Below are 63,356 nucleotides of genomic sequence, written 5' to 3'. Positions count from 1 at the left end.
CAAGAACCTCCAACCCAGTCGGTGCCGGCGCGCAGGATGAGGGAGGAATGCGCCCTCAGACCACCAACGCGCCTTGAGTCGTACAATGCGCCACTTAATACACTTCTGTAATTTAAACTTCTGGGGACCCCCTCCTTCCAAGCCGATTTTCGATATAGGTGTTTTCTCACCCCCCACCCCCCCTTTTCCTTTGAAATGCCCCCACCCCCCTCATCCTCCCGCTCCCTTTCTTCTGAGCCCCGCTCTCTAATTCTAGATGAGTATTACTTTGCTCTTTTCGTTGGCCAAGCACAATTGTGTTATTGGAGATAATGAATTCAATCCCCATCAAAGAGTATTAGGAGCGCCTTGGCCCTGTAGTGCCTTTTTTCAAACCGGGAATGAAAGGCAGAGAGAAAATTCTCTGGGTAGCCTCCGCCATGGCAGCTTTTGAAGTGAAGGGAGGCGGGCATTGTTGTTCACATTTTTGTCCATACGGCTGAAGAAAGACCGGCGGCTTTTGATGAGAAGATGAGAACCGCCTCGTCAGTTGAGCAACAAGTTAGATGGCGAAGTCTTACCGCTGCTTACGGCCTGTGGATAACATATGTCCCGCATTAATAGGGGCTCTAGGGAACAATTGCCCGGAGGGGGGAGGGAAGCTCTGCTCTGCACCGGCCAGCGCCTCTCCCCCCTCCTCCTCTGGACACCGATGCCCGAAGGGGGTGGTTTTAAGGGAGACCCGAGGGGATGCCCCGTGGGTTGCTGAGGTGTCAGCGGGGCCGAGAGACGGGGAGGTGGTGGGCGCCGGTCCCGGGCACGCGGGAGTGGGGGGTAGGGGGACCCCGGCCGGCTGTGGGTATGTGCTGGGTCTCCTAGATCACAGATTCTGATGGTTCTGACAGGGCTCCTATTGGCTGGGGCGTTATGTTAGGTCTGCTGCCAAGTATTTGGAGGCGAGGCCATCCCCCCTTTCTAACCTAGAGTCTTTATTTCGACACACACACACTAAATGTGGGGTCGGGCCTTGGTTTTCTTGCCTTTTCTTTTTTTTGTTGTTCCCTTTCCATTTCATATAGCGTCATGACATACCTGAAGTTTATAAAGTGCTTCCTTAGATGAAGGGATCAGGCAAGGAAAAAAAAAAATAGAAGAGGGAAAATGTCTCTTGGTCACATCAGATAACCTTAGAACTAGAAAACTTGTTGCATATATCTGAATAAGTTCAGACATGTTCTTATTTCAATCTCCTGCCTCGCAGTTCAAAGATTCCCCGCCCCCGGGGCTTTCTTATGCTAAAGAGGTCATTACTGAGAGTCACTATGGAGAGATCCCGGGTTGCAGAATGAGGCCCACCTCCTAGTTACCAACATGTTTACATTTTCCGCCGGTCATAACCGGAGGAAATGTGTGTTAGCAACCCGCCGGGCAGGCTCGCGGAAGAGAAGGAATAAAGGGGGAAATAAATTTAAACTGCTGCGCAGTAGATTGCAAATCTAGGTGATTCATTAGGGAGCACTTAGAGGTATCGGGCACAAAGGCGGTGTTTGCCGTAGAAATGGTTGCTGCTCCCTGGGTGGGCGGCTCTGCCCTGGTGCCCGGGATGGCTGGGAGCAGGTGAGAGTCCGCTGCGGGCCCCTCGCGGCCCAGGAGCGCGTCTGCCCCGCTGTACCCCGCTAGCGTGGCATAGGATGGAATTACGTGGGTCCCACTCTCAGCGGCGTGAGGTAGCTTCCAGAGTCCTCCCGAAGCGGGTGCAGCCCTTTGGGGGGCCCACGGCACTTCCATCTGACTGCTCAGGGCCAGGAGGTGCTTTGTCCGTGAAAGGGATGCCCTCGCCCCAGCCGATGGGGATGGCTTTTCCCCCGGACGAAGGCGGACTCGGCACCCTTTCACTGCCAAGTGGTGTGCGAACGGGCCCCACTTCGGAAGCAAAAATGCTGTCAGCCGAAACACGTCCACCCCGGGACTCCCGCCCCCCCGCTATTTCCTCCTGGGACTCAGTGAAGGAGACGGAAGGGGGTCGCAAACCCAAAGCTGGGCTGGACCACCGGTGGGCAACGCCGCCCGCTGGGGAAGGTTCAGGCTACGGGGCCCTGTGGGGAGGGCAGCGGCACCCGCACTTCGCTCCCGTGTCGCCTCAGCGGGGGCACCTCTGGGAAGCTACCACGGCAGTGGGGTCACGGCGGTGCCCAGCTCCAGCTCGAGTCCCGCCTGCGGGCTGTAATAATAATAATAATAATAATAATAATAATAGTGATGTCCATTATGCCGGTAGCTCCTCATTGGAATAACGAGCAGGTGTACGAACGTTTAATGGGAAAAAATATAAAACAGTAGTAGCAAAATAACGACAAGTTTCCCGTAAAATAACCCGCCTCGGCAAAGCCCATTCGAGCAATGTTCCCGCAGCAGAGGCGCCATTCCGGGAAATGATCGTTTCACTGAATTCACCTAAATGTAAGTGTTTTGGGGGGGGGGCAAGAGAGGATACTGCAATTTTTTTCCCCTCATAAGGGCAAATGGATTCTGCAATGAGGCTACATATATATTTTAAATCCTAATGACTGGAGACAAAGGTGAGCACTGGCAGTTTGATCTGTTCAAAGTTCAAAGATCTGAAGTCTCAATGAGTTTCTGTTTGAGGTGAAGGGGGGAAACACAAACACCATGGCACATCTTGGGCCAAAAAGTTGCACGATTTGGGAGTGAAATACGAGGTTATTTACACTAATCTATCCTTAACTGCTACTTTGTCACAATGGGCAGAATAATTAGCAGAAAATAACCAGAGGGAACAAAGGCAGGTTTTCTTCTTATCGCCTCACGTTTTCCACCCTTCTCTTCCATCAATTATTTTCTCCTGCTGCAAAAGACCTTTCGACACTTCAAACAACAGAATCTAATAGTACAATCTATTTTCTTTTAGTTATTACTCTGCCTTTGCTAGTGTAGCTGAGAAGCCTCGCATTGCATTGAGAGAAAAAAAATCACCCATTTTGCAGCACGGCCCTTGACATTTAAATGATCAAACTAATTGTATTTTTATTTTAGCTATTAACCATTCTTCTATATTTCCTAACTCAATATTGCAGCGTGGGAGTTTTGCGAGGACTTACGTGTACGTTCCGTGCCCCGGTCGCTCTCTGTGGTGTCATTTTCGCCTGGTCATTGTGTGTTGTGTATATTTCCACTTGTCTCCCCTGGAAACAAGTACATACTAATTATATATATGTTAATATATACAATATATGCGTCTATATAACTCCCGAGAGAACTTTCTATCCCATATTTGTATGACAGCATTTGCTTCTTCACGAATCAAAATTATCGCGAAAATGCACACACACAAAAAAATACGTTTATTTAGTTTGTTCTTAATTTTTTTTTCAGTGTGATGACTCACATACACTCACACATATATGTCTAGATCCCGTTTTATCATAACAGAAAAGAGATAACACAGGGCGCGTTGTTATCGCAATCAAGCATTTTATCTACAACATCGCTGTAAAATTAAAACCATGTCGATTGCTCTTATAAGGGCTAGTTGGCATTACAGCAAGGGAATTCATTAATTTCGGTTTTACGCTGACGGACCAGTAACCACTCAAATATTCAATACCTACTCAACATCTGAAAACAATTTTTGAAGATGTGCCAATGGCTGAAGTGTTTTCTCGCGCCGCTTTTTTAAGATTTACTTGTATTTTATTAACAAGACTACGTTTCAGAGGCAACAACTGACCGGGCAGTATTTTTTCTCATCTTTCAGTCCCGAACATTTAAAATTAATTTCTTCCAATAAATGTACATCCTCCTATTGTTTGCCGATGTAGACGTCAGTTTTGCCCATTCGCACTTGGGAAGCAACCCAGAAGGTATTATTTGTGATTTTATTTCTGCCCCCTTATTTGAGCAGCCGAAGTTGGTTTTCTTCCACCGACTTTTCCCTTCTCCGCAGGGAAAGAGCTGCTGGCAGGTGCTCCGAGGAGGTGCCATGGGCTAGGGCCCCATCCTGACCCCCTTGCCAAGGGAAGCAGGGCAGCCGCTCCCCGAGGCAGACGGGAGCCAGCCGTGCCAGGGAAGGACCGGACCGGCCGTGGCTGCTCGGCCCCGGCGGCAGGGCTGCCCCTGCCCAGCCCCGCGGTGTCGCGCCCCTGCCCGCCACGTCCCCCACAGCCCCCTGCTCCTCCGGCGCGCCCTGCAAGAGCGCCAGGCACCCCCCATCCCCCCCGCTCCAGGCCGGGACCTCCTCACCTCACAGACTCCGTGTAAACCTTTACAGAACTCCCCCGCCACCCTGAATTACTCCCCGCGTGTATTTAATGAGCCGTTTTCTCTCCCTCGCACGTGGCCAGTGGGAGATAATTGCCGTGAAGAAAAAAGCGAAGTTCTCCTATAAATTGCGGTGAGGGCCGGATCCTGCAGGCTAGCGACCCCCAGTTTTCCCTGTGTCGCGGTCGCGGGGCTGATACCATCTGTGACATGGGCAAAACCCCTCACCCTCCAGCTCCTTCCCTCCTGACACAGGGTGAGCTGTCCGGCTGAAGGAGATGCTCGTAAGCTCCTCTCTACACACTGAGGGAGGTGGTGCACCCTCTTCCTAGGGAACTTACTTTTAGTTTATTTTTGCACTGTATCTGGGGTCTTTTTGAGTACAGGATTAAAACAGCAGCAGCAGAGCAGCTAGGAGCGGGACAGAAAACCGAGATTCTTCTTCCCTGTTGATTTCCAAGTTGTAAACTGATGACAGAAAGCTGCCCTCCCTGAGCTGGGGATCCGGGTTTTTAACATGAGCCGCATCCTTATGTCAGTGGATCATTGCCCATCGCAGACACCATTTGCCTGTGGGAAGGAATATAATCTCAATGGCGAGTGGCGAAAAGGGACACGCTGCATCCGTTAGAGGCTCCAGTCCTTATCTCTGAGAGGTTTGGAGCCGCTTCGGTCAGCTTAGAGCTTTTTATTACCCACGCCCCGAATATTTCCATTACGCACTGTCTGTTCCTCAGCTGTTGTGAGAAACCTGCTGCCTCATCGCTGTCCGTCGATTGATATTTTCTGTGTACAATCTCAAGGTATTAAATCAATGTCTCCACTCTGCAGTGGGCATATTCTCTACAGACTAGTCCATGGGAGACAAGTGAAGTCTTGCTGAATATGGGCTTCTCTCTATCTCGAGGCTCACGAAGCTCCTTTTGGCGGAAGACAGACTTTAAATAGGACCCACTGCACGGGCTTGGGGCCGAGCAACCCCGAGCTGCGGGGAATCTCTTGGTGCTTGCCGGCTCAGGAAACACAGAGGGCGAAGGGGCGCACAGCTGGGTCATGGGATGCCCGCCAAACCGGGCGTCCCGGGCACAAAACCCCTCGCACTCCCGCTGCGGGGACCGCAGTAAATCTCCGCCCGCCCGAGCGCACCCGCGTAGCGCAGCCCTGGAGCCAGCTCCGCTTGGGAGGGAGAGGGTGGCCACAGCTAGTCCCCCAGGGCCGGGCTGCCAGGGGAGCACTCCGGTGGGCTTTTCATCGAGTAGTAGTGCTGGAGGAATTTGGTGAGATTTTTTGGGACGCTCGCTTGGCTTTTCTGTTCTAAATCGACCCCTTTATTTAGATTGTCGCCGCCGTACCTAACTCGTCAGGGGGCAATTATGTGATAATTACGAGAATTGCATAGTTCTTTTATCTGGCGGCCGTGCATGTAGGGGGCTCAACACAGCGAAATCTGTTCACGTGTAAATTTCCCTCCGCTGGCGATGCTGTCTGCCGCGGCCAGCACTGCCGGTGTTATCACCGGGCTCGATCCGAGCCAGGGCTACAGAGAGGGAGCTGGGCCGGGAGCTTGGCCCGGCCCTTCCCGGGGTGAGGTGGAGCCGCGATAGAGATGCTCCATCCGGGATCGCCTCGTCCGGCGGAGAAACGCCGGGTCTTGCTGTCGCCGCCCCTGCCGCTAAGCACCCAGGAGATGACACCGCCTCGGGTGGCTTTGTCCCTCCCTCCCTCAACCTACTCCGGCACAGTGAATTAAAAAAAAAGAAGACCTCCCCCTGTCCCGTCCACACCCGCAGAGGCCGGTGGCATCGCAAAGCCCGCAAACCCTCCCTGAGGGAGCGTCTCCTTTCTCCGCGCCGCGCAGACCACTCGTTGTCACATCCATGCGCTTGTTTTCCAGGCACATGGCTCCGTCCGCCGTAACCCGTCTCAGAAATTTTGAAAGAAAATAGCAGAAGTCTTTCATTGTTAACATTTGATTTATTTAAAGTCCTTAACTGCAAATGATCAAAAAACATACTTCACACATTAAATTCTGTTATCGTTTAAAATCAAAATATTTTTTCAATTACAATCACATTTATAAAATTAACAAAATTTCTTAAATTCACGTGTAATTCTTTTTTTTTTTAAATGTAATTTAAAGCAATTTCCAGCTGTAAAGAAAGAAAAAAATATAAACCATGCAATAAATTAAGAACATTGAAACAGTGAACAGGAATAATAATAAAACCCGTCTGGCTATGCTAACACCGTGTAAAACTGGGGAAAGTGCATTAACACTGGATGAAACAAGCTAACGATGGCGATAATTAAACGGCCACAAAAAAATAAAAAATAAGTTAGAAAAGGGGAGAGAGACAGAGCTCTCCTCTCTTCCTTATGTCGGTGTAATAGTCAAAAGTTTCCTGGGGAAAAAGGAAAATAACCTTGTTATGGACAAACAGTTCTAGCTGGTACACAATGAAGACACTTAACTTAAATAAGCATGTCATCCACATGTTGATGAGAGTTCCTGATGAACGAGAATCTTCAGTAACAGAAGGGGGGGGGGGAATCCAACTGGCTGTGTGACCTCTTTTAACTTTATGTTACACCCCAAGACAGGTAACAGGAAAAGAATAAGGGTCGCATCCTGCACTCCAAAGCTCCAGTTGGTCCCCTCGGGAGTGCAGGATCCAGCCCGCAGCATCTGGGTGTATGCGGGTTGTAGTAGCCGAAGGTTTATTTTGCAAGTATCAAAAGGATGATCTTAGAAAGTAAATAGTCCTCTTGTTGCTTAGAGATTCTCTTAGTGTTTTGCTACTTCACAGCAGTATTGTCCTTCAAAGCCTTTTTAATTAAAAAAAAAAAGTTTTAAATGTCTACTCGCTTCTTCATCTCCGTATTGTTAAAGTATTGCCACATACCTGTAAACTTACATGAGATTATAGAGCACAGAAGTGGGGAGAAAAGTGGGCGGAAAGCACAAACAAGTAGTTTACAAGCTCAACAATTTTTTCTTCTTTTTAATAACACCCTGTAAAGGCTGGGGGGGCCTCCGGGGAGAGGGGCTGGGCGGCAGGCGGGGGGGGAGTATGTACAAGCAGGACGCAGCCGGCTCCGCAGGAGGTCGTGGAGGATCGTAACAACACACTACGCGTTGCGAGAGAATTGAAAAGTAACAGTCCTTCGCACGCAGAGTGCGGGAACATCTCAGTTTGGCGCAGGGAGAGGAAAAGAGGGGAGAGAAGCCAAGAAGAAGAGGGGTGAGGGAGAAGAAGGACTCGCCCCGGCGGCGGGTGATGCAGAGCTAGGAGGTGTTTAACACGGGTCTGGAATACACACCTTGGTAGTAGGAAGGCTCTAGGGCCGACGGCTCAATGCTGCTCCGGCCCGCCATGGAAGCGCTGCCAAGGGGCAGCCCGCTTGGGATGCTGGCACCGTAGGAGGAATATTGCAGCGCCTGCTCGTAGGCTTTGAAGTCCAGCTTGTGTTGCTGTTCCGAGGAGGACATGAGGTTGTTGATGGAAAAGGGGTGGTTGAAGGAATAGTGAGGATCGCCCTTGAGGTGGAGCTGGGGTTCGTGGGCTAAGGAGTGAGGGGGGTGCGGGACGGAGGCCAAGGCGGGGACGGAGCTGATGGTGGAGGTGGCCGAGGCCGAAGTCTTTAGTTCCGTGCTCGATCCGCTGTGGTCCATAGACTGGGGACTGGTGGACGGGTTGGAGCCAGAGAGGGAGGTGGCGGTGTCCAGCTGTGCGGGTTTATTATGGCCTCTGTGCAGTGGGGAGCTGGAGCTGGAACTGGAGGCCCCGGCCTGATCTTTCCTGCCTTCCTGAGGAGCTTTGCTGTTCGCCGGCTTCTCGCACTTGAAGCGTTTTTGCCGGCGGAGATAGCAGCCGTTTTCAAACATATTGCCGGAGTCGGGATGCAGGGTCCAGTAAGAGCCCTTGCCGGGCTTGTCGGGGGAGCGGGCCACCTTTACAAAGCAGTCGTTGAAAGAGAGCGAGTGGCGGATGCTGTTTTGCCAGCGCTGCTGGTTCTGCCGGTAGTAGGGGAAAAGGTCCATGATCCATTGGTAGATCTCGCTCAGAGTCAGCATCTTGCTGGGCGCCTGCTGAATGGCCATGGTGATGAGGGAAATGTAGGAGTAGGGCGGCTTGGCGTGGGGGTAGCTCCGTTTGAAGGTCTTGGCGTCCCGCGTCCTGCTGAGGTTGGACTGGGTGTAGGCCATGGGGCTCATGCAGGGGTTCATGCCGCCGTAGGGGCTTAGCCCGTTCATGGGAGCCGGCTGGGCAGACATGGCATTGATGCCGCCGGGGCTCAGGGCAGTGCCCATGGCGGCCACTCCGGCCGGCATGCCGTTCACCGGCCCCGCCGAGCCCGCCTGTATGCCGGCCACAGCGCCAGGGCTCAGCCCGGCCCCCAGTCCCGTGTTGGCGTAGGACATGTTGAAGGAACTGGAGGTCATGTTGCCACTCGTCGTCATGGTGTTCATTGTCATATAGGTGTTCATGGTGTTCATGGAGCCCAGCCCCGAGTTCATGTTGCTCACGGGCACCGAGGAATAGGCCTAGGGCAGCGAGACGGAGAGAGCGGGTTAGGGAGGCAAAGAGGGGGCAAGAAAGACCCCGGCGGGCCCGGACCCTCCCGCGCTGCCCGCCCTGGCCAGCAAGCCGTGTACATGTCCTGCCACGGGACGCCTTCCACTCCCCCACCACCCGGGAGAGAGCTTCCCAGAAGCCGCACGGAAAGGCCGCTGGCGCGATGAAAAGGGCTAATTCATATTTATATGTGTTTATAAATAGACACAGTGCAGAGGTGCTCGGTACCGACGCACTTCCCTTTAAGCGGCGTGCCGCGGCTTGAGCCGGGATCACCGAGGCGCACGGACAGACGACCTCCCCAGGGCAGCTCCGCTCCGCACCCCTTCATGGCCGGGCTTCGGGTTCTGTCTGCCCCGGGAGGAGGTTTACTCCCGGACTGTTCCAGCTGTTTTGCCGACTTTGTGTTCCTTCTTGCCGATTAAATATTTAAATTCATCAGATTATTGAAATTTCTGGGCGTACACTGCCTGCGCAAAGGAGAAGCTCAACTGCCTCCACTTCGTTAGGATAATCTCATGCATCTCTTCTCCCACGCTGCACTGATTTAGATTTCTATTCTTACACAAGATGTGACAATATCTTGCCAGAAAGAAAAGAAACCACAAACAAACAAAAACCCAAACCCACACAAACCAACCAAAAAAACCCAAACAAAACAATCAAAACAACAACAATAACAACAACAACAAAAAAGCCTTCAAAAACCCAACAGCAACAGCTCAAGTCCATGCATTTTTATCTGTGGAAAGGTTTCCCCTAGTCCGGTTTTTCTGTTAAGTCAGTCTTTAAAGTCAAGTTAAAAAAAGAAAAAAAGAAAAAAAATCAAACCAGCAACCAACACCAAAACACCACAAACACCAAAAACTCTCCCAAAGTACGAAAAGCCTGAACATTCCCTGCCTGAAATTTCCTACGATTGCCCGATATGCAAAAATTGTAGCAGCCTGCCACCTAACACAAGTCTTGAAAAAAGCAAAACCGGAAAGCCTGAAATTGTGCTTTCCAGTATGTCATCTGATTTAATAGAAAGGAGAAAGATGTTCCCAGTTTACCTCTAACAAAGGCAATACGGCTCACAAAAGGATGTTTAAGCGACTATTAAATGTACAAAATTCATTACTGTTCACTACAAATGCCATGAGCTTATAAATGCGCTTTCAATTTAGAGGATCACATTAGTTATTTGGGATGGTAGAACACGGATGGGTTTCCCACCTTGCATCCATGCAGTGATTCAAATTAAATATCAGAAAAGATTGAGGAAAAAACAGCAAAAGTGAAGGTAGCTTAACTTTATGTTTGTGGACAATGAGCATGGCGAGGATAAATGAGTCTGGAAACGGCACGCAATTAGGATGACCCTTATTTGCCCTTAGCCGACTTTCCTCTATTAAATAAGATGCCGGCAGGATGACACGTATCATCTGCCTGTGCCCGCGTGGCCCCACGGGCGCTAGGTGCCAGCTCCAGGGTGCAGGGCCGAGGCGTGAGGACTGTAGAGCCGTGTGTCCGGGTGTGCTGATGCAATGCCCGGGTGCGCACACCTAGGTGCTTGTCTCGCCACCACACTTCCTTAAAACGGCTCCTTCCCGGGCAGGAATCCGGGGGGCTGCTGGCACCACTGTTAGGTGCTGCCTTCTCCTAGCGACTCTCCTCCTGCAGAGCGGCAGCGGCATGGTGCCAACGCCAGGCCCCACAGGGCAGAGGCGCGCCGCGGGGAGGACTCCGGCCGCTTCCGTGGCCCTCTCCTCTGCCGTAGTTGTCGGCGCTCCGGCCGGTTCTCCCCCTTCTCTTGCACCGCGTTGTCGGAGAGCCGCTGGGGATGGATAGGGAGGTGGGAAGCGCCTCCCGGGGTGCTGCGGACCGGGCCAAGCCTGGTCCGGGGCAGTGGGTTCGGGTCCGGGCCCCTCTCCCGGTCTGGCTCCCGGGTCCGCTCTCGGCAGCGCCGCCAGCCGGCCCCCGGCAGCAGCGCTCGCCGCGGACAGCCCGTTTTTCAAAGTACGAACAAACGGCTGTTTCACCATTTCTCCCTTCTTTCGCCCGACTTTAACAGGTGAGGCCCCTGGCGACGGCGACAGAGATTCCTGTGGCCCCACCGCCGGGCGCGGGAAAGGCGCTGCCCGGTCCCAGGACGTGCTTGCGACCGGGTCCCTCGCCCCACCCCCCCTGCCCGCCGTTGCCATCTGCAGGGAAGGAGCCGGGGGCCGGGAGCGCGGCGAGTCCCCTGCCCCGAGCCAAGAGTTTACGGGGCGCTTTTGTGAGCGCCGCAAGAGGAGATTACGCCTTTCAGATGAGATCAAGAGCTGCCCCCGGCCCCCCAGCGGGGACGCAGACACCCCGGGTCTCCCTCAAACGCTTCCCGGGGCTCTCAGAAGCCGTGTTTTCCTTGGGGAAGTCTGCCCAGCTTCAGCGCCGGAGGGAGGGGGAGGCACGTTTGCGCTGGCAGAATCTGGAGCGCTAACCGACTCCTCCGATTGTTGCCCCAGCCCCCCCCCCCCCCAGCCCCCCAACCCTCCCCCAGGCCTCCTACTCCCCCCCTTGCAGAGAGGTAGCAGCGTAGCCAGACCCTGGGATTTACTCACCTCCTGAGTGTCGGCGTAGTAGCTGTTCCAGTCGCCGGTTTCATGCCCCTCCATTTTCACAGTCCCTAACATTATGGAGCCAACCTGCCCGGTGTAACCATCCAGCCCTCTTGCAAGCGAGTGACGGGCAGCAGGAGAAAAGCCCGAAACCCCCACCTAGCAGGAAGCCCGCTCTCAGGAGGGGCGGGAGGGGTGCTGAATTTTCCTTTATAATCAGCCAAAAAGGAGGCAGCGAGCGGTGTGGGGCGAGACAGTTGAGAAAGTGAGGAAGTGCCGGCTGGGATGTGAGTGGAGTTGAGCTGATGTGGATCTTACGTCGCAGAAGTACCCACCTCCTCCTCCTCTCCCCATTTGTCCGTCGCACAAAGGCGTTCGCACCTACAAAGCCGAAGATGCACCTGCAAACAAGGCAGTTCCCCTCGCCTGCAACTCCCCCCGGGGCGGCACTTTATTTGCAAAGCGGCGTAATTGGTTTAAGCTTGTGGGGAAAGAAGGAGAGACAGAGGTGGGAGAAGGGGAGAGTAGGAAAAGGGGTGTGTGGGGGGGGACGACGACGACACACCCTCCCTTCCAGATGGACAGGACAAATGCTAGGAGGGATCGGTGGAAATGAAATGAGGTAGATAAGGGAAGGGCAGCCCCCTCTGAAGAGAATGCAAAAGGCCGTGCAGCCTTAAACCCCCGAGACTAGGGGCAATATTTACTGAAGTCCAGTAGATGCTCCTTTAACTCGATGGCCGGGACGTGCTCCAAAGTTCTGAGTCCTGCAGTCCACAGGCTACTCCCCGCTCCCGCCCCTCATTTCAAAGCTGAGTACCACTCAGGTACCTCCGCACCAACCCCGCTACTGCCACGGCGCCCCCTGCCCACAGCACCCCCAGGGACCGGACCGGACTCTCAGGGCTGAGATCAGAAGGGGCTCGGCTCTGCGCTCCCCGAAGCCCTCCGACCTTCGCCATAGGCTAAACCTAGCCCCTCAAGAGGGGTTGCCATCCTGCGTAGAGCGATGGTGATTTTTCTTTTCTGGTGCCTTACGTTTAGAAACCATGTGAGTCACCGCTCTGAGACATAACACTACAGGCACCCGATAAATGCGGACAGAGGCTTGAATGCGGATCCGCCGATATTAACCTCCGCTTGGCAAACATCAGGTGAGTCACTGGAACCATTTTATATCTTTACTGTGGAAAGCCTCCAGCCCAAAGGGCTTCCTTTGAAAGCCCTCTCTGGTGCCAGGCACCCAGGAGCAGTAATAAGTAGCGGATATCTCATTACCAACTTCTTGCTCATTAACACGATTTCTCCCAGAGAATAGAGCATAAGGAATCTACAAAGGCTGGTAAAAGGTAAAGAGGGGCAACACCGATAAGCCAAATTGACATTGAACAATGCTCTTTATTATTATGGAGGGAACATCTCAGTCTTTGCAGACAAACGTTTATTTCCTGTTTCTGCCCTGTCCGGCTAGTCGAGGTCATGTCAAGACCACAGCCTTTTCTTGGCTTCTCTGCCCTATCCTTTATGGGTTTGTTCCTACCTAGCAACTAGAATTTCTATCACCTGATCGTAAAAGATATATATAAAGGCAGAACCAAAATATCCACCCATACACCACCCAAACAAACAAAATTCACCCAAACCCAAATAACTTTCCGGGCAATGGGAATCTGAAAGGGAATTAAAGTTTATTGGGATTTTGAAAAAAGGCTTTCGTATCATACCACACAAACCAAAATACACATCTGGGGCTGAACTCCTGCGTGGCCGTAGCATGTTTGTCGTTCAGTATGATCACAGTTGCTTCCACAGAGATTTTCCCTCGAGGGGTCTGCGAAAACGCCACTTTCACAATTTTATAATTTCTTACACAGAAATCCAGGATTCAAATGCCGAGATAGAACATATCTCCGCCTTGACAAATATGTTTTAACTTGTCCTCTAAATGCGTTTTCTGTTACCCCTTTCTTTGTTCTTTCCCTCCTCGTCCTTTTTCCTTTAAATCTGGCTACAGAATAAAGTCAAATCCTAGAAACAAACAAAACTCTGGAATCAGCAGACGAAAAGAAGGGGTGAAAATGTGTCTTGAAGGAAATAAAACAGATAAAAGCACTTTCTCAAACGGTCAAACTACACCCGTGGAAATTGGAACAAAACCCAGCGGAAAATCCAATAAATATTAAAATTGCGGTATTCATGCACGCATCATCCCTCTTTTCCTAATGGGAGCGGTCTGCACATCTGAAAATATAGACCCTTGGGCTGCGGCTTGTTCATTTCAGTGCTCAGGTCTGTGGGGTCCAGCCCCCCCCCCCCCCCAGCAGTACAGCCACACGCGACGAGGCTGTGAGGGATGCGGTCGCCGCAGCGACCCCGCTGGCGGCAACTCCTCCCTGAGTGACCGACCCCGGGGAGGTGCTGCCCAGCTTCCCAGAGCCCACCCCGTGTGAGTAGCACACCCCAGGGGACGCCGGGCATTCCTCTCAGGGCTCCCTCTGTACCCGGGAAGAAAACGCAGGCACGAAGCCGGCCGCGCTGCTCTGGTTCTGTTGCTAACCGTGGAGGTGTTTCCCCGGGAGGAGCAGACGTGGTGCCCGGTAAAGCCTCTCTTTGCGCCGGCCGCCCCCCCGGGACGCCCCGGCTGGGGTGCCAGCCGGGCCGGGTGGAGAGTGGAGGGAGTCCGGGATTGTGCAAAGACGCAGCGCCTCCTGTTGTCCAGTTGAGGTCCCGGGCTCAGCTCCTTCTGCCTGAGGGTGCTGCCGTAGGTGAGGGCCCAGGCGGGATCCTGGTTGTCATCACCTCAGAAAGCCGTTCGCCTCGGTGAGCAAACCAGCCAGGCTAAGGCAGAGCCAGCCGCTGCTGGGAGTTCCTTTCAGACCCGGCTGCTGTGTCGCAGTCCCAGAAGAGAAAAGCCTTCCTTGTGTGAAGAGGTGAAGAGGGGTCATGGCGGCTCTGCCCGCGGCCACGGAAAAAGGAGGGTATTTCGGTGTTCACCCTTGCCCTGCACTTGATCCTCTGTGAAACCCTATGTGGAATCCTCTGAGAGTCCAGCCCGATTTGTCCGTGCCCTTTGCAGCAGGCTCTGTGGGAGGGAAGGGCTTTGCTGGAATGGAGGACAAGTAACAGCAGCAAGGAGCACTCCAGATGCGCTTATGAGCTTTCTAGACTTCGCGCTGGCAGCCTTGGCCCAATTTACACAGAGCCTTTCCCCAACTCTGGTTACTGTGGCGCCAGTTTCTGATTAAGCTGTACACTGTGGGGTTTTTAAATTTTTATTCCTTTTTCTCAGGGGTTGCTGTCTGTGCAGTCTGGAGAACAGCACAGGCCGAGGTGAGCGGTGGTTTTGCTTCTAAGCGGGACCAGGGTCTCAGTACCCGGCTCCATCGGTGAGCACTGCCAAGGGCGGAAACACAGCAACTGACCCGAGAAAGGAAAGCACTCTCATGTGTGTGGAGAGGCGCATGCCCAGGGGACCCCGTGTTACCAGCGCCGGCTGTTGTACCTGGGCCCCGCAAAGGCCACTCGGCAAGTGGCCGGTTTTGGGGAAGTGCTGTCGGGCCGGGTCGAGGGGTCTCGCCCGTGGGAAGCGGCCTCCGGTAGTGTCGCGGGGACCGGAGCTCGGCAGCGCCGTCTGCAGGTACAGCCCCACGCGTAGGACTGCGACCGGTGGAATCAACGGGGGCTTTGATTTTAACTGCGGAGGGCTGTTTCAGATCGCTCAGCTTTACCTTTCCCCTGGCAGCGGCAGGGCCTGGCGCCACCCCATCGGTTCAACTTGGAAGGTCTTGATTTTACCCCAACGCCATCGTCTCCTAGCCGGGAATTTCTCGGCAGCTCTTGTGCGGGGTAGACGTCTAGCTGGAGAAAGAGCTGCGAGGTTATTTTTGCATCAGGATGCCTTCCCTGATGCTCACAGTACAGCCACCTTCTCTTTCCCCCCAGACCCTCTTCCTGTCTGCTCTCCAGGGGGGCCAACCCAGACGGGTCTCCCTCGAGACAGTGGGGCCCCTCAGACTCTCCCTCCTTTTCCCTGTCCTTGCCCACCCATCCCGAAAGGTGGGAAATCCCCCTTCCCATCTTTTCCAATCCGAATTCCTCTCCCATCCAAGGGAGCAAACAGTAATCGGGTGGGAACGTGCCGCTGCCCTGAGCCGGGTGCTTTGGCTGGGAGCGGGGAGGTGCTAGGGCGCTCCGGGAGCAGAGGTCGGTAACCGCTGGGAGCGCCCCTCGCTCCCGAAAAAGCTCATCAAGACGGCTGTAAAGTCGAGTGGCTTGTTTCCCTCCCTCACACAGGCAGAGCCGACCCGCCTCTGTGCTCCTGCGCTGAGCCCTCGCTGAGAAGAGGCGGTGGGGGTGCCCTTGATACGACCAGGCTCCCGCTGCCCCCAGCATTCCCGGTCCGCGAGGTCGCGAGACGGTGCGATGCGGTAAGGTAGCGTTTACCTTCCTCTCTATCGGGAGCAGCGCCCGGGCAGGTGAGGGCACTGCATGGGGTCAGCACTTGCTTTGGAGCCTTTGCTACATGAACTTTTCTTACCTCCGACCGTGACGACTAAGCGACCCTCTTTTCCCGGCCGACACGCACCCCCGCTGCCCCGTCCCTTGCAGGGAAAGCCGTGAGGACACACCCCACCCTCCGGGTCCGGCTTCCCCTCTCTCTGCCTGCTTCTCGGTCGCTGTTCTCCCTCCCCGTCAGCCGCCGCAGGGCGCAGGAGGCCCCGGGGGGGCCAGGACCCAGGGCAGTGACGCCCTGCTGCTGGCGGGAGCGCAGAGGAGCGTCGGCCCTTCCGGGGGCCCAGTCGTGCGGGGCCGCGCCCTCGGGGCACCGGCAGCAGGTACTTGCCGGGCTCTCAGGGGCCAGACTCTGCGGGCGCCTTCTTGGGCGCTGGAGCACATTGTGTGGCTCGTTGTAGTAGCGACTTTCCGTTGCCAGATTTTATTATATTTTATATATTTTAGTTTAGTTTAATTTAGTTTTTAATTTGTATTTTACTTTTTTTTTTTAGTGCAATTAATTACATTTCATTTTTCTAAGCATCATTCAGAGTTGACGTCATGAGACTGGAGCGATACTCCTGACATAAATTACAATAACGCACCCGCCTGAGAATAGTCGTTTGTCAGGCCAGTTAAGTAAGCAGAGATAGTGAAATGAAAAATTATGAATACTTTAATATCCAGCGGTTGCAGCGATGACGGTAAGGAAGACTCTGAGGTTTTTTGTTTACTTTAGTGCAACAAAAGAGTTCTTAACTCGGTAAATCATGACCCACTGTATACAATCACTTTAATTTTGCTAATGGGGTTAGATGTATGTATGCTGTTTGCAGAACTCCAGCTGGCAGGATGCCCACACTGCAGTGTGTGATGGGCCAACTGTGTTTTCCTTTGTGCAAAAATAGATGCATTTGATATTTCTTGTTTGATTCAGAGCAGCCATGTAGGTATTTATTTCAGTTATTGGGCATTTTTTTTTAATGTTATGATTTACTGAAAAATAAATGGAAATGCTTCTGTTGTGTATTTCAATTAGTGTGCCAGTTCTTGTGTAATTGCTCAATTTTTGTTAGTTTTGTTTTAAGAAGTGTTTTAAAGTAGCTGCAGTACTATAGCATGGAAGAAACAGTATCAGAGGAGATGGGAATTCAGTTGTGCACAGAGAGAAACACATGCACATCAATGGCACTCACTTTGTAGAATCTCACCCAAATTGCAAAAATAGTATTTCAGGACATACACAGATTTTTTTTTCAGGAAGCAAGAAAGCAGACTAGGACAGTGAGTGCAGTTAATATAAATAAACTGATATAAGAAGCAGAGCTTGGTAGGAGAGACACTTTTGCACAAGTCTTAGAATTACTTCTGTGTTAAAGTTGCCCAAGTGACTTAATGGACTAAAGTCTGCATTTTCCCCCTCCAAACGATATCTGCTGCTTGAAAAAATGGTATTTCCACTAGAGAATAGAAAAGATTCTCTATTTGGAATCTTGTTTTTTCAAAACTTGTGGTGTGTTTTCTGTCAGAACATATGTTTTACTAATATAACCCACTTATTGCTGTATTGGAGAAGAGATGCAGAGCTGATCAACTCTTTATAATATTCTGGTCAAAATAATACTTCATGTCTTCTTCAAACTGATCTTCCTGTGCAGATGGGCTTGATTTGGTACCTTAGATTTTGAGCAATGGAGACTGGAGGAATGTTACTCTTCTTTCACTGCATAACATTATATTTTCAATTTGTTTGCTCTGTTTTCCTGTACTTGCAAAGAATTATTTGTTTCCCAGTCTCTATCTCTACAGCCGTTTTGCACAAAAGCATGGGAAGAGACTAGTATCCATCATAAATGGCTTTCTTGGCTGGCTTCAGCTCTGAAGAATCAAATGTACAAAATCAAGGCTGGTTATTTAAACTCCTCCCCAGGGAGCAGTTCCACAGCTTTACCCAGCTTGCAGTTCCTAGAGCATAAGTTATTTCAGGCTGCATTAACTGCACATTTTCTTGAGATGTATTAAAATGGACAGTAAGCAATTGTGGGATGTGTAGCAGCATTATCATGCATACACAAAAACACTTTGGCCATTTACTCTATCAGGGGACATACTTAACCTGCATATAGCAAAAATGTTGTTTGCCCTGGAGAAGGATGGCCAGAGGCCCTCTGTAACATGTCTTGTAGTTTTGCACTGAAATGTGAGAATGTGAGAATCAACTAGTAACACCCTCAAATCATAAGTGAGACCCATAAAATAAGGACAGTCAACTAGTATCTATGGGAAAGTAGAAGAAGGTCTGGATTTGGTAACATTTTAGGACTCCTCAGGGGCAGCAGCTGTTCAGCATTTTGGAAATTAGTTGGTCCTCCCAGCAGTTGGCCTAAGCTTCTGCTGTTGCTTCAAGCATTTCAAGGGTGAATCTCCCTGCTGAGCAGTTTTAAGGGAAAGATATCAGGAAGGCCGCTTAGCTCACCATGTGCCTTTCCTTCTATCACATGAGCTCAGTTCCCTGTGCAGACAAGGAAGAATGAGATTAAATTAATTCCTCCTCCACTCCTCACCAGCCAACAAGGCAGCTGCCTAAGTATTTCTGCAGTGCATGTAGTTTCAAGTTTACATCTTTTTAGGTAGTGACTTAAGGTGGGAGGGAGTCCAACATTTGACCTTTCCTTCAGTTCCTCCAAAAGAGAGATTCTCTGTTCCATCCCAACAATTTCATAGCTCATCAGGTGGCTTTCTTAGTACCCATCAAACAAACAATCTTTTCCCCTTTTCAGAATCAATATCTAGGAATATTTGCTTCAACGTCCATCCCATGCCACAAACACTTTAAATCTTTTTTAACATTATCCTTAGAAGCAGCTGGAACTTCAGCCTCTGCAGACACTTGCCTTTGCAGGGCATTTCCTTTTGCTGAAGACACTGATGAGATATGAAGGCTTTTCTTGTGATTAAATGGGATTTCTATGTCCCCCAACATTGAGTCTTCAGCTGTGAAACCTATGAGATCTACAAACACACACACATATATATCTACATCTATATATCCACAGTCAAGCTGTTGTCCTAAGAGAACAGAAGAGTTGGACTGGAATAGCCAGCCGAAAATTCTGGTGTATTAACTGAAAGGCAACAGAGAGCAGAGATAGTATGATCAAATTTTAAATCAAAATCAAGTATATAGGGCTGAGTCCAGCAAATACTTTGGCAAGTGTTTAGCTGTAATTTCTCCATTAATTGCTTACACCTTTCTTCAAAGCCAAGAGCATCTCTGACCTTCTGTCTATAATAATGGCTATGTGTGATGGGCTTCTAAAAGTAACTCATGTAATCTCTCTTCAGTTATATAATAAAATGGCACATATCTGGTATTATTACAGTCACATCATACTAAAAAATAAATCTGGGATTCATGACCACTTAAAAAGACCAAATGATTTTCTTAATGTAATGATTTTCTAATTATAAATATGGTTTTAACTAAAAAGGCTTGATCTTCTTTCCAACATCATATTTATTTTTAATTTGAATTATAAAGGAAATGCCATTATGCAAATAATGTGTTTCAATCAGAAAAAAAAAAAAAGCCCAAAATTATAGGATGAAGAAAAATTTTAACTATTTCTGTTGGCATAGAACTGGCAAATACAGATATCTCACAATCATAATGGAGATTAGTAGAGCTGGGTGTGCATATTTGTTATGGATCAAAGATAGGATATAGTGATTAGAAGAATGACAATGCTTTCAACACTCACAAAGGGATTGAATGTGTGATTTATAATACTAATTCCACAAAACCTTCTATGGCTGCTTACTGCACAAGGGATTCAATATGGATTGATCACTGAAAAAAGAAAAGTATTTCCTTCAGCTCAGCTGGATCAAACCCTTGCAACTAGACAAAAAGCTTTTCAGTATTGACACTCTCTGATTTAAGAGATTATTCCCCCCCCCCCCCCCCCCCCAATTTACTCCATTCTTCTGTTACAGATTACTTTCCCCACAGTGTAACTGTCTGAGAAATCTGTGTGCTACATTCCCAGTGGCCATACTTCACAGTTCAGTATTTTAGTTTATAACAAATAGATTTTGCCTGAGTATTTATGGACATTTTATATGGCAGAAATATTAAAACAAAGATGCTGATGCCCTTACAGTAGTCTGTAACCTGAAGATACTTACCTCTGATTTTTTATTTACTCACAGTCAGAAACACAGACTCAGTTATGAATCTGCCACTGGTTCTACTAGAGGACTTTGGAAAGTCATTCAGACTCTCTTTGTTCTAGCTCCTGATCTCTAAAATGGAATAATTCTACCTGGGCATCGCGGTGAAACTGTATTTGTAAATATGCTATTATCCTTGCTGGAACTATTGCATTGGTGATAATTTCGAGCAAGCGTATTGCCATTTTAAAGCAGAATAGACTAGTGCTCTGACTGTAGTAGCACACTGAAAGAGCAGAATACTTGCTCAGAGCTGGGGGTGTTTTGGACTATTTAGTGTAAAAAGAGTTTCTCAGCCAGCTGGAAAAGCATATCAAGGCAAGGCTTGGTATCCACTGACTAGTAAATAACTAGCATCAACACACTAGTACTAGCTAGATGTAAGCCATAGTAAGCAAAGTAGTTATGCTCCTACTTTCTTTTTTCCTTTAGGTAACTGCTATTCAGCTTTCCAAGGACTCTTTCTGGCATTTTCTGGAGAGCCCATACCAGGCTGTACATACTTCCTATGTACCATGCTGTCCTGATTTCTGATTGCCCAGAAAAGGTGACTATTGGAAACACCATTAACTCCTCCTGACCGTGCTCCAGTTTCTTCCCAAATCCTCTAGGGCGCTTGTGCATCTCAGACTCACTCCAGAATGAACTTGGATCATGGTAATGATGTACGCTGGGTGTGGAACTTATTACATGGCATGGACTCAGCTAGTTTAGGAGAAAAGAAACTGCATTTTTTCTACTTTCTCTAGCCAACTGAACAATGTTTTAATGTTCCCTTTTCTTTTTAAAAATAAAAAAAATCCCAGTAACATTAACAGATTAATAACATAGACAATACAATTTGTATGATATTAGAAAGCATAGTGGTCTGGTGAGGCTTAATTAAATAAAATAATGATGTGTACCCAGGAACTGAGATTGCACGAGGTTTTCCAAAACTAGATACATTTGCTAAGCATAAGCATTCATCCACCGATTAAATTTTGGACTTTGCAAGCTGCAGAGATAGGGCTTAACTTGTTTAACAAAATAACTAATGTTAATAAAAAAACACCTTCAGGCTTTGAGCACAATTGTGTTCATTAAGGGAGGGGTACATACTAATAATAAATACATGGAGAAAGAGGAAAAAGCTTTCCCTGATTTCTTGTATATCAGAGACAAGAATCTCTGTAGTCATCTCTGGAGCTCAGGCTGAGGACCTGTAGGATACAATGGCAGCACGCACTTCTGGAATGACTACTAAGCAATGTGTGTGGCTTGGTAGGGAAAAAAAATAACAGTGTTTGGGATTTCACTTGACATCTGCTCTCTTGGGTGCTTACTCACTTTGCTTACACGATCTGGAGTCTAAATGCTGTAAAACAGGAAACATTTATGAACCAAGGCTTCAACCTTTCTTGCAACCTAACTGCATTCTCCAGGAGCTAGCCCCTGATCTTCTGCAAGCAGAGCTGACATACAGGAGATATAGTAAGATAACACAACATACTCATTTTCAATTTTACCACAAATATTAACCTAAAGAGGAAACCCATGTCTAAGGATTTTTTCTTCTTCCTAAGATTATTATCTTTTTTTTTTTATATATAAATGCAAATCATTCTTGTCATTCAGCAGCTTCTTACTAGAACTTCCTGATGCAAATACCTCTTCACATGCAGAGGCTTTTCTTCCACATCCCACTGTGACTCCCGCAGAGAGGAACTGTTCTAGATAAATGAAATTGTTCAGGCTTTACTTACCATGTAACTAGTTTGAAATGAATCTGTTCTCTAGGTTTACAGCTGCATTAAACTGCTAATAGGATTCATCTTCAGTGAGGCAATTGAACACTTCATTCCTGTTCTGAACTGCTCTACTGGCCTTGGACAGCTAACGAGAATCCTTTAGCACAGATCAGCTACTTGATATTCCACCTTCTGGTACTCCAGCTACTCTGGGATTCCTTCTAGAGAGAGGGAGAAGCAAATTAGACACCAAACACATATGCTTATTACAGGCCTTTAATCAGTTACCTTGCTATCAGAAGAAGAAAACCTGCTATTAATTGGGATTTAATATGACTGGCTAATGTGTTTTTAATCTTCAACAAGTTTTTAGTTGCATTAGCAAGATAAAAGTTGGTCATCTTGCCCAGTGTAAGAAGTATTGTTTGTTTGCAAGGAGTACACTGGCTATCCCTTTGAACTCCAGGAATACAATTAGGTGGGGAAAAAAAAAAGCTACAAAGCTGTAGCTGAAATCTACAAAGAAAGGAGAGGATAATAGAAGACATTTGCCTGTTAGATCAGTGCAGCCTTTCAATCAGGTGAGTGCTATATTTGAATCCAATATATGCAGCTAGAGCCTACAGTTCCTTGTACATGGATGTTTGAGACCCAAATGAAGAAAAAGACAAAAAACCCAAACGAAAAAACAAAAGCCACCCCCCCCCCCCCAAAGAAAACCTCAACTTCATTTTTACCAACAATAACATAAATACAAATACGTAACAGGCTTAAGTGGATTGCGAGTGTAGTTTTGTGAACTGTTGCAGCCCAGAGATTCAGGGAAATTGTAATGCTTTGAGTTCAGATTATATACAGGAAACTATATTTGTGGTTTTTTTTTCCTCTTACTGTTATAAGCTGCTTCACTCTGCCTGTGTTCTAGATAGCCAGCTTTTCTTTCCGGATCAATGTGATCCTATAGGATTGTGCCATCGTTATGATTGTCTTGATAGACTCACTTTGACTTTTCACATTTTCTTTTAACTTAGATGTCTTTTTTATAATTATTTATTGATTTATTTATTTCCTGAAGTTTGATTATTTTTGGCACATTTTATCATCCTGGTATTTGTTGGATACTGGAATGGTCATATATCTTCTTGGTGCACTTCATACTTTGTGTGTGAAAAGAACTACTGTTAAAATTTAACTTTCACCAGACAGCTGTCAAATGTGTTTGATACCTCTGTTCTCTGAAGGACAGGCTAGTAAAACTGGAAGACATGGGGTCAGGATTCCTCTCAGAGAACTGGTTTCAGACTTTTTGCTCACATTAACACTGCAAAGCTGGTTGGTTTATGGAGTCTGAGACAGAGTTTATCCTGTTGAGATGGGTCTATCCTGTTGCAGGCAGTCCCTACTATTGTAAATAAAATCCTGACGACAGAAAGTTTATCGGTGATGATAAACAAGTCACACACGGCCGAACTGGCTTTTCACCTGCAAGCTGCCTCTTTGAAAATTAGGAAAATTAGTTTTACGGGGGAAAAAAAAAAAAAAAAAAAAAGTGTCTGTAATTATGTCTAGGAAGCGGCTGCATTGCATGGTACACAAATTCCCATCCAGGATATTTGTACACTTCGTTTCCAGGGCAAAACTGACTGTCAGCAGAATAGGGTTGCCATACACAGGAGACAAAGAGGGCTGAAAAGGGACAGATCCCCTCTCCCGCACTGTACCCGCCAGCTTGCGGGTCTCTAACGCTGCTTCCGGATGACGCTGAAACTTGTGGGCCTTAAGATATAAGCTCACTCAAGCGAGCAAATTCTGACCAATGCTCGCCACACAAAAGCCTTCACGTCCCGTCCCCGAGGGTCGGAGGACGCGCTTGTCTCCCGAGTCCGAGTGATGCTGTGGGAAACCTTGCGTGGCATGGCCCTCCCCACCGACAGGGGGCGCTTGCTAGGGGTGGCAGCCGGCACCGCCGTCTCTCTCTCTCAGCGGGAGCCTCATTGCTTGGATGCGGAGCGCGTCCTTCCTCTGCCTTCCAGCTTGGTAGCGAGCGGCCACAGCTCTTGTGGAGTTTACGGGCCTGGCTCCTTGTCGTCCTCGGGGCCGCCGGCTTCTTGTGGGGCGGGGGAAGACGAGCAGCCTTCCTGTGCGGGGCTGTGTCGGTGCGTGGCGGGGGTGCGGTCCGGCCGCGGAGACAGTGAGGTGCTTCGCTGAGGGTAGGCAGGCCCTTTGCCTGCTCGATGGGGAGAAGTGAGGCTTGGGGAGGGGGGAAGGTCCCAATTTAAGCTCCCCAAAATAGAAACAGTTCAATTGTTTCTTCAGGTAAAATGCTAATACCTATTGTTGGTGCTTAATTGTACACATTCAGAGCAGTCTTATTAAAGTCAATGGGGCCCTTAGCAAAATGAAGTAGTCTTTGCAAGATTGGGTTCTGTGTTGGTATATAAATTACAAAACCTTATTTCTGTTTGAATTTACAGGCTGCGTACAGTGGGAGAAACTTGCTAGAAAACATGAGCACTTTGGACTGAGTTATGTGGAAGAGCTGAATACGATTAAGGAACATGAGACTATATGCAGGGAGTCTCAGTGGGGTAGTCTGAAGATCAAATAAGCAATAGTTACTGTTCCTAGGAACGTGAGCATTTAGCCCTTATTGGAAGATTTAACACCAGATCAATCGCATCAGTTAAGAACATTATCCTCTCCAGAGGTCGATGAGTCCACATAAGCCTGTCATGAATATAAATAAAAATATTCCTAATTAATTCATCGGGTGTTCTGAAGTTCACAGAAAGGATCTCTTCTGAAGTAAGAGACATGAAAAAACAAACTCCTCATCTCAGGGTGATGACTCAGAGAAATAAATCCGTGGCAAAAGGCAGTGCTGACAAAAATCGGGGAACTTGCTCTGAAGAAGTTAACAGAGAAAGTGCCACTTGTAGTCATGAAAGTACAGTTGTAAAACTGCCAGTAATAGTATCATTTGCAGGTACCACTGAGAAAATCCTAATGGTCAAGCACCCAGCACCATCTCGGAAGCCAAACTGCAGGCCTAATGTTCATGTTCATAGATCCCCTATCTCATTAAAAAAGACAAAAGCTATTAGTAAAGAAAAGGATAGAGTGCATATGCTACAGATGAATCTCCAGAATTTAAAAAGGGATAAAACTGGAGAAACAGATGCTGTAATTATAGATAGTGAAGAATTTAGCTCTACAGATTCTGATACAAGTAAAAGCTCTTCAAGAAAGGGAAAAACAATCTGGTAAAGCTGTAAGAAGTGAAACAGAATAATTTCAAAAGCAAAGCAGCAAGATTTAGATGTTCGATTGGGAAGGGTGCTGAGAAAAGGAAGCAAGCAGCTAAGTGTGAGGTCTGCTCAAGAGTATTTGAAAGAGGCAAGAGATGTGACTAGACCAGACACTTCAAAAATGTATGAGAACTTCCAGCAGAGCAAACCTGAAGAGCCTACTTCCACACCAGCATTGCCTGTGAAAGAGGTTGCAAGGTCTATTGATGAAATAGTTGCTTCCCTGCAGTCTACTTCTCTATCTCCCTCAGACCAGACGATCAAAGAACTCCTGGAGAGTGTTCTTGGCCAGAACTACAATATAAAAATGGAAGCAGGTGAACCAGAACAAGAGCAATATTTTTCTCTTGGGTAAATATTACTTTTACAAGAGTTGTGTATTTTTTTTTCCAGCTCCTACAATGTGTTACAGCACAGAAGCCAGACAAAACAAATCAATAAAGGCACTAATGTATCATAGAACATCCTTCAGTGTTTCTTCTGCCTTTTTTTTTTTTTATGTCCTTAAAAAATGAAAATGAGCCAATATCAAAATATATTAAAATAGAAGTTATTTTTGGGTATTATTTTTATTATACTGCTTATAGTTTAATACATCTTTTACGTTAATCTCCTTTCCCTTTTTTTAAGATGATACATTCCAGTCTGACAGATGAAAAAATGCATTAAATGCATTTGGGATCTTGTTGGAAGTATTGCTTCTTTTAGTTATTGTTTAGTTTGTAAAGTCTTGATAAGGCAAATTCTTTATTGTTATGGTTAAGTAGATTGTGTAAAGAGCTGTAAGAGAGTCCCTCCCATTAGTTACATCAAAAAGTAACACTGGATGTCAGGTAGATGCTACAGAAACTTTTTTTTAGATTTTCACCAGAGGATTGCTGATTAATTTGTTGACTAGGAACTTACTATCAGGTGTCTTTTTGTCCTCTCTTAGCAAGACTGATAGTTTTGTTCTAGTTCCAAGAGGATTAAAACTTACGTCACAGAAATCACTGTCACTCTTGGTATTTCTGCTAGCACTTGTAAGGGATGCTGTAGAATGAATAGATCCATGGACGGTGAGCTACTCTTTTTTTCCAGCAGCAACTGACTCTGCAAGGAAGAGTGGAAGACTGATGAAAAGTGTATGAACCTGTGTTTTAGGAGATGATAAAGAACATTGTGTCCCACAACTATCAAAATGCTACCTTTTATGATCAAAAAGTATCGCTTGTCGAATGTATGTGTAGTACCTTACATTACATTAATGTGAGATTGTCTGTCTTTTGGTTAAATAAAAAAAAAAGGGGGGAGGAAAAAGAAATCCTGAACTTATTTTAAATGTGTAAGTCCGTGCAATAGTTCTGAAACTGTGTTTCCAGTAGATTTATGTCCTCTGATTTGATTTTCCACTGAGAGCTGTATGTGTGGTTGAGACATTCACACTGTGTTCCACTCCATGTATATTTTCTAGCGTATTTCAATTAGGTTTGAAGTCAGAGAAGACTCCTCGGTGTTGCAGCATTGAGATGATCCCTCTACATTGCTTGCCTTGTATTTTAGGAATCTAATAATTTGTGACTGTTCTTTTTGGTTGAAATCTGTCAGCTGGTTACAAGAATATTTCAGGCAGATGTGAGAAGGGCTAAAGAAGATCCTGGACCTGGAAAACCATTTCTTGTTCAACTTACTAGAAATAATTGTTAGTGTTTGGTAACGTGCTGAGTTGCGTGGTTTTTCTTATGCTTTTATAGGTATGTCTTATGTTCTAAGTAAGATTTCCAAAGTTTGACCTCCAGCAAGTCCTGAGACTCTAAAATTGGAGAGAATAGGTATTTTCGGTTGTTTGAAGTGAGAGCTGCTGGGCTCTGAGCTTTGAAAATCTGACCTCTGGCGTACTGTGATGTTTAATTTTTTATTTCTAAAACTTATGTCAATCAGGTTGAAAGTAAAATAAAATTTTGAAATTGGTGATGACTTTCTTGTTGTTTGTTTATAATTTTTAATTTAATTTTTTTTAATGTATGGAGATATGGACATTAATGAGGGTAAATGAGACCCTTACTGATCACCTTTTTTTTTTTTTTTTTTAATTTAAATCAAAGGCATTTGCAGCAGGTGTCTTTTGAACTTAAGTGACCTTATAAATAAGATGCAGACTCTAGCATTTCTTTATTATTATGCATGGTTTATTTACAGTGAGCTTCAAATCTTGCCTTCTGTAATGAAGTAAGAAATGTATTCTTTTAACTGAAATAGAAACACTAGGAAAAGAACTACTAAAATAAAAACAAGCTCTCAGAATTAAATGTGTTTTTCTTTTCCTGCTAAAAGAAAATTCTACTCTCTTTTTCTTGATCTTGCATTACTGACTGGTTGTCATTGATAGCTTATGATACTGCTGTGGGGGCTGAATGCTGGTTTTGGTCCTGCATTGAAAAGAGTATTACCTGGGGAATGGAATGCCAGCTCGGTGGGACATTAGTACTCAGTCCTGTTTCCTTTGAGGGAAATCAGTTGTGAATAATGATTCCTACAACAATTTCTGCTAAAAAGTAGAATTTTTATTATAAGAATAATACAGTTGCCAATGCCTGTAGTAATTTTGTTGTCTTGAGGCTTGTTGCTACCCCTAAAGTATACTGAGTTTTTAAGTTATATGTCGGATTAGTATCCCTAGGAGGGTGTTTATTTCAGAAATGCATTTTCTTGGTCTTCAGCTTTCTTGAACCTTCAGCTCATTTTTAGTTAGTTACTGTTTTCAGCAGATCCATTCTTTGATACCTGAGATGAACTTGTGAGAGTGGTAACTGAATGAACATTTTTGTTCTTTGAAAAATAATGTAAAATTTGAATGCTTCCATTAAACAAGGACTGTACAGTGCACCATACTAGCAGCAAGTCAGCATAAAGTATACTTTAGTTTTAAAAAAACATGTCTAGCTCTCAGTCGTGAGGCCTTGAGAAGTTTTTCTCTGTAATGCATTAATACTCTCAAAAGTGCTTTGATGGAGACTAATTGCTGTTAAAATTCAAGAAGAGATAGACTTCTTGAATTTGCATTATATCTATAAGCAAATACAAGCATTTCCTCGTAACTTTACACTATCTCAATTCTTTGCTCTGTGTGTTCATTGTACTTCAGCTGACATGACAGTTGCGCAACAGACCATATGCTACTCTCTTTAGGTGTTACAATGTGTATTCTAAGTATCATGGATATGAGCAAGAGACTTCAATTTATTTCATTTAGCTTTCTTTAAGTGGTGAAAACCCTAACTCTTCCTACTGGTTTTCTTATTTTCTGCCTACATGTGGCTCATGGAATGAGCTCATGGTCTTAACATCTTGTTAAAATGTGGCTAAATCAAGACCATGATGCTTGTTTTTCCCTGAGTTTGCTATTAACATCCTTAATTCAGGTGGCACATATTATTGACTATGCTCGATAGGCTTAATCATGGCAGAGGCTATGGCACTTCCTGCCACTTGCTGAAGGGAGCTGCCCAGTCTTCAGGGGGCAGTCTTCTGGAGCTCCCAGTCTTCTTCTACTACTCTGGGATATGTGATTTTTTATTTTTTTGTTGTTTTTTGTTTCCTAGAACAGTTAACTCGTATTACTTTAGTTTTTTTTGGTGGTGGTTGTTTTTTGTTGTTTTTTTGTTGTTTTTTTTTTTTTTAGATGTTTTCTGTTCATAACCTTGCAAGAAACTGCCTAGGGAGAGATGCGAGATAGATGATTTACCTGTGACTTCTGAAGTATCTGTTTATTTCATCAAAGTTACCAATACCAATATCTAATTAAAAACAATCAAATTGTGGAGTTTGTTACATTTCCTTATGATCATTAGGCCCATATAATTTATGCTTGTCCTAAAAATGCTACATGCTTTATGGGGCAAGAGCTATCTTTTTATCCTGAAGTCTAACAAAATGGGAGACCTTATTAGGTCAGTAAGCTGTTGTTATGAGAATGTTTTGGATTTTTTTCTTTAAATCAGATAGATTGTAATCTCTCAGAGTTTCAAGCTTTGTCAAAGGGGCACAGGGTGATTAGCTGTTTGCGTAGTTTGTATAAATTCACCATGTTAAAGGTTTAAAATATTTATACATTCACACATTTAGATTGACTTTTTTGTCATTTATCAGAGTCTTTTCTGCACTGGTCATAAAGAATTTTCATGACAAAACAGAGAGGAAAGTAAGTTATTTTATTACCATGAGGAATCAAAGACACACCAGATGAAACTAAGATAAATTGAGAGGTATTTAACTTCCCCACAAACCCAAATAAAAACAAAAATCAATTTTCTGTATGTCAGGACTCATAATGAATCTTTTCAGCTACAAAGGGTGCCACAGACAAAGTGACTGAAAAATGTTAAAATGGTTTGTAATGAATTACCAAGGTGTTTGGGTACCTAAATATTTTCTATATCTGTAAGGAAAAGGCTGTGGCTAATAAAACTGTTTTTTTGAAGGCACAGCAGAAGATTCTATCACAGGGTTAAAATATCAGTGCAGCTTCCTCAAGAATAGGCAGAACACTCAAGAACAGACTCCCATAGGAATTAAGAGTTGCCACAGATCTGAAGACTCTCATTTCCCAAAGTTAGATCACACCTCTTGGGCCTTGGTTTTAATGCAGACACACACCCCATAGTATATATAGGCAGTATACATCATTTTATTAAAATAACACAATAGCACTGTGCCTGCAATTCACCCATGGGGAGTGAACAAAAGAGAAAAAGCCGCACCCAACAAAAGAAAGCAAACACATAACATGTACAGGTGTCTCAAATGAAATTAAAACAATATTTGCTCATATAATCTGTTGGTTTTGACAGATCAGGAAAATGAATATGTAAAATTTTAATTTACATATTATGCAATAGTTTAGAAACGTAAGTTGATCCAGTCTGGTTTAATGGGAAACTTTGTGAAAATTTCTCTTTGATTTTATAAATTATATGATAAATTGCATGGGGAAAGAATTACAGTTGGCTAAGATGGACTGTAATAATTACTTTTCCATGGTAATCACCATGTCTGAAAATATGCATTTGTTGCAAAGAAAAGGAAAGTTATTTGGTATAGCTTGAGAAGATAATGCTGAATCTGTTGCTTTTAGTCCTGAGTTGTACTACATTCCTCTACTTTAGTTCTTTGCTTTCATGGTGATGAAAAAGTAGTAAGAATTTTTTTTTTCTTAACCTGTCTTTTCTATTAAAGGTAGATTATATTATTAAGGCTTTAGTTAAAAGCAAAACACCAATGTGCAACTTCGTAGATTTTATTGCTTTATAGTTTACATTCTCGGGGTAATATATACATCTATTGCTTTGTGTTGGCCTGGAGACTACTCCTTTTTTCCTTTTCATTTTCTGATATGCAAGGAAAATGTTACAGCTCAGAATATACTTCTTGCATGGTATTAGAGTTAGATGCAAAGAATCTAACTCAAGGGCATTAAACCCCCCTGTATTTTTAGGTTGCTACATGGACAATACATTCAATGAAGTGAAAATTCTACTGTGTGGGAGATTCTTACATTAAAAGAACAAATGGAAGGTTGTAGTGCCAGCAGAGGATTTTTTTTCATGATGTGACAAACCGTTTCTAACACATACTCAACTGATAGCTTTAATGTGTTTTTGCATCAAGTTTTGGCTCTGAAATATTTTCCCTAGAAATGTTGAACATTTCTGTAGCAGTTTTAAAGAACTGTATTCTAAAATGAAATGCAGTTTAGATGTGATATTTCTGTTTGTTACTGTTATCTTTAAAACTTGGTTCCTCAAGCCAGTATATGGCACAAAGGCTAAAGTACATGTGTGCTGAGTTACGTATATATGTGCTAACCAGGTGCTTAGAAAGTGCACTGTCCTTAAAACTACCATCTGTTTTGAGACTTCTTGCTGCACTTTATTTCTGTTTGGTGGTTTGGTTGTGTGTTTTGTTGTTTTTTTTTTGTTGTTTGTTTTTTTTTTTTGGTGGGTTTTTTTGTTTGTTTTTCTCTTTTTTTTTAGTTTTTTTTTTTTTGCGTATGTGTGCACATACTGTAACCAAAAGCGGACTTGCTGAATTGTCCTTTTGAGAAATAATAGTATGTTTGGGAACTAAGAACAACTTCAAATTTTATAGTAGCTTTTCTGCTGGTGGAGCAATTATAGTTCTGTTTGTGGAGAAAATGATTAACTGAAAATTGCACTCATCTTTTAAGCTTCTTTACTATAAGCAGTTCTGTAGAGAATTTACTTATAGTAAAGAGTTAATTATGTGTGTAAATGTTCGTAAAAGATGAGCCTAATATAATTTGGTTTTCAATGTACTTTTTGTTTTTAAACTAATTTATGGCCCAAACTTTATTTTATGCATATGTATATTGTTTTGTTGTTGTTATGTTCTGTAAGGTGGTGTTAATTATATATATATATATATTTTTAGCATTCTTGTTTGACACTAGTTTTCTGCTCTTGCTTATACAACAGGCTCCTGAACATGAGGAAATGAAAACTGAATATCAAGTCCTGCCAAGTTTTCACCAAGCAAGCCTGGTAACATTCTGCATTATCTAGGAATGTTAAAATATAATAAGTTCATAGCGCTTCTGTTTGCTTGCAGAGTTGTTAAGATAGGTAGTTCATATTTTAAACTGATAAAACTGGGAAGGAAATGAAATAGTCCTTGAAAACATTTTGCTAGTTCAGAAATCACAAGTATAAATTTATTTTTGTCTCTTTCTCTTTTTTGTCTCTTGTTCATTCCTTTTCTTATGGGGCTTGATTCTCCAACTGCTGTATATAAAGAATTTGCTTTTATTGAGTAGCATGCCAATTAGGGAAATGGAATCATACGACATTAATCTATATGCATGTTAGATTAATGCCCATTGTTCTATGCCTTTCATTCAAAGAGTTTAAAAAATTTAAACGTATATATGTTTTATGGGTTGCTTACTGTTTAGAGGCATCTATGATTTATTTGCTTTAAAGGATCATAGATCTCATTATAATTTTCTGATGTGTGTTTCTTCCTACATTTTGCAATTTCTTCTTGCAGGTACAATGTAGAAGAAATAGACCAGATCTTTGATGAGAAACTTCTATAAGTATTATTGTTTAGTGTTAGTCATTGTAGGTCCTTTGCCTATTACTATATTTATTTCTGGAAATCTAGTTAGCTGTTATGGAAGCATTTGGTTAAAGGTAAAATTGATACAATATTCTGAGTGCTTCATAATATGCATGGATGATGAAAGAATAATTGCATATAATAAATATTGTTCTGAGTTAGTTGTCAGGGAGCACAAAAGTGTTTCTAAAAAAAGATTGTATGCTCACCGCTTACCATTTTTTTCCCCCTTTCCCTCAGAAGACACCAGTAGTTCAGAAAGAATTTCAAGCAGCAGAAAATGAATCTCTAGCTAGAGATGACCTCTTAACATATAATAAGCAGGTAAGCAGGTGTTTAGTACTGTTGTGACATGGTATTAATTTTCCCATGCTTAAGTTTTGATTCTTTAGAGCATATAGAGGTCTGCAAGCTGTTTCCTTACCACCTGCCCTTTAAAAGAAGGTTTTCTATAAAACAGGTCTTCATACTGGTCTTGCAGCTTAAGGTTAGAGAAGAAAACAAATTAAGGTTCATTCGGTCAGATGTTGGGTTAGGCTTTTCTTTATGAGATTGGAAAGAAGATTACAAATGAAACAATGTATAAATAGAATACTAATCTACATTTAACAAGTGGATGCCTTCCTGGAAAATGGCATAATGCTCAATATCCTTTTGCTTTTGTGATATTTCACATACACATGACAAAAACTCTCATTCTGATATCAACTCTATAAAACTTAGCTTTTTAGTAGAGAAAACATATTAGGTTTATAGAGACAGTAACACAGAGGACAAATTTGCTGCTAAAACCAAATTATGTCTTTTCCCACATGTTGTCAGTTTCTAGTGTTCTGGTATTTCAAGCCTATAGCCAGGTACTAAAATAAAATCTTAACCTGATTCCTTCTGTAGCTTCAATGGAAAGAATTACTTTGTCTTAAGGTTATTAGATATGCTTATTGTAAAACAGAATAATGTTTACATTGGTATAATGATGACAACCAAGGATGAGATGTTTCCATTAGGCAGTGTTACATGCAGAGATATAGGATAGCGTTGGCCTAAACTTAAGTAAGATGAACACAGGGCTGATTAAGCTACATGGGAAGACAGATACAGGTGTTGTAATGGAGATAATGGGATGAAAATGAAAAGGCAGACACACATGTAGGATACTTGTGGATGGCCCAATATCTGCAAATACATTGTTTCACGGTCTAGTTATTGTAAGGCAGAGGTCTAGTTAAAACACTCCTGAATGGAAGTGTTATGGGCCTTCCTTCAGCTGTTTCTTCATCTCCTTCTACTGATAACACTTTGGCCCTGAGTGTGTCTCTTCAAGCTACAAGAAGAAAAGGATAGCGGTAGTCACACACCTGGAATTCTAGAGCACTAGCAACCAAATTTTCTGATCAATTGTAGGATAATGCAGAAGCAAAGATGCCCACAGCTTACCCTGAAGAGCTAAGGGACAGGGGAGCTCTAAGAATGGCTCACAGGGAGATGGCAGAAACTTTGTATCGGTCCTGGCACTGCATTCTGCGATGGGGCTACAGTAGGCGTGAATTAGAGTCTAAAGTGACCTGGTGATGCTGCCCTTGAGCAGTTCCAATTGGCAGGCATTCTTCTACATCTAAGGATTCATAATTTCTTAGCAAATTTAATGTAGCAAAATTATTTCTGTTAGGTGTATTAGAGTTCTTCTGTTGAAGAAAATGGATGAAAATGAAATTCTGTTACTTTTTAAAGATTCTGCTAAATTAGAAAAAAATATTATGCTTTGAAACTTTCCATGTAATATTTGTCTATCTATAGGGCAGAAATATTTTTAATCCTTCTTTAACTGAAACCTCATGTGCCATTTGTACTTGGCTATAGTATTTTATATAATTAATAATAATTATGATGTTTGCAGGTAGTTTTAAAAGTATACTCTCTAACATCAGTTGATCTGTTGATTACTATTGATCCTTTGGTTACTAAACTAAATATGCTAAATGATGTGTAAACAATACACAGTGCAATGTCATGGATGGTAATTTTTATAATATTCAAGGATATAGTAAGATAATTTTATGACCTCTAAATTATATACTGTTTGCTGACAGAGCTGTTTCCCAGTTATCTAAGCAGTACTGGGGTACTGTGATGTTTTTTAGACAGAATTATTTTGTGCAGCATGGCACTTCTGTAATGCACTGGTGGTACTGTTGCAAAGTAGTTTGCAAGATTGGCACCTCAAAAAATAACATATGTTTGGTTCTATTTAACCCAAGTAATATGTAATTTAAATATATTATTTAATTTGAAAGTGCATGCTTTCACTTTTACACATAGGAAAAAATAATGGAGAAAAAATAAAAAATAAAATAAAATATAAATGGTGTTAAGAATCCATATGTATTAGCTAAATGCTCTATCAGATTGTTAGTAGAACTATTTATGTACAGAATGAAGGTAATGTACTGTATATTAGTACTTCTATAGAACATTATTCATTGGCATATGTTTGTGACATCTTATTTTTGAAATTATTTTGCTTTGCTTAGTGGGCTGCAGGGCCCATACAATTTCAAGATTAACTGGTTAATTGTGCAGATGAACTTGAAGATTTGGTTATACAGAAAGTCAGATGAAAAAATGCAGCTATTTGCTTTAGGTGTTGTAATTTTGTTATATATGTAACTGAATTACATAAATATTTTGATTAAAATGTTGTGTGTTAGTACACTTATTTTTACAAAGAAAATGAAATAAAATATGACATTATACACATTTAAAATGTCCACCTAATAGTGTGTTACCTCATGTCTCTGGTTTTAGGCTTAAAGGAACTTCCCTCTACTTAGTATGATCTCCATAATTCACTAGCAAGAGAGTGTTGAACTTCCCCTTCATGATGTTTCATGAAAAAGAGAATATGACAGAATTTTGGTGTATGATTTTATAGTAGTACCTGCTGTAATTTTAGTTTCAGAGGTTTTCATTAGCCGTATTGGTAAGACACGCACAAATATTGTTGAGTATCTTCAGTTACTTTAGATATCACTTATGTGGTTTTTTTGTTTGTTTTGTTTGTTTGTTTTTGTTTTTTTTTCCCCCTAAATTATTTCAGTACCTGGGCATTCCAAAGGCTGGTAATGGCAATGCAGGTTACCTTTTTTTCTAGAGACTGGACAAGAGATAAAGAAACATTTACTTGACATTCAAAAGCAAAGTTATAGTCTTATATTTCACTCATTTTAATGATAAGTTTTCAGGTAGATATAATACTTTTAATTTATTCTTTTTTTTTAGCTTATTTTCTGTATATAAAATTTTGGTTGACTTCCAGTTTCTCTGGTAAACAAAATATATGACTTTGGTTCTTCATATTTTTTTCATGTATGTGCTGATATAAACAGTAGTGTTGATTTCAAAAATAACAATACATTAAACCATTTTAATTTTGAATAAGCAGTTTCAGAAGGTAGTGACTCATATATCTATTATGGTTATCAGTATCTTTTACTTGGTGATTAGTATTCTTATTCATGAACTATAAACTTCCATTTTCCAGAGGAACCTTGACATGCTTGTGAGGTGGGCTGATGCCAACCTTATGAAGTTTAACCATGACAAGTGCAAGGTCCTACACCTGGGTTGGAGAAATCCTGGGCACAGCTACAGGTTGGGCAGAGAAGAGATTCAGAGCAGCCCTGTGGAGAAGGACTTCAGGGTGTTGGGCAATGAGAAACTGAACATGAGCCAGCAGTGTGTGCACTCGCAGCCCAGAAAGCCAACCATATCCTGGGCTGCATCAAAAGAAGGAGTGTGACCAGCAGGTCGAAGGAGGTGATCCTGCCCCTCTACTCTGCTCTTGTGAGACCTCACTTGGAGTATTGTGTGCAGTTCTGGTGTCCTCAGCATAAAAAGGACATGGAACTGTTGGAACAAGTCCAGAGGAGGGCCACAAGGATGATCAGGGGGCTGGAGCACCTCCTGTATGAAGACAGGCTGAGGAAGTTGGGGCTGTTCAGCCTGGAGAAGAGAAGGCTGCATGGAGACCTCATAGCAGCCTTCCAGTATCCGAAGGGGTCCTATAGGGATGCTGGGGAGGGACTCTTCATTAGAGACTGTAGTGATAGGACAAGGGGTAACGGGTTAAAACTTAAACAGGGGAAGTTTAGATTGGATATAAGGAAGAAGTTCTTTATTTTAAGGGTGGTGAGGCACTGGGACAGGTTGCCGACAGAAGTTGTGAATGCTCCATGTCTGACAGTGCTCAAGGCCAGTTTGGACAGAGCCTTGGGCAACATGGTCTAGTGTGAGGTGTCCCTGCCCATGGCAGGGGGGTTGGAACTAGATGATCTTAAGGTCCTTTTCAACCCTAACTATTCTATGATTCTGTGATTCTATAATTTTCTCATGCAGTGATTTTTTCTAAGTACTTAAATACTGCTGAAGTTACCAGTAGACATAGACATTGTGCCCTGTTATATTTGGGGCATAAAACATGTAAGTGGACAAAGAAGAGTAAAATCCTATGCTTTTGTGATTCATTTAACCGGGTATGTGACTGCAAGTCTTCATTAGAGAAGTATTTGGTCACAGCAGTTGTATTTTTTTGGTTCCTATAAATTAAGGTAGCCAGCCTTATGAAAGTAATTACCTTGGTGTATCAGGTAATTACTAAGAAAGTGGACTTTCACACTGAGAGAAATATTTTTCAAGACAAAGCACTTTAAAATTTGTGTTCTCCACTGTTTTGCTGTTTCTGTTTGTCTTTGTTACACTATGATTATACTGTATTTTCTTGAGCCTGCTTTGTTGTGTGCAAGCTTTTAAGTGGAATTCAGAAGAATCCTTTTCATTGATGGTGCTGCAAATCTCTTTCAGGAAGATACTTAACAGTTTGCAGGAAACAGAATAGTGGAATGGTTGAGGTTGGAAGTGGCCTCTGGGGTCATCACAAGGAGCACAAGGATTTAGATTCTGAAGCTGAGTTTTATGAAACATTTGCAGACATTTTGGCAGCAATGATGACTTCAGTAGTTCCTTTTCCTTGCTGTTTGCTCTTGCTCTTGGATTACAATGTGGGGACACTCTACAATGGAAATGAGAGATCTAGATTAATTTCTGCTTTCTCTCCACACTTTTTTCTTTTTTTTTTTAACATGGATCAGTTATCTGATCTATTTCGCAGTATGAAAAAGCAATTTTTGGCACAACTAAGCAGGTGGTGCTCTTATAAATAAGAATGAGCAGCTACGGGTGGAAACAGTAGGAATTTCTTACATCTGTATTCCTGCTGAAGTTCATGTATTTAATAAACATAACCTTGATGTAGCTTTTCTAAAAAGTCATCCTTTAAGGTATGTGTATGTTTGAATTTGTTTAAAAATATAATACAAATTTTAGATGTGTTCATTCTCTTTTAATAGTTCTGAATAGTAAAATTATGATTTGATGTTCTTTTGATTATTCTTTTTGTAATATAGTGAAATACACTCATACAATATTCCGAAATGCAATTTAGGTAGTGCACATTGGAAATTCTGTGTCCTGAATAGCCATGGGCGCTGTTGTGATCTGTGTAGTGACAGCCGTTCTAAACTGTTCAAGTTTAACTGAATTGTGTTTGCTAATGGTCAGAGTTGCGTGTGTGCTCCTTGTTCTGCTCCAGAGGTGAGTGTGAAAATATCCATAGAGCTTATCAGCTTATCACTCTTTATCTTCTGTTCATGAATATTTTAGGTTCCATCCTTGGATGTGCTACAGGTGGAAGGAAAAGCAATATCAAAAATTAAACCAGATGAAGTTCAGAAAGAGCTACAAAAGGAAAATGACTTGCAACAATCTTTGCCTCCTCATGCTTCAAATGTCAAGTAATTTTAAAATATTATTATTATTAAAACAATCCTGAAAATATATTAAGTGATTAGTGCTTAGCATGACAGATAAGTTTGTAGAAGAAATAATACCATCCCTGCAAACTTGGATCTGAACTTTTGCAATTTCTGATCTTGGTTATCAAGTTTAGCTTGGTATCTCTAGTTTTAATTTGCTGTTTATCTCCTTTAAATTGTTCTGATTTACATTTAAAAATCCAGAGAGCCTATTCAGACCTGCTGTATGCAGATGAAACTTCTCTTGACTGCAGCAGAAGCTGAAGTTGCTTATGTGAGGGTTGAATTTATCCATACAATTCCCAGCATAATCTAATCAAAATAATTAAAAACAAACAATGGAAAATACCACAAATTTAATATAAGCAATGCCAGCTGTAAGTCATCGTCTTTAAATAGAAAAGATGTATTAAAAATTCATTAACTTGAATTTGTATTACAGTCAGTGCTTGTCTGAAATTCAGGAGATTTTACTGGAGAGCTGTAATTTAAGGACTGTAAGCTGTAATTCATGGAGAGCTGTAATTTAAGGACAATTGCTTATTACCTTGCTCTTGTCATAGGTTGTATCTGTCATTCTGTAGTAGGAGTGCAGATTACAAAAGTAGTACAGGCTGTGTCCTAATTTAAATGATCCCATCTATCCCATGTCAAGTGAGACTCTTAAGTTTTATGGTCTTCACTGCTAATACGATCTTTATAGATAGCTTTGTTTAGATCTACCATAGGTTACTTCACTTCTCTATTGAGGAGGGGTGAGGTGGGAATGGGAGGGTAGGGAAGAAGCAGCTTTAATTATTAGATTTTGTTGTTCCTAGAGTCCTGAAAGGTCTATTGGATGCAGAAGAGAGCCTTTTTATGGCAGGCCTAAAGTTTGTAAATGGATAATACTTTCAATTAAGTAGCTGGGAATAGTCATGGGAAAAGAATGCTTAAGTTTATGAAACAGTCAAATTGGCATTTAAGTGACCCTTTGCATGCCATTGCTTATCTGCATTGCTTAAAGATCATTTGGTTAGCAAGATTATATATTAAAACAAATAGTGTCAACAGACAATGAGTGTTTTACCTTCAATAAATACTTACTGTCAGATTATCAATGGTGCAGAAACTGCACGATTTTCTAAAAAACCTGTATTTAGTGCATTAAGTGAAGGTAATGTAGGCCACACACATAGTATTGTTTTTCATGTCCCCTTTTTTCAAAGAATGATAAATAGTCTGGTTTAGGAGAGTGCATGCTGTAAAAACATTCACCTTTACCTGCAGCATGCCCCAAATATTTCAGTTTACATTGATAAAGTTTTCAGTTAGTTCAGTCAATGAAATTATAAACTTGTATACCAGAGCAGTAATGATAATGCAATAAAATAGCCGCTTGTTTTTATTTATTTAAATTAAGTGACAAAACTTAGACAAAAAGTCCCTTGATAATTTTAAATTTTTTTCCCTTCATCATTTACAGAAATCACTCGAAATACTGTAAATTCAAAGTTAAACTGTTTGCCATCTGTTTTTTTTTTTTTATTTTTCATTGTGTGTTAGTTGCATTGAAGAGAAAGTGAACTGTGTTAGAGCATGCTGAGGTAAGCTACTGTAAATATTTATGAAGATTATATACTCTATTGAGTTAAAGCAGTGCGAAATATTTTTTCTAGTTTGAAGTTAATGTGATCTACTTATTAAAGTACTGATCTCTGATTTTACACTGCAAAACAGTTACTTACTTAAAAAAAACCCCAAACAGCGTATCTTTTGCATTAGTGGGGTTGTTGTAAGCATGCCTTAAATCATAATCCCTCTCCTGCATTGTGTAATTTGTTGCTTTTCAAACTGGATATTTCATTTTTATATTTAACTGTCACAATTTATTTCATAAGCTAGACCCTGTTCTTCTTCAGGCAAAAATGCCACTGATCTCAGTAAAGACTTTGGGTTGTAAGAGCTGATGAAATTGTCTTGTTAAAGTAATCAGGCTCTTTTGTGTATATTAAAGTTGTATGGCTTGAAAAATATTTGAGCGGTTTTAATGAAAATAAAAAGACTCACTGAGCATCTTTCCTCTTGGATTTTCATGTGCCCATAAGCTTAAGGACTCAAACTGTATTAATGTAAATTAGATATATCTGGTATGTACTTGATGTGATAATTTCTGGATTGTGAGTCAGATTTCTGTTATTACATTGATTTTTTGTCTTTTTTTTCACATGTGATTTTTATCTTTTACTTTTTTTTTGAAAATGTAATCAAATATAAAATATCATTTTGTAACTTGAATATGTTTTGCATGATTAATCAATCTTGTGTTTTTCCTTCATTTTGTAATTTTTTGATTTCCAGTTTAAAATGTATGTTTATAGCATAAGGCTAGTAGTACTCAATAAAACAACCCCCCAAGTCATTAAAAGTGTCATTGTCTCAGGAGAACCCCAGAAAAGTAATTAAACCTGAAAACTCTTCTCTGTAATTTTTAAGTGGAATTTTAACCATTTTCATTTGTGATTTTATCTTAAAATATGAAGGCACTTATGAACCTTAATTAAAAGCAGCATATATTTGTTGAGCCATTCCTGATTTTTTTACATCTCGGACATTTTTCATATACTGCTCTTCGCTTTGTAACTGTCTGCACTTTAGACATTTATTAACTTCGTAGAGTTCATACAGTAGCTAGACACTGGTTTTAGAATTTGATCCATGGCCTGTGGAAGTCCATAGACTTTCATCACCTTCAGTACAACTTAGATTGGAGGGTTAAATGGTAGAATTTTTCAGTTATTAACTTTCAAAGATAGTCAAAGACCAGGTGTTTTCTCTAAAATCAAAAGCTGAATTGAAAAGCTAGGAAGAAGTTCAAGTGATAGCACATTATAAAACTAATTCAGAGTTTTAAGGGTATTGACAAGGTAGTCTGTCATGGGAGAGAATTTGCAGATGAATGTGTATGTGGCATTTTAGCATAACATTTACTCACATACCCAATTTAAGCTGTAAATCTACATTACTTGATTTAAGTTTTCAGTGCAACAAGTGAAAGTTCTACTGAAGTTGGGAGAGTAAAATTGTGACTACTGCACTTACTTTTTACTTTAAAATTATTACCAACAATTTAGGTTTTACCTGTTTTTTTTTCTTTCCTAAATAATATGATCTCTACATTTAGCAGAAATTTCCAGACACTTTACACCAAGTGTTTACGTTAGCATTTTATATCCTGTGGTCTGATGTATGCCATAAACTATGTACTTTAGAGGGAATGGGTATTAAGATTCTTGATTCTGTTTTTCTTTCTAGAGGTCAAGATTATCAAGGTATTCATCATCTATGTACTGCTTTTCCTATTTTTATATTGCCTCCTTATTTACAACTGGTTCCTAGAGTTTATCATACTTCAGACAGAAGAGGTCACAACATCTTATTTACAGCAGAGGACACAGACAATAAGGAGGAAGAATCAATGTTTTCCAAATATATTTATTTGAATGAGGAATCTGGAAGGAAAAGGTATGAACTAATGCATCTTCAATTTTGTGTGTTAAAGGTTATGTGTTGAGAAATAACTTTCATGGTATTTCAGTATTTAGTAGCTTCAAAGAAGTGGCAAAGAAAAAGGTATGAAGAAAAGTCACCTTATTTTGTATATGTGTTTTAAAAGACTTAGAACAAGAGTACTAAGAGACATTCCATTTTGCTTAGAATGTAAAAGGTATTTTTTAAGATTGCATTTTGTAAACATATTTTAAGTTATATTTATTATATTGTATTATATATATAATTTAGGTTATACGTATATGAACTTCAGTAGTTCATCCTACTCGTGTGAGAGGTCCCATTGAATTAACAAGAAATACTGAGCAAATAGAGTAGGCTTTCTGTGAATGTAAAATCCTGCAATAGTAAAAGGTTTAAAGTGCACACCCACTAGCCCTTTATCACAGAGACAATCTTACCTCAATGCTGATTCTGCAAGCACTTAGGAGCAAGCTTAACTAGGTAGTTGAGTGTAGTCCTGTTGAGCTCAACACATGCACAAAGTTGAGCACAGACAGAACTGGGACAAACTTGTAGTCTAAAGTATTAATTGCATATGTAAAAGGTAGTCGTGACAGATGCAGGATCCTGCCGTTTAAATGAATGAGGAACTGAAGCAGAACAAAATGCGTAATAGTTATTTTTTTCCGTTGATGCATCATGTAAAGGGAGATCTGTCAAAAATTTGTTCTATAAGAAGTAGTGAGGAAATGTAAATGGATTTTGGAATAAGCCTACTCAGTTTTATCATGTTTTATATTACCGATTTTTATAATTTGTAGGGAGTTTCTAAATGTTTGGGTTTTTTCTTTTATTTCACTTGTCCTGCACTAAACTAATGTGCATATGAATGAATATGCATTGTTTTTCATTGTTTGTTAATTTACATTTTTGTGGTTCTGTGCCTTTTTAGTTGACATAGTAGTGTCAAAAACCTCAGAATTGGAGACTAAATACTCTCAAGTTTTTCCTGATGATTTTTCATACTGGTAGTTTGCTAGTTATACTTTCTACGTATCACTAGCTCCAGAAATATAAAATTGTTTCTCACAAAGTCTTTAGTGATCTAAGGAATGGTAGAGTAGTAAATAAGGATAAAGCTAGGTTAGTTTTACAGGGCAATTTGTGTAGCTTGTTAACTTGACCTTACTTGAAAAACATGTGTTTTAGTGCAGCCAAAAGTCAAGTCATAAGGATAAGAATAGGGAATTAGGGTCATCCTTTGTAAGAGGGGAGATTGTATCCTGAAAAGCAGTAACTCTGAAAGGAGCTTTACAGTCTTGAAAGACAAGCAACAGAAGATGGCTGTCTAATGCTCTCTGAACTTTAAATTAAACACATTTGTCTTAAAATAAAGGAGGTAAGACATTAGCAATAATATAGAAAAAAAGTTCTGGGATTAGAAATATTATACAGAGCTTTTCTGTTCCAGGTAGGTGCTCTAACTGAGATAGTCATGTCAGCACTTGCTTTTTCTCTTGGCTGCATGACTTTTGCATTCTTTTCTGCTCAATAGCACAACTTCCTGTACCCAAAATGGTCAAATAATCTAATGGTAGGTGAGGTTTGAATCCTCAGATTCAAATGAGTGCTTATGAATGAATGCTCATTTCCTGGCTCTGTGCTTCAATAACGAATTTTCATAAAGAGGTAGAAATCACTATTTTTTTTTTTTCTGTCTTGTAAAAGAAAAGAAAACACAAAATCGCCTTGCCCTTACTTAAAAGAATAGATCCTTAGAAGTGTGCTCGATGTTCTGGATTTGAAATTGAGTGAATTTTTTTCCTGCAGCCCCTGAAAAATCTAAGTTCCATAGAGGGGCAGCAGATTTCCTGTTGGTTGAATCTGTGATTCTTCTTCCATATGAAGGTTTGTAAGACTGTTGTGTTCTTAACAGTGTTTCAAGTACTATTCTAGGGGAGCAAGCAGAAGTGTTGATTCCTGTATGAGATCTCTTTTTCTTGAATAGCAGTTTTGTATTAAGACATCTTAAAAGATCATTATATTGCCTTTACACAAGAGGTGCAGAGTTGGTTTGAATATGTTACCTGCATGATATAGTATCTGATGCAAGAGTATGCTAAATGAGAACATAACAGACCCAGTAGTTGAGGTTTCAGTCAAGACAAATTGAGAGTAGCTATAAGATTTCAATGTACAACAATAAAGGTAGCAGCTTCTGAAATTATCCAATACTTACAGTCTTTAAATCAAAACTGGATTTCTTTCAGAGTTATATCCCAAGTTTCATTCAGCAAATTGTGAGCTTGATGCAGGAATACTGATGAAGTTTTATTATCTGTATTATTTAGAAGGTCAGATTGGGTAATCATCAGCCTTTTCTCTGACCTTAAAAACATTAATCCATAAATAGCTTTATGGAAGTTTTTAGTCACTGAATTCCTTTGATATAGTCAAGATGACCCTAACCGTCAAGGATGGTATTATTTCAGGGTACAGGATTAGGCACTGATGATTCCTTTTGGGTTTTGTGAGCTTCTGCTTCTGTCAGGATTTTGGGAAGCATATGAATATAATTCATGGTCATAATTGGAGTGTTTGCTTTTGATTCAGAAGCATTTTCTGTCTGTGAACAGATTACGACTCAATGAGAATAAGGACACTGGTAAACTGATGAGCATTGTAAGCAAGGGTTTCAGTGTACAAGTAACCCATCCGTTAACTCATTAACTTTTTTGCAGGTCATGGTGGAAAAGGATTTAAGGAAATTCTAAGGGAATAAATCTATGACTGTAGTGAGCTTTTCTCAGGTGTAAGAGGCAGCACGAAGGTGGGCAAAAGATGTTCAAGAAGGAAAAATAATCTTAGAAAGCCAGTGATAGGGTCAGAAGTCACAAAAATAGAGGTAGCTATTGCTTTACTGATCTAGAGATGACAAAAAAGGGAAGGCTATGAAGGCTTTGAAAGCAGGGGAGCATCTTTTATTTGAATGAAATTCTTTTCCTATTACTTTGAAGAGGGGGATAATGTTCAAAGCAAGCAACTGTGATCTTTGCAGTGGTGCTTGGACTGAATGCTAACAGAACAAGGTGATGCTTGTCTAGGCTAAAGAAACAGATGCTGCAACAAGCAAGATATGAAGTTAGATACCAGACTTTAGTTTTGGAGAGAGATTAGTTAAATGCTTTAATTTTAAAATGTTGCCAATGTTAGTTATGTTCTGTGTCTGTGTGAATGATGGGATACTAGCCATAGTGATGAAGGAAGTAAGTAGTGGGGAGTCTGTGAAGGTTGAAAAGGGAAAGGCTCATAAGATCCTTATCTTCTAACCTAACTAGCAACTGCAGCTTGACATACCTAAGAGGAAGATCATCTGGCATTTTTTTTGGGTGCAGAATAGAGTGATGAATTGTGCTTTATCACCATGTAGAGAGAACCTATATGTGGTCTTACACCAGAACATAAAACCATAGAATAGTTAGGGTTGGAGAGGACCTTAAGATCATCTAGTTCCAACCCCCCTGCTATTGGCAGGAATGCCTCACAGTAGACCACGTTGCCCAAGACTCTGTCCAACCTGGCCTTGAACACTGACATTTCTTTGGACAACCTGTTCCAGTGCCTCACCACCCTTACAGTAAACAGCTTCTTCATTATATCCAACCTGAACTTCCCCTGTTTAAGTTTAAAACCATTACCCTTGTCCTATTGCTACAGTCCCTGATGAAATGTCCCTGTCCAGCATCCCTGTAGGCTCCCTTAAGATATTGGAAGGCTGCTAGGAGGTCACCAAGCAGCCTTCTCCAGGCTGAACAGCCCCAACTTTCTCATCCTGTATGCATTACTAGAAGTAGAGGAAGAAGAGGAGAGAGTAGAGGACTCTTGAAATACTCAGGAAACTGAAGGAGTTAGGTGGGAGTGAGAATAGGAAAGATGAATTGTAGAAGCTATGGAAGGATGGGATTTAAAGAAGAGAATGATTTGGTTTTCAAGAAGTAGACAACAGATTGAGAAAATTGAGGGTGAGTCTGAGCTTTATGAATCAGTAGAATTTTGTGAGAAGAAATTTCTACATTCCCTGGAGATGAAGAGAATTACAGTTTAAAAAGAAGCCCATATGAAAATTCCTTGCTGAATTCGTTTAATCCTCAAAATCTAGAAACTAAATTCTTTGGAGCACTGCCATCTAGTGGCACCATCTGCTGTCATATTCTGTTTCAAATTTTTAAAACCAGTTGCCTTATGTGAATCTTGAAGATCATTTACCTGCCTCTAATTTAGGTCCATTTAAGCTGTTCACATTTTATTACTGATCAGTTCCCTGCATTTAGCTAATTTCACAAATGGAAATGCTCTGGATGGAGGTAAGCATGATTTCTGTGTAGTGGGTAGTAAAATTCAAATGACTTTCTCAACTGTTTAAATAGCAACAGATCTATCACGGAATTCAGTACCAAAAAAGTAAAGAAAGAATTTTCTTTGACTGTAGCAAAATCCAAAGAAGCCTACAGTGTAGGATTTTATGGTAGATCAGATCTAGAAAGCAATAATGTTGTTGTTTTGTAGCATTCACTATGAAAAATGTCTACAGGCTTAAAGACATATATAGAAGTTTTCATGTTTGCAAAAAACATCTTGTGGAACAGGGTGTAACAATTTATCAAGATTCAAGACGTAAGCTTCCCACGGTCAAGTACAACTCTCTCCTGGGATTGACTGTATTAAATTTATTTCATCAGGTAGCAAAGCTGCCTTGCCTTTGCTCTCCTGTTTTATCTTGTCATACTCTGCAGGCATTGGTTGTCTGAGAGTTGAAAATCTATTTTTTTTTTAGCCATGAAAACAAGTATTAAGCTAAATATGTTATTATGAAGGTTTCATATAGGTAGTCAGACCTGTTCCTGATGGTTATCCTACAACAATTTGGAATTTGTAGCTTCATGTTATGTTTATTAAGATTCCTTCATGCAAGAGTGCCTCCATCTCCCTGAGACATTTGGATTTTAGTTTTTTACCAGCAGATGGAAACAGAATATTATTAGATCAGTGTAATTATTACTTGGAGTTTTCCTCCATCTTGCTTCTCTTTTCCAGAAATAAAGTCTAAATATTGTTTCACATTAACTTGTAGTTAATTACTTAGTTTTCAATTCAGGGAGTTTATACTATTTGATGACAAAAATGCCCTAAGAGAGGGACAGCTCTTCTTCCAGGGTTCACTTAAAACACTTCTAACCACCAAATGCTATGAAATATTTTGATTGTTTTATACCTTTTTGTATCTTGTATAACTTGACATTTCTTTTACGCAGACACCCACCTTGAAGAGTCAGAATCACCTGTGGTGGCTTGACAGTGGCTGTCTGCCAGGTACCCACCAATGGGGTTCTGTCACTCCCCTCCTCAACTGTAGAGGGGACAAAAATACAACAAAAGGCTTGTGGTTCAAGATCAGGACAGGAAGACATCGTTCACTAATTACTGTCACAGGCAAAACAAACTTGGAGAGAAAAAAAACAAGTTTAATTTATTACCAATCAAATCAGAGAAGTGTAATCAGAACTAAATCCAAATCTAAAAAATGCCTCCCCAAACCCTCTGTTCTTCCCAGATTTATCTTTACTTCCAAGTTCACTACCTCCTCTCCCTGAACTGGCACAGGGTAACAAGGAATGACACAGGGGAATGGGAAATATGTGGTCAGTTATCACATTATTTCTGCTGCTCCTTCCTCCTCAGGGGGTGAACCCCTCACGCCCTTCCTCCGCTTCTAGTGTGCGGTCCCTAATGTCCTCTGTGAACTTCTCCCAGCATTAGTCCTTCACAAACTGCTCCACTGTGGGTCCCTGCCATGGGTGCAGTCCTTCAGGAGCAAACTTCTCCAGTGTGGGTCCCTGTGGGGTCATGAGTCCTGCCAGCAAATCTGCTCCAGTGCGGGTTTCCCATGGGGTCAAGCTTCCTTTGGGCATCCTCCTGCTCTGGTTTGAGGTCCTCCATGGGCTGCAGGGGAATCTGCTTGGACACCTGGATCACCTCCTCTGCCTCCTTCTTCACTGACCTTGGTGCCTGCAGAGTTGGCTTTCTCACAGTCTCACTCCTCTTCAGCTGCGGTATCACAGTTCTACTTCTCCCCGTGCTTAAATATGCTATCCTAGAGGAGTTACCACCTTGCTGATGGGCTCAGCCTCGGCAGCAGGGGGTCTGTCTTGAGGCTGGCTGACACTGGTCCTGTTGGACACAGGATAACCTTCTGGCAGCTTCTTGCAGAAGCCACTCCTGTAGCCCTTCCAGGTACCAAAACCTTGCCATGCAAACCTAATACACCACAAAAAAGCTAGATTTAAATAAAAACTGGGCAACCCAAGCACTTTTCAGGACTTAGGTTTTCAGTTCTTGTTTTTCTTCAAGACATAAGTTTTTTATCAGAGCTTTGACTTGAAACATGGAATATTCCAGAAAGAGTTCAAGAACTATTCTCAGATTTATAGTCTTTCTCTCTGAAATACAGCTTCTTGGGCTAGTGCTACATTTTAAGGGTTCTTTTTTAATGTTCAGATGTACTTCAGAAGGCATTTTTTTTTTTGCTGAATAAAATGGCTGGTTCTCAGCTATGTTGAGACCCCCCATCTACACAGTTTTCTGATAAATTGAATAACTGAATTCTTAAAATGGAAATACATTTCAGTCAGCAAAATGGGAATCAGATCCAATGTAGCAGATATACGTCTGACAGTGAAATTGCAAGCAACAGGAGTTAGACACTTTAGTTCCACTAATGCACAAAGAAACTTTATTAATTTAGTGTTTACAGAAAAAACTACCCCAAAGTTGAGTAGTGCCAGTAGATGTCAGTGTTGGCCTATGGCAGTGTGCTGAGAAAAGTCAAGTGTTTTAATTTACATACATGTATGGATACCTGAACATATGAAATTGTTTTTTCTCGTTCTTTTGTATATATATTACATATTTCACTGTTTATTGACTTCTGTGCTTGTAACTACTGCTACAGTAAGAGCTAAGGGTGAACTTAAGTATTGTTTTATAAAGCAAGCTACAAGTATAACAAAAAATATAAAGGTAACATGCTGTCTGTTAAAATATTCATTATAATTTCCTGTATAAATCCTGCAAAATATCTGCTTAAGTGGGAAAAGTTAGTAGTTGTTGCTACTAACCTTTAAAATAATTTTACCAGCTTGGTGGTAGTAGTAATAGGTCCTTTAAATCTGAGTTTCCTTGCAGAGGTGCTGGGAACAAAAGAAATAGACGCAGAACAGTTATTACAGATTTTTATATATATATATAAAAATATATGTAAAAATATATGTGTGTATATATATACATGTACATATATATCTGCATATATAAGCACACTTACGAATTACTGTATTGTGTGTGTTTGCTGTTTTTGGAAATTAAAACTGTAAATAGGAAATTGGGATGTATAATTAACTCAAGCTGCAGCATTCTAAAGTGGAAATATTCCATTCACGAGAGATGTTTGCAATAGGTAGATTTATTTAAAAAAAGGCAAACAAAAAATAATCAGAATCCAATCCCCAAGTAATCACATAAGGTGCTGTTCAAAGCCAGCCAGCCAGTCCTGCTGAAAATAGTTCTCTTTGGCATTTAGGTATATCTGACTGTAGTCACAGCACTTGACTGGTGTATTTGCCATGCATGAAGTTATGCATGTAAAGCATTTCATATTAATTTAGAGCTTAGTGTTACGTTTTTCTTGTGACTTCTGTAATATACACCATGGACCTGATCATGAAAGTCATTTTAAGATTGTTTGGTGTGTGTGGCTACAAACACTACAAGATTTCCAGGTTTCCATTGTATATTGAGTCATTTCAATCTTTAGAAAAAAGTGTTTTATTTTGAATTTATTTCTAATTTAATTTAAATTTTACCTAGTTTCCTTTGCCTTTAGCAACCAGGCTGTTTCTGTGCTGTTAATACCTGACATGATCAGAGTAATTTATTCATCTTTTATGTTGCTGCAGAATTTGTTACGAAGGAGTTCCTATTTCAGAGCAATTCCAGAATAATCAGACAGATGGGATTCATATTCTTCCCCCTCATACATCAAAAAGCCTAACTGAATGCCAAAAAGCAGCTGCAACTGTTAGGGGAGAAAGTAAGAAATGTTTTTAATACATGTGTGCTGTACATGCTAAATCCTGCAAATTAAGACACAGAATCTGGGGGTGATGATGATGATTATTTGTTACTATGGTGTCATGCAACAGAAGAACAGAATACCTTGTAAATAGTCTTGCTGATTTTTCAACATTTGACAACATTCAATATAAAAATGTATATGTAGTTTTTCATCAATGGGGAGTAGTGTTCTGAAACCTCATGTCTTAGTTCCTAATTCCTTCTCTAAAGTAGTAAAATATGCTAATGTGGTAATTACTAACAAACAAAAACACTAAGAGAACAACCCAGGTAGTTCATTCAGGCTGTGGAGTCCTACACCTATCAGGATTTCATTGTATTTGGTGGGGTTATTTTTGACAAAATCAAGTTTAGCAGAAAACAGCATTTTATTACCTAATAGTTAAGGTTCAGTACAGACATTTGTAAACTGGGTTTATACTAGCTGATAACTGAAATGGGTTGGTTTTGAAGGTTTCAATTTATCCGGAAGCTTTAAAAGTGTTTTGGTCTCCAGCTCCACCAAAATTCTGTGCTCCAATTGGTTTATTAAAGAAAATTTTATTTCCTACATATGAGGTAAATATTTTAACTGTATTTTTAGTGTTATCATCTTTTGCAGAAATATACATCTTTTTCTATCATTATATCTGGTAACTGTAATAGTTTTATGCTGCTATCCTATTACCACTTCTCTATATTGTAAGTATGGTGTATAATTCATTACACAACTTGTAATAACACTTATTGAATAGTAATGTTTAATTTCATTTTCTACAATAAAGTTTCTGGTAGTGATTATTTTTAATTACTGCTTGCTATTATCTTGCTTAACGTCTTTACATTTATGCTGACATTGTTTGGCTTAATTTTGCTTCTGTTATGCTATGCTGGCAGTGATTTCTATTAAAATCTAAAAATAATTCTTATATTTAACAAAGTCAATTTTAGAAAATGAATAATGTAAAATCTCCCCTGTGATTATATTGAGAGATGAGCTGCTGATATAAAATGACATGCCTATTGTATGACCATATTTGTAGCACTCTGCGCCTTCATATGTCAAAGGTTACAGAGCAACTAGCATTTCATGACCAGTTCACACTCCTGTGCAAGAGATAAAGCATGCTTATGCATGGATCAATTGAAAGCAGGGATAACCTGACATAGTTCCCCATCTCCTAGCTTTACTGTGACCAAATTGATAGCTGTGTTCTTTCTTACTATATGGAGTACTGCAATCTCACATAAATTACCAAAGCTAAAGATAACTTTTTAATGTAACATTGAAGATTAGCAAAACAATTCGTAGTTGGAAGATCTAGTCATAAGAAAATATTTCCATATAGTTGCCTTCTGGAAGCAATTTTATATTAGATATTAGTTCATTTTTTAATAGCTAGAAAATGCTAAATCTCACTTTTTGAAACTTGAGACTGCTTGGAAAGAGTCATTACATGCTTTAAAGATGCTTTTAATTTTGTTTTATTGTAGCACTAGGTGATAGTTTAGGTGAGGGTGTGTGATATAAATAACAGGTTTTGAGTAATATGACATATCTCAGTGGAGTGACTTATTGGGTGTTCCACTATGCCCACTTATTTTGTGTTTTGCTAAAAACTAGTTGGAATTTTTATCATGTTTGAGTTCAGACACAAATACATTATGGTTGTATATGTAACTATAAACAGATTTGGAACCGTCCACCAGACAGAAAAAGTGCTGATAGCCCTTTGTCTACAGGTTGACTGGGCCGCTAGATACAATGATTGGAAGCAAGAAAATCTGCAGTTAATAAACCATAATATTTTATTCCATGTTTACTGTGGACCTATTGGGAATGTCTTTTACTGAAAAAGAAAACTGTTACTGTGGTACAAGAAAGTCTATTAACAGCAACAAACAATAACAGATGAAGCGGATACAGGTTTCCAAGAAGTAGTAGTAACCTCCTTGGAAATTCTGGTTGTGATATTATATGGTCACTTTTTTGTCTGGGATTCCCAACATTATGACATGTTAATTGGAAAGACATCTGCATACATGCAGTAAATTCGCTAGGTGATCAACAGTATGGCATATTCACAGTGTGTTCTGAGATTGATGCATCTACAATATAGTGTGTCCACTGACTGCTTGCTCTTTAGCATTAATCTGTATGAGTAGATTGAATGTATCTTGGATTTTTGGACATCTGACAGTGGAATTTGCTCAAGACATCCAGAAATCCAGATAAATGCAGTCCTCACTTCACTCTGGCAAAGGTGAGGTTGTTTGGGTTTTTTTGTTTTCCTTTTTTTTTTTTTGTGTGTGTTTTTTTTTTTTTTAATGAAAATACAGATTTGCAGGGTTTTTTTTATTTTTTTACTTTTTCCCCCCAGATATTAGCTCTATTACTTTTTGCAGTCTCTACTTTTAAAAGCAGAATGTATCTGAAAACTGTATTCATATTAGGCTTAGACTAATTCAGACTTAGTTTGGTTTTTGTTTTATCTATAGACAAAAAGTTTACTGAGAATATACCAGTCCTCACCTTATTTTTCTGAAAGTGAGATCTCAAAGGTATTATTATTTTATATTTACTTATATTTGTTCCTGAACTGTGATTTTTGTGGAAGACATTCTTCAACTGAATTGAACTTACTATTTTCCTATTAGATGCAAAAGTGAGGGTCTCAAAGGTTTTTTTTCAGGTGGATTGGTTACATTAAATAGGAGAACATAGCTCTGCAATTAGAACCCCTGTTAACTTTATGAGCATTTGGGTAGAGATAAGTGTGAGTGGTCTCTGCTCACTACTATAGCTAATCTGAAGTGAGTGCAAGAACGTAACGGAGCAAAGACTTGTGGTATGGGGTCCTTGGATTTCAGATATATCAGGGCATCAGTGGTGAAGTTTCCAATCTGTGAAGTGCTGTGTAGTTTTATGGTTATTGAAGTTAGTTTCACAAAATACATAAAGCGGCAATAAACTGCATGAATTCTACACTTGTGCAAAGGTGACCTTGATAGCATTATACAAGTAAATTTAGTTGCATTTTTTAAGGTTAAAAAAATATTTTGACTAAGAATTTGAGGACTGTGTATTTATTTAAAACTTATATATAGCCCATAAAGACCTGATTAAAATGTTGTGGCATGTTATTTTAAAGATGGAGATGAAACATGGTAGCAGTTTGTATGCAATTATAAATAAAATAATTTAAACACCAGATGTGAAATTTGAACTAAGTATTTGAACTTTCCAACAAGGATTTGGGGTATTTAATTCAAATTTTTTAAAGAAGATTGATTTTAATCCTTTAGGAACTTCAAATAACTGCAAATTAATGTTTCAGATCTCTTTGCTTTGACACGTATCTGCGGTAAGTAATCTGTTTTTTTCCAATTAAATACTGCTTTTTTTTTCTCTTTTTTTTCCAGTGGTGTGGTCCCTGTTTCACACTTATTTTTCTTTCCAATTTTGTATAAAATAAAATTGACTCTATAAATCATATTTCAAATAAACCACAAAATATATTGTTTTTTTTTTTAACAGACAAGTTTGACTAAAGGATCAGGATCAGCTCTGGAGATGACTGCTTTCAAAGCTGAAACTGTGTTAAATATGTCAGCTAATTTCAACACCAGCATGAAAGAGTTGAAGGTTATGAAATAACAGCTGAACCAGAGGTTGAGACAATGCTCAGGAAAAGCTCCCCTACTAAGCATATATTGATTCAAATCTGTGATGTTCCTCAGTCAATGCAGAGAGACATACCAGTAGAAAAAATGCCTACTTTGAGGCATGTCTACTGGACAAGAGGATAGTGAGAATGACATTATTCTCATGGAGCAACCTCAAAAGGCTGGGATTAAATACACTGCTGTCCCAAGAAGAAAGGAAACAAAGAAATCAGAGAAAAGAATAAACCCTAGAAAATTAGAAGCTGTGATTAATAAATTAAGTCAACCCCCAAAGATTCTTAAAAGTTTTCTTTATTTAATGTGTATTGCCTCTTTAAGGAATGTATTTTAATTTGTAACTGTATTATCTAATTATAGGTGTTATCTTTTTTATTAGTAAATATTGTTCAGAAATTAGGTAATAATAATTTGTTTATTTAGGAATAATGTCTCTTTTTAATGCAAATCAAAAATACATACTGCTCAGTTATCTTTAGGACATTTAGTATACACTGCAATTTGACTGGAAATAGTGTTGCATCATGCAATAGAAAAAAGCTTTATCCACATATAAATGCATGATTAAAATGGTCAAACTTCTTTCTTCTGGAAAACAAGAAGGAAAAATCTAAGTTCTCAGGAAACAAAAATGCTAGGCTGGACTAACCTTTGCACCATGAACTTTGTAGATCACATCAAACAAGTAGTTTGCTTTTTTATCTTTTGGTCTTGTGTGTCGCTCAAAATGTTTTTCTAGTGAATGTTTATTATTTATGGACTTAAGATATAGGGTACCTTAGGAATTATTCAAGTAATTAAAAAAAAAAAGATAAATTAATGTTCTTGCTCTTATTTTGATATTTCTGAAATACCTATGCTTGAAGTGTGATCTGCAAAAAAAACCCCAAACCCAAATGTTGTCTTTTTTTGTGTACAGTCATATGTATCCACCTTGGACTTACTGATGCTCAGGCCTGCTCCTTCAGACCAATTTTCTATTCAGCTTCTCATTTTTTTTCTGCTTTTAGACACCTTTTAGTAGGTTTATTCTTAAGAACATCAAAGAACACTTAAATGACGTGATATGCTGGTATAGTGAGCTGTGACTAAGGGAAAAGGTGGCCTTTTTCCAAAATCTTGTTTTAGACAGGGATATTGTGTTGTTCTTTGCTGTCTAAGGCTTTCTTAGCTAAACTAAAGGAATTTAATCTTTGTACTATATTTACGCCATTTATGCATGGGCCTGCTACAGTTTTACTTAATTTTCCTTTTTTTCTTAGTAGGATTGTTATGTTTAAAATATTATAGATATTAGGTTCATAGTTTTATAAATATATACATGTATACAATATTTTCCTGTATTGCCTTCTAGTATTCCTTTCTGCTTTAGCAAGAGTAGTTTTGTTTGTGATAAAGATTGCTTCTGTTAAAGACTTCCATTTCTTTCACTTTGATGTCTCAAAGCAGATGTTGATCTTGATCATCTGTGAAGAGTTTTATCCTGGAAGCTATGAATTTTCCCAGTTTATAATTCTGGAAATGTTCTTGTAAATTCAAGTACTTTTTTCATCTCTGAGTTATGCTTCTGCTTATATTCTCACAGCCTCTTCCTAATATTGGGATCTATCATTAATATCTTCAGTCCATCTAAGATTTATAATTTTTAGCCAGGCTGGTAATTGTCCACTCTAAAAGATTGTCTTTTCTTAGTTTTAACAGTGTCCTTGCAAATCTAAGTTAGAAGCTGTTGGAGGAAATAAGAATCCAACTGCAAATAAGTGCTGAAAGTTCTGCTGACAGAAATAATTCAGAACAATTCTTCTTACCTGTGGCTTCAGTTATGTTTTTTGACAAATGGTTGATAAATCTAAAAATTATCCTTAACAAAAATGCTAACAATAGGTTTTTAAGTAGTTGTTGGGTGGCAGATTGCGATTTGATATCTTTAATAGATGTGTGAACTTTTAGTTAATTTTAGTATATTTTTCCTTAGGTCTGTGTCTATGAGAAGTCTCCCTGTTCATGATAAATTCAATATCAAGGTGTCTCCAGCAATCAAGCAATATCATAGCTGCAGCATCCCTTGTTAGATTTTGAAAAGTTTGCAAAACTGAGGGATGGAATTCCAAAAGAAACTTCTGCTCTCACATTGGTCAGTGGAATATGGAGCTGCTGGTCTGAAATTTTCCCGTCTAGCAGGACTTCTTCTGAGGACAAGGATACTGAATTATTAAAAGGAGCTGAGACAGTGGATTCTCAAGATGCAATTCTACAAATAGAACTAGTTGACTCAATAAAACCTGTTCTTGAAGATGCAACAGTTAGTATTGAAGATTTAGAAAAAGAAGACAGCTGACTGAGCTAATAGAAAAGGAGGAGCATCCTTCAACTTCTCACTGCTGCAGGTGTGGAACAATACAAATAGTTAGGCAAGTTAAAGTCAGCTATGGGTGACTTGGAAAAAATAAGTTTAATGCCAAGTTTTACTTCTATCAAGCATATTGGTAGTGTGTGATTGTCTGAGTTCTGCAACGGGTGAAGAATAGAAGCAGGAGAGCTGATAACTAGTTGACCACTGCCACCTTTTGCCTTTGTATAACAGCATGATCCACAAGAATGAAGATGCATGCTCTTAATAAACTGTTTATTTACTTACCCTAGTGTTCTCCAAGCACTGTAATTTTTCTCTAGAGACCCGAGATCCTTATTCAGGATACAACACTCCTAAATGGAGTTGGATATAAGAAAGACAAAAAGGACAGAACATCTTTTGCTTCAAGTTTTGCTGCTGACAGAACTGATATGTTTTCAATTTCTGCAAAAGCATGGCAAGAAAATGAAAAGTAATGCTGTGGTTGTTTTGGCACAACAATTTGCAAAAGTTTCCTCTTTATAATGAAACCATCATTTGACACTAAGTTCTTACACAATAATACTAATTTTCTATACATGTGTATTTTTTCAACACTTTTAAATTCCCTTTATAGTGATACAAACCTGCCATTACTTCTGCCCAACACCTTGCACAACTAGAAAGAAATAGCCAAAATGGCTGAAAAAAACAGAAATGAAAAAAGCACTTTTAAAGTTTTTATGTTTTAAATGTGGAAGATGTGAAAGCTTTCAAAAGCATTCTTTAAGCAATGGTATAGTTCTGTATGTTTGTGAAACCTGGATAAAGAAGTAATGTGTTGTATTATCGGTGTGGTATTTTTATTGTCATTTACCATCTATATTACACACATTTATTCATAACCAGGTTGGGATCCCAAAGTGCTTCATCCTGTGTATAACACTGTAAGCAGAAGATGTCCTTCTTTCCTTAATTACCACCTCAGCTGTAAACACAGCACTTCTTATTTGGAGAAACAATCCTCAGCAGCTGCTTTGGGGTTCATGATCCTTGTACTAGAGTGCTTAATAATGCAAGGCTGAACCGGATCTTTTCTGTTGATAATGCTCTGTGGAAGTAGAACACCTTTAATTTGCCAGTGTTCCTGAAAATAATCCTAACAGGCATGTTTAAATAATATAAATAGCATTTCTTTTGATAAAGAAAGCTCAGTTGGTTGGAATACTTGGAAATGTGCAGAGGGATGAAACAATGAAGAGCAAAACAACTTCAGTTCATGTTGGTTTCTGCATTCCTTTCATCTGACAGCCACAATAAATTTTAAAGAGTCTTACAGTGTGTCCTGCAGTGAGAGCCACCCTTCACCTTTTACTCTATTTCTAGATTTTTCCTTTCCCCAGACATATGTTGGCTTAGGGTGATATTTCCTTTTATAACACCATTTCTGTAAATGCTTCTCTTGGGGATTTTTTTTTTTTTTTTTTTTTAGTGGGACATAAGTACCTACTTTTTGGACCTGCAAACTGTGCATATTGCCTTCCAAACTTCACAGATCATCTGACCAGAAAGTTGACTTCAGCAATTATCTTCTTTTTTTATTCACCCCAAAATTTAGAAACAGATTGTCAAGAATCTGAAAGGCTAAAAACTCTATACCCTGGCAAGGTGCTTCATTGACCAATGGGCCAATATCAAATGTCTAAATTGCTTGCCATTGCCATCACATATTTTAATGAAAACATTATTAACTTTGAAAGAAACAGTTTATAGACCAAAATTTGAGAATTGCTCTTGTGGCAGAACAGTCTCAGATTTGTATCAGTAACTGACCATTAAGTGTGTTATATGCATAATGAACTTATGTGAAATAGCCTATTTCATTGATACTATATGCCTGTCAAGTGGCTTTTGTTAGGAATTGTATTTTATATAGGAAATATAACAGCATAGTTTGAAAATCTGATCCCTTTTTCACAGGGACAGGTTAATGATTTCTTACTTTGAAATATAAGAATTCTGACTTCTAGAAATAGTTCAGGTAACTATTTTAAAGAAATCATGAAACATGGTATTATCCCAGCTGGTTAATCTTTTGTGTTGAATATTCTGTTAGTGTGGATGCTGATTCTTCCTATGTATAAGTACATGATGCTTTTAAATAAGTGACATTAGTGCAATTTTTCAGATTTTTAGGTTAAAAAAAGTTTGTCAGCCTAGGAATTTCCTTAAAAAATAATAATTTCAGTGCAAAATTTTTCTCATTTCCTATGTACTATTGTTAGCACATTTGAGAAGTTCCTTCCATAATATAAATAAGTTATTTACTTGTTTTATTTATAGGCTATAAGTTTAGTACCACTACTGCTTAATGCTTACTGGGATAAGCATTTGATTTACCTATCCCAAGACAGAATTTCTGCTTCTTTTGATGACCTGAATTTTATAAACAAATGGAGCAAAACCAAGGCAGGTAAGCATCTACCAAAGTGTAACTTAATAGTTATTTTTTCGTAATGTTCTTTCTCTAGTTGCCTTTGGCCCTAGTTCCGCAAATGTTTTTGTATGTAGTTAATTTTACATCAGTTGTTTTATCCATATCATAGAAAGATTACAAAGGAGACATGAATCTTCAAATGCTTGGGTCAGTTGGATTTTTGAAGCAAAAATAAGTAGTGTATTTTTCAAAAATGCAAAAAAAAAAAAAAAAGAAAAATGATGGATGGATGGAAATTGTATTCATTAATTTAATGGGGAAAGCTGACAATAATCCTGTAATAGAGACAGTTTGCTGTTGTGCTTCAGTTAGCACTGTTCTGCCATACTCTTTAAACTTGGAAGGAGGGGCTCGGGAATGAAAGATACCCCCTGATTGACAGATCAGGCCTTACAGGTAAAGGAAAGTGACTCCCCTCTGCCAGGTTGTGATGCTGCATCTCCAATACTTTGTCTAGTTTTGGAACCCCTTGTATGAAAGAGACAAGCTGGAGAGAGTCCATTAGAATGCTATTAAGATGGTCAGGGGTCTGGAACCTAAGCTGTACGAAGAAAGGCTGGGCGAGATGAATTACTTAACCCAGAGTAGGTGATGCTAAGAGGAGAATCTGTTCTCAGCTACTTAATGGGTGGTGACAGAAAGACAGAGACAGACTCTTCTGAGAGATGCACAGCAAAACAGGAGGCAGTGCTCAAGGGTCGCAACAAAGGAAACTTTAACTGTACATGGACTTGGAAGACACCCTCCCTCCCCTTCTTCCTCTACTCCTATTTTTTTTTTTTTGTTGTTGTTGAGCATAAAGTTATATGTTATGGAATATCCCTTTGACCTACTAATGTCAGCTTCCCTGGCCATATCCCATCCCAACTTCTTGCCTGCTCACCTGGGAGAAGGTAGAGTGGAGGGGGAAGGAAGCCTTGATACTGTGCAAACATTGTTCAGCAACTGCTAAAACCGTGTTGTGTAATAAAAACTGGTTTAGCTGTAAATCCAAAATACAGCGCCATGTATAGACAGTTGTAAAGAAAATTACCTGTTTCCTGACCAAACCCAATACAGTTTGGGCCTATTTTAACTACATCTCCTTATATTTGTTTGCAATCAACAAGACTACACTGAATAGCTTGATGGGCCATTTCTGCAGAACTCCACATAGAACAAAGATTTTTAGTATCTGTGAATCCAGCAAAAGCTATGAATGTACAGCTGCATGGGCTCCGTGATTGAGCACATACCTATAGCGCTAAACTTCTGAGTTGTTGCTCACACTAAAACAGGACTTCCTGACCTTTTGTATAATCTATGGTTCTCTATTTGCAACCTGTGTTAATTACAGGAGATGACTTTTTGTTTTGGGCTGCTAAATAGTGCTTTTTGTGTTTTGGGTTGTTGTTTCAGATACATACCTGTCAATGGCTGAAATTTACAGGAAACAAGGTAATAATACATTGGCAATCATCAGTTACAGCTCTGCAATAAAATGCAGCCTTATAGATGATGATGTTTATTTTAGGAGAGCTGAGTTGTACTTTGAGGAAAATCAGTTCTTGTTGGCAATGGATGTTTATGTGAAAGTAAGTTCAATTTTTCGTATTGTTACAATAGTGTAATAATTTTGTGCAACTTAGTAAAAGTAAACTGTATTTGTATGTATCTGGTAAGTAGCTTGGAGAACAGGAGTCTTTTCAAATAAAGGACATTTTTAAAAAATCAGTGCTATATAAATAAATATGTAAATAATTTCTGTTATTCCTGCCAGCTAATTCCACAAATTATTGAACGTCTACAAATTATCAGCCACAAATAATCTTGCATCACTACTTTTTTATTTCACATTAGTTAATGGAAATTACAATAGACATTAAAGGACAAAGGAATAAAAAAGAATATCTGAGAATAAAAGAATATATGATTTTTATGCTTGGTTAGGAATTTTAATCAATAGAAATAGTAAAAATAAGGAATAACATAATGTACTTTTTTTTTCTTTTATTATAGTGTTTTCAGTATAACGTGAAAAGAACAGATGCACTTATGAAACATGGAATACATTGACTTGACTATTCTGTTTTGACTTCGGCTGTTTGAGATTTTACAGCTGTGATCAAGGAAGACATCAGCAATACTCAAGCAAGGTAGAATATATGGTTTGACAAAAGTATTTGAATTTTAAGTGGATTATTAAAATAATATGTGAAAGACTGAATATGCATTAAACAATAATAAAGCAATTGCATTTGAAAGGGTTTCTAACAGAAATAGAATAAGAATTCTTGGCCATGATATTTATTGAGGAATTGTTACGTTGCCTTACTGACTTTGGATTAGTCCCTAGACCTTGATTTAGCTAAGCACAGAACCATGTGCTCAGATCGCACTGGAGTAATGCAAATATAGAGTCAGTTGGACTTAGGGATGTGCATATGTGCTTTTCTCTAAAGAGCTGGATTTAAATACATGCTCAAAGTGAAGAATGTCCTTAAAGTTTACATAGTTACATTACATGCCTAATTTCCATTGGTTGCCTTGACACTTCTAGTCTTAGCATTATGCTGAATTGTTTTCTGCAAAAAAATTGAAGTATGAATGAGAAGCATCTTTATGTTATAATGACTATTTTGAGGTTTGACTTACAGACTGAAAAAAAAAAATATTTCCCTACTAGAAAATGCGACTTCTTTTTAATATCATTCTTGCAAAGATTCACGTTCTTTTTATACACTCTTCTGGATTAATGAAAATAGATGTAAAATAAAAGCAGATATTCAATACAAGATTACAGCACCTGAAATTAGGGGTCAGTTTGCTGTATCCATAGGACGTAGGTGTCTGAGCAGCCATTATTACTGAGTACTCCAATCAGTACAGTCACTAGACTTTATTAGACTGAATATAGACTCTTCCGTAAAGTCTGGATTGCTGTTTAGCTAAACAGCCAGTAAGTGTATATTTTTGAATTAACTGAATTGCTCTCATCTCCTTGGATTATACTGAGTAGATCTTTATCATCTGTAATGGAAAGTCAGACACCTAACATATGTTGGAGTAATTTACAAGTAGACACCTAAGTTCTGATGTTTTATTTTGGAACTGATTCCCATCCAAACTGAATAGAAATGACTAGGAGAGAATTCCCCTATGTGTATCTTCCACCTGTATGCTCATTTCCTTCATCACAGGAAGCAACAGACTCATTTAAAGATTGCTTATGACATTAGGTTCCTGTGCTACTAAGGTAATTTACAGATGCTGCTTAAAACTCTGAAATAAAATCTTCAAGCAACATAAAGCTGCATTTGGCCTTCCAAAATCCACTAGTTCATTGAGGCTTACATGCTGATGTATGGGTTATGTGAATAGTCCTAGTGAGTATAATTAGTGTCAGTGCTTTGTGTTTGTGTAGAGTCAAGCATGTGATTTAAATTCTTGAGGAACTGACTTTACTGTCTTAGACTGAAAAAGGAGTAGTATATATTTTGCATGATAATTCTGCAGAGAATTTGGATAAAACCTACTTAATAAGTAAAAGTTATCTTTAGTAATAAGAAAATGTTGTATATATATTATGTTTTGCATTGACAAAATAACTTTACAGCCATTGCTGTCTATTAATTTTTTTTCACCCATGCTTGTCGTTTATCTTGTTTAAATATATTGCTGATTTTTTTTCCTGAATTAGAGGGAAGAATAGTGTAAAATAGTAGGATCTCATTTTGCAAACTTGTGTGTTTGAAAGAAATATTGAAGAACAGAACTGGTATTTTCAGAAAGCTTTAATAGTAATGAGGGCAGTTTAATATTTCTCTTTTACATCAGATTTTTACATCTGCTGCAATAGACTATGGAACCTAGAGAGAGTTTCATTCAACTGTGATGTCCAAAGCTGAGACAAGATTCTATTATATTAAACTTGTTTTTGCAAGTGCAGGGATCTGCCTATATGGTATAGATTACTGGACTTTGTTTCTTCAGACTTGTTTTATTAAATTCAAAAATAAAATTGAATGTTTATTATATTTTCCAACATTTTTCCTAAGTAATTACTTCAAGGTTTCATGACAAAAACAATGGAAGAACTCCTGATATTAAGTTGACATAACCTGTTAATATTATAAATAATAGTCTATGACTTCACACTACAGCTTCATTCTGTAGGTATAATTTTTTAAGGGAAATTATAATTAAAAAGAAACTTTTCAAAGAAACTTTTCTTTCTTATTAGGCCATATTGAGGAAGAACATATGCTAAGCAGCAGCACTAAAGAAATGCAATACAACACTTGGCAGCTGCAGTTCATCTAGACCCTTCTTGTTGGCTAGCATTCTGCTACAGAGGTTTCATACTAAGACAGATTGATCCAAAAGGAGCTGTGCAGGACTTCAGTGTTTCTGGTATTACTTGTTTATTTTAATGATGTGTATGCTTACCATTAAAAAGAGGAATGACCTTTTGCCAGTGATTGCTATACTGCAATGTAACACAGATATTTCATTTTACAAATATTGAAATGTATGGCTGTAATTTAATGTTTGGTAATAACTTGTTCCTTTTCGTTTCTCATAGAATCATAGAATGGTTAGAGTTGGAAGGGACCTTAAAGATCACGTTGCAACTCCCTTGCCACAGCAGGGACATCTTCCCCTAGTCCAGGTTTCTCAAAGCCCCATCCAACCTGGCGTTAAAACACTTCCAAGGATGGGGCATCCACAACTTCTGTGGAACTTCTTCTTTTATTAAGTTTGCTATTAAACATTGACTCTTGCTGCTGTTGTTTCTCTTCAGTTATTTTGCCTCTGCTTCCTAAGCTTTTCTGCTTCACTTTTAACAATTTGAGTGGGTGTAACAGAATTATAAATATGTCTTGAAGGTTAAACAACTTCTGTTATGATCTGTCATGTTATTGTTTGACTATGATATTTTATAAAAGTCTAAGAAAACCAAAGTAAAAAATAATGTGCAAATAAGTTGCATGGAGTAACTGAAATATATGTGAATATCTGAACATTGGTTTTTATTC

At 40.3% G+C, this 63,356-nt stretch overlaps 1 protein-coding gene and 3 long non-coding RNA genes across 8 annotated transcripts; 3 read left to right on the top strand and 1 right to left on the bottom strand.

Moving 5' to 3' along the window:
- Window positions 1-3,098: 3,098 nt before the first annotated feature.
- FOXA1 (forkhead box A1) lies at window positions 3,099-11,745 on the bottom strand. 3 transcript variants are annotated; one of them, XM_057428567.1, is made up of 3 exons: window positions 11,420-11,745; window positions 7,579-8,803; window positions 3,099-3,182 (listed from the first exon to the last, which is right to left on the bottom strand). In XM_057428567.1, exons 1-3 carry the CDS (start codon window positions 11,489-11,491, stop codon window positions 3,148-3,150), a joined length of 1,332 nt encoding a protein of 443 aa, XP_057284550.1. In that variant the 5' UTR covers window positions 11,492-11,745; the 3' UTR covers window positions 3,099-3,147. The 3 variants fall into 3 exon arrangements, with proteins under 3 accessions (XP_057284550.1, XP_057284548.1, XP_057284549.1); XM_057428565.1 differs by lacking the exon at window positions 3,099-3,182 and adding an exon at window positions 6,268-7,083; XM_057428566.1 differs by lacking the exon at window positions 3,099-3,182 and having other exon boundaries at window positions 7,043-8,803.
- An 8-nt stretch (window positions 11,746-11,753) lies between these two features.
- On the top strand, window positions 11,754-13,533 carry LOC130609512 (uncharacterized). Of its 2 annotated transcripts, none has more exons than XR_008974798.1 (3): window positions 11,754-11,924; window positions 12,461-12,570; window positions 13,431-13,533. It is a non-coding gene; the product is annotated as an uncharacterized LOC130609512 (long non-coding RNA). The 2 variants fall into 2 exon arrangements; XR_008974799.1 differs by lacking the exon at window positions 11,754-11,924 and adding an exon at window positions 11,973-12,038.
- A 10,384-nt stretch (window positions 13,534-23,917) lies between these two features.
- On the top strand, window positions 23,918-26,471 carry LOC130609511 (uncharacterized). 2 transcript variants are annotated; one of them, XR_008974796.1, is made up of 2 exons: window positions 23,918-24,025; window positions 24,348-26,471. It is a non-coding gene; the product is annotated as an uncharacterized LOC130609511 (long non-coding RNA). The 2 variants fall into 2 exon arrangements; XR_008974797.1 differs by having other exon boundaries at window positions 23,918-24,029.
- A 19,438-nt stretch (window positions 26,472-45,909) lies between these two features.
- On the top strand, window positions 45,910-53,753 carry LOC130609514 (uncharacterized). The gene is made up of 2 exons (XR_008974800.1): window positions 45,910-46,333; window positions 53,364-53,753. It is a non-coding gene; the product is annotated as an uncharacterized LOC130609514 (long non-coding RNA).
- The last annotated feature ends 9,603 nt before the right edge of the window (window positions 53,754-63,356 follow it).

Source organism: Pezoporus wallicus, unplaced genomic scaffold (assembly GCF_028554395.1).
Source record: "Pezoporus wallicus isolate ANWC-B61680 ecotype Strahan unplaced genomic scaffold, APGP_CSIRO_Pwel_v1 contig_3486, whole genome shotgun sequence".
NCBI classification, from domain to species: Eukaryota; Metazoa; Chordata; class Aves; order Psittaciformes; family Psittacidae; genus Pezoporus; species Pezoporus wallicus.
This window is presented reverse-complemented; position numbering and strand designations above follow the sequence as displayed.

Coding starts and splice junctions, on each gene's coding strand:
- FOXA1 (XM_057428565.1), bottom strand. CDS start 11,491: ATGTTAGGGACTGTGAAAATGGAGGGGCATGAAACCGGCGACTGGAAC. Junction 8,804..11,419: donor ACTACGCCGACACTCAGGAG/GTGAGTAAATCC, acceptor TCGCTGCCCTAG/GCCTATTCCTCGGTGCCCGT. Junction 7,084..7,578: donor AGAGCCTTCCTACTACCAAG/GTGTGTATTCCA, acceptor TTAATTAAAAAG/GCTTTGAAGGACAATACTGC.